This window comes from Equus asinus, chromosome 4, assembly GCF_041296235.1.
Source record: "Equus asinus isolate D_3611 breed Donkey chromosome 4, EquAss-T2T_v2, whole genome shotgun sequence".
NCBI lineage: Eukaryota > Metazoa > Chordata > Mammalia > Perissodactyla > Equidae > Equus > Equus asinus.
Window position 1 is genome coordinate 109,128,771 of NC_091793.1, and position 51,647 is coordinate 109,180,417.

At 36.6% G+C, this 51,647-nt stretch overlaps 1 protein-coding gene across 6 annotated transcripts; it reads left to right on the forward strand.

Annotated features, from left to right (window-relative positions):
* The first annotated feature begins 3,790 nt into the window (after window positions 1-3,790).
* On the forward strand, window positions 3,791-48,222 carry PPIG (peptidylprolyl isomerase G). Of its 6 annotated transcripts, none has more exons than XM_070508066.1 (15): window positions 3,805-3,957; window positions 5,385-5,564; window positions 19,913-19,960; window positions 20,274-20,351; window positions 20,446-20,520; window positions 20,931-21,038; window positions 21,685-21,729; window positions 23,688-23,775; window positions 28,814-28,843; window positions 28,935-29,074; window positions 36,456-36,663; window positions 37,457-37,624; window positions 39,292-39,379; window positions 43,389-43,525; window positions 43,724-48,222. In XM_070508066.1, exons 4-15 carry the CDS (start codon window positions 20,291-20,293, stop codon window positions 44,832-44,834), a joined length of 2,259 nt encoding a protein of 752 aa, XP_070364167.1. In that variant the 5' UTR covers window positions 3,805-3,957; window positions 5,385-5,564; window positions 19,913-19,960; window positions 20,274-20,290; the 3' UTR covers window positions 44,835-48,222. The 6 variants fall into 6 exon arrangements, with proteins under 6 accessions (XP_014716148.1, XP_070364167.1, XP_014716156.1 ...); XM_070508067.1 differs by lacking the exon at window positions 3,805-3,957 and adding an exon at window positions 4,274-4,321; XM_070508068.1 differs by lacking the exon at window positions 3,805-3,957 and adding an exon at window positions 4,870-4,949.
* The last annotated feature ends 3,425 nt before the right edge of the window (window positions 48,223-51,647 follow it).

The window sequence follows — 51,647 nt, forward strand, 5'->3', positions numbered from 1 at the left end:
TGTTCCTTGGCACTGCACTGATCAACCTTCGGTCCAATTCCCTTTGGAACTGAACTGTTCTTTGGAACTGTGCTGATTCAACCTTCAGTCCACTTACTGAAATGGGACTGTTCCATCGTAACTGGCTGGTATTAAGCCTGCAAGCTGTTTAAGCTGTTCAAGCTTTTGAGTTGCAAGCTGTTTGAGCTGTTTAGGCTGTTTGAGAATTATTCTTTTGCTCTAGAAAATAACCTCTAAGAAATGGGATCTCAATTATCTAAATATTTTGAGGGTGCTCCCCCTACAGGGACCCTGGCTGATTTCATGTTTAAAAACCGAGGCCATTCCTCTCGCGCATTTCTAACCAAATGGACCGATTTAACCAAGAGTAATTTAGAATAGCAATGGCCATTATGCGGAACTTTTGAACTCCCCAAACTTACTTTTCTTAAAACCAAATTGGACAACCATAGTTCTAAAATTTCCAAAACTGAACGGAATAACTATTTCAGTTGGTATTTTGAGGCTTCCAAACGTTACCAGGAGTCTAAAATTGCTTCTTTGCAAAATAAGATTTTCAGATTAACTGAGGCAAACAAACAATAAAAGAAACATAATGGCTTCCAAAGCTTCATATTCCTCTTCCCCAGCTTCTTTGTCTCAGGCTTAATTTCCCAAAGATATACTCCAATATTACAAAAACTTAAGATGCTTTCAGAGGAAGCTCTTGATCAAAAGAGGAAAATATGGAAATGAATAAACAGAAACTCATTAAAATGGGATTGGGAGGCCAACAGTGGGAGCTCTTTCACTCTACTTCAATAGCAGAAAACAATAGGAAGAAGAAAGACTTCTCTTCTTGATCAGCAAGAAGCTCAGCCAATGAAAGACTATCACAACTCAGTTAATGAAAATCCAGTACACTTTAAACTCTTTGTTTACAATACCCTCCCAACTTCCTCTTCCCCTTAGTGCTTGGAGACTTGCTTGTGGCTCCTCAGGTTTGCAGAGCCTGAACTGCAATTCTTTGCTGATCCCAAATGAACCCATTGCTGCTGGAGGGGAAATAACTGGCTATTTGTTTAAGGTCAACAAAAGCACGCCAATTTTTCATTTGTCCAAGTATGGGCATCTAGAGAAAGAAAACAACTACCACATTCTATAATGATCATTTCATAAAAGGATATTTTAACATTAAGAAAAGGTGGCAAACAATCTTTAAAAAGCAAACAATTCTTCCTAGAAAAGAGCAGTGAAAACTTTGTCACGGCTCAGGCCCAGCCACCAGTCCCTGAACAGACATTTGTAATGCTGCTTCAAAACTTTTTTCAAGAATCTCCTAAAATCTGACTATTTATAATGCACACTATATCTAATAAGTACTTATTAATATTTTACTATTAAGTAATTCTTTGGTCACCTCATAAACACGTCTATTTCTCTAGGAAGATGGTATATCCTAGAACAAGATTAGTAATGTTAACTTTGTGCACCTCAGAATGTTAATTATGGCACAATAATCTGTAATAGATCCTCAAAAACGTCTCTGAATAGGTGAGAAAGAGGTAGAAAATACAAATGTTAAGAGTAATGTCACATATTACCTCTACTAGTAAGTAGAAATCTAAGAAACTAATCTGTATATCATAGTTAAATAAAAACAGATTCTGAAGGAAGCTCAACAAACAAAATTCAAACAAACCAAGCTTAAAGAAATCTATCTTAATATAGTGCTTAACATAAATCAGATTTTTTAAGGTATCACAGAATTGCCCTCCTCACTGCAAAGTGTAAATCCACATAACCTCTGAACTGTTCAAAGATCAATGCACTGCTGCTCTCGGGCAATAAAGGCAACGGCTTAAAAGAACCGAATGCGGGTGGTGGGGGTGAGAGGTGGGGTGTGGGGGGTGAGAGGTGGGGTGTGGGGGGGTGAGAGGTGGGGTGTGGGGGGTGAGAGGTGGGGTGTGGGGGTGAGAGGTGGGGTGTGGGGGGTGAGAGGTGGGGTGGGGGGATGAGAGATGGGGTGGGGGGGGTGGATTTTCCTCCCAGTTTTGTAACTATGTAAAATTGGTCAAGGCCCTTACATGTAGTGCATGCTCAACTGTTGTTGATGATTAATTTACCTAATGTAAATAAACGAAGAATTACATGATCGAAACTTCCATTCTTTTTATGCAATAATAAAATCTAAGTCCCCTTAGCTAGTTCCTTTAAAACACACTCACCCCACATCTCCACGAGGATTGCCACCGGCTCCCTTTCTCCCAAATAGCAGTGGGCATTTATTTCTAACATAATCTAGGCACTCTTACCTCTTAAAACAACTAAATAACAATATATGTCCTATTTTCCCTGGAGAGCACTGGACTCGGAGTCAAAGACCTGCTTTGGTGTTTAGGAACACTATTTGGAAGCGAGGCACTTATCCTCATTGAGCTTCAATTTCTTTACTTGCAAAACAAGGATAATAACCTATATCATGAAGTTGCCGTGATAACATTAAAAAAAGAGCGTCAATACCCTTTGCAATTTCCTCCTTTCCTCAAACAGCACTTTGTTCATTTCTGTTTCTTAAAACTTGTCGGGGCCGGCCAGTGGCCGAGTTGGTTAAGTTCGCGGCCTCGCTTTAGCTCCACTTCAGCGACCCAGGGTTTCGCGGGTTGGAATCCTGGGCGCAGACATGGGACCACTCATCCAGCCATGCTGAGGCGTGTAGGGGAGGAGGACATTTCCTCTCCCCAAATGGGGGTTCGTCTGGCCGGAGAACGAATTAAATTCACATGAGACAGAATAGCAAGAGAAAATTAAAGCTTTATGAGGAACCATGGCCCGGGGCCTTTCTTCCCGAAGGAAGAAAGGGCACCGAAGAAGTGGGGTGCACAAAGTGGTTATATACCCCCAAACGGGGTGTTTCACATGTGATTGAAATGTCCCTTTTACGACAGTCATGAGGCTGCTCTGTCAGCACAGCACTTGATGGAAACGGCAGATAGGTCTGCTGTCTCAGTGAGCTTCGCAGGGTGGCAGGTGTGTTGCCTCGGGCTGGAGGGGGGGGGGTCACAGATGAGCGCTGCAATCGGTTCCCAGCCTAAAGAAAGATGCTTAATCTTTAAGGAGATGCCAACGTTGGGAGGGGGAGGGAAGTCAGTTACAGGAGGTTACCAGACTAGCACAATAAAATGCAGATTTTAAGTCCTTGCCTTTGGTATTGATTAAGAGTTTTTAGAGAGAAGGTCATCTCCTTTCTTCTTCCTGGTACAGAGAGGGAGGCAGCTTTTACAGATAGAGATTTACCTTACAAATGTAAATGTGTCCTAAGGAAGGGCACGTTCCATTCCTCAGAGCCTCCTTCCCTGTCCCAGTTTATCAAAAGCAATCAGCCTTAAATAATCCTGATGCCAAAGAGACATATCTTGGGGTGGCCAATTTCAGGTCCCCACAGGCGGCATCCCACATGCCCCAACTAGAAGGACCCACAACTAAAAATACACAGCTGTGTACTAGGGGGCTTTGGGGAGAAAAAGGAAAAATAAAATCTTAAAAAAAAAAAAAAACTTGTGTCATAGCCTTAACTGGAAGCTCCTAGAAAGTAGGGCTCCCTTCCCAACACCCAGGCGGAAGATCAATACATGTTTACTAAATGGAGCACTTCACTTCACCAACGATATGGAATTCTGACGGGTACAAACGTTCCCAATCAACTCACACATAAAGCATAAAGATACTTATAATCTAGGTATCGACCCCCAAATCCTAGATCTCCCTGGAGGGCCGAGGTGACGCAAGCAAGGGAACACCAGGAGATGACGTCAACCAACCCGTGATGTGTTTCCGGCGCGACGCTTTCCCTCCACGCCGGGACTGGGTTGTGGGGGAGGGAGGCGGTTAGTGGGCTTTAGCGCCTTTTTTGGCGGCGGTAGATTTGAAGCGGTTTAAAGGACCGGACCCCGAGAAGAGGAGACCGTACTGGTGCGGGTAGGTGGCGCGAGGCCAGCGTTGTTTCGGTGGCGTCCTTTGCGGCAGTCCCGGGGTACGAGAGCGGGAAGGGCCCGCGAAGAGGGGCGGAGCCGGCGCGATAGGCCGTGCCAGTTAACCGTTTTCCCCTCGAGGTATCGCGGCTGCCTGGTCCCAGAGGGGGCCCCCAAGGACCGCGGCGCAGCCTTTGCAGCTGTTGCAGCTGGAGAACGCTTCCACCCGCGCCTCCGGGGCCTGGGAAACAGTCCTCCCCCTACCAGCCCCCGCCCTCTCCGCTCGGGCGCACACCTCCCTCCCTGACGCATTTTGCCGCACAAGCTGTAATATGGCGGCAGCGACGGCGGCCTGAACTCTGGGGAGCCAGGTGATTTTTGATGCTTCAAAATCGTAGGGCTAAGCACTAATGCGGAGTAGGTGGGAGGATTGGTGGGGAAGGAGGAAGTGTAACCTGACGTCCTGTCAGGTTAGGGTTGGATCCAGTGGCGGGCGAGGAGCCTGGATCACAGGGGTTAAGATTAGACTGAAGACAGGCTTTTCTCCTACTCCGACCTTCTCTCGCAGACGGCGGCGATCGTGCATAGTCAAGTGGCACAGGCCACTTAGTTAAAGCGTTCTGCTAAAACTCAAATTTAGGCCCTTCCTTTCTCATCCCGGAGCTGTCTCCAAGTTCTCTCATGTTTTCGAGGAGTTGCGAGCTGCGCGGGCCTTTTAGGAGGAGGCAATTACTCTTTAGGAGGAAGGTGATGGCTTCGGAGCTCCATATGCCTTGGGGGAAGTGTGCGAATTTGGCTCATCTTTAGTCTCTTAAGAAGCTAAGGCGAGGTCTACGGGAATGGAGAACTCTTAGTCGTTTTGGAAATGTTATAAAAGCGCCGTTTTGTGCATTGATTTTAATTTCTTCCCACAACAGTACTGTCTGTGCAAGACCAGGTTGTTGCAATAGTGATTACAAATACGTCGAAGGAACAACTAAATGTTTTGGAAATTTGGGGGTACGTTAACTTTCAGTAGCTAAAACGAGATAGGGGGAAAATATGTGTGTGTCCGTATGTATTCACGTTTGGCAACGAATGGCCAGTAATTTGCCGGTTCGTAACGGTGATGGGGAGGAGGTGTGTGAACATTTTTGAAATCGTGCCATAAAATCCAGAAAAGGCTGTCGCTTTCATTCATAGTTTTTCTGTACCCGAAAATTTACCCGTTTTGCCACCACCCTCCTTTTTTAATTTTAACCATCTGAAATGGGATTATTTCTGTAACAAATTACATACTTCTGTCTTAAACGGAGTTCATTTTACATTGTTTAACATTTTCTTTATGACTCAGGATAATCGGTGTACTGAGATCCTAATAGGTCTTCTCTTGTAGTAGGAGTCTGTGCTTTTTGTTTGAATTGCGTTTGCTTTTTAAGATTTTTGTCTTTGCAGGCTGTTGTCAGGGTTGTCTTCCCCTGCTGTCAAGTGTACAAGTATGCAGACATCCTAGGTTAGAAAATTTGGATTTGTTTCTGGCTCAACCATCTTCCTGAACCTCAGTTTCTTCGTCTATAAAATGACATTTTGATTCCAAACTGTCATCAGCTGTGGGCTTCAAAAATAGATATTCAGGTTTGTTAAAATTCTTTGTAAAATCGACTTTAAGTAAGAACTCAGCCGTTACTCCTATGAGTGAAGTGAAGAGCGTATATTACATTTATTGTGACTTATTCAAGTCCGTTAGTTTCTGGTGCTTGTTATTGCGGTCTTGCCGAATAGGTGGTCTCTAAGTAAAGTCTTTGTCCTCTTGATTTTTTGCATATTTTAAATTAGATTTTCAGTCAAGCAGCATCCATTCTTTATTCAAAGGGAAATTGGTAGCCATTTGTAATAGGATGAATTAGTTCTGTTGGTTATCAGTACACCATCTGCAACTTTTTCATTGTTGCTCTTTTAAGAAATACGTATTGATGGTTTTCCTTTATTTTACTAGTAGTATATTTCAACACAATTATAATGTATTATCTATATTTAGTATCCTAATGTACTAATGTGTCTTACTTATATGCAATAGGAATCCATAGATAATTCATTCAAGTGGTTGGAACGGTTTGTCACAAATCTCTCTGCCACGTTGTGGTATTTCACTTTTTTTTTTGGCTTTAACGTTAGCACCAAGTTTCAGTTTTCATTTGATTTAAGTGTCAATGGTTTTCCCTGGTTTGATGCATATACAGTCTCTATAAGAACACAGTGTGTTTTTATTTCTGTAGGGCAAATCTTGCATCTTGAAATTTATTACAGGCAGTATTATAAATACTTAGAGAAAACTGCTAAAACTGGGACTTTACTGTTAGTGCCAGGCAGGAAATCTTTTGAACTTTGTTTTAGTTTGAGTGCTGATTTAAAATGATCACCAGCCTCTTCTTGAAGTTTAACTACATCATACTTATGTATAAATATAGGCGTCAATTTTTCTATTAAAATGGTTATTTTTGAAACATGAATGATTTCTTAACTCATTGATTTTTTTTTTTTTAACTTTTTATTAAGCTTATGATAGTTTTGGGGCTGGCCCCGTGGCCGAGTGGTTAAGTTCACGGGCTCCGCTGCAGGCGGCCCAGTGTTTCGTTGGTTTGAATCCTGGGCGTGGAAATGGCATTGCTCGTCAAACCACACTGAGGCAGCATCCCACATGCCACAACTAGAAGGACCTACAATGAAGAATATGCAACTGTGTGCTGGGGGGCTTTGGGGAGAAAAAGGAAAAAAATTTTTAAAAATCTTTAAAAAAAAAATTATGATAGTTTACAACCTTGTGAAATTTCAGTTGTACATTATTGTTAGTCATGTTGTAGGTGCACCACTTCACCCTTTTTGCCCTCCCTGCATCCCCCCTTTCCCCTGGTAACCACCAATCAGTTCTCTTTGTCTGTATGTTTAACTTCCACCTATGAGTGGAGTCATCTGCTTATTTCACTTAACATAATACCTTCAAGGTCTGAACTCATTGCTTTTTTAAAAACGGGGCCAGCCTGGTGGTGCAGTGGTTAAGTTTGCACATTCCACTTCAGTGGCCCAGGGTTTGCTGGTTCTGATTCTGGGTGCTTGTCAAGCCATGCTGTGGCAGGTGTCCCACATATAAATTAGAAGAAGGTAGGCATGGATGTTAGCTCAGGACCAGTCTTCCTCAGCAAAAAAAAAGAAAAAGAGAAGGATTGGCATCAGATGTTAGCTCAGGGCTAATCTTCCTCAAAAAAAAAAAGTGACACATGTTTGTTTTACATATTATGCTACTGTTAATTACATGTAAACTTTAGTTTAAGGTTTATTCATAATTAAATCATTGCATTTTCGTCAAATGGTGGAAAGTAAAATTAAATAAGCCATTATCAGGAATATTTGTGAATAAGCTAGTTTCTACAGTGAAGCTGTAGCATTCTTTACCAGAAAACTTGCCTTTTTTTGCTTGTGACCTTGAGCTAGTCACTTCAGCTCTCCAGTCCTCTTGTTCCCAAACTGTAAAATCAGAAGAATGGACTAGATTATCTCTAAGGTTCCTTCAAATTTTAAAAGTCTATAATTGTTTATAATAGGAATTACTGCATTGAATAACATGTTGCTAGGATGGTGTAGGTATATCTCTGGAGACAGTGGGATAAATTATCAGTGTAAGAACTTAGGTAATTGCAGGTACAAGATTAAGATTATTAGCAGAGATTTCCCAGTTAGTATATGCCTTTTTAATTCGGTACTAACATAATTGTACTATATTTTTATGTCTCAGATTGTATATGTAAAAAGTATATAATATCCTTATTTAACACTGGACTTGGCAACATGATGGCTTTTCTCTTTTTAAGTATTTTAAAGGATTTAAGAATTTAGAAAGTGCCTATACACTGTTAATCGTGTTTCCACTAGTGCAGTAGTTTATGACTGTAAGAGAACACTAAGGACCTCAGAATGTTAACTTGTTTCTGCTTAGTTCATTAGCAGTCTGGCATTCATAAATGTCTTTAAATGTTTTTGGAGCAATCCATTTTCATTTCTCATTTGATCTCTGTGAACTGCGTTAGGGGATCTGGTGAAGAGGCTGGTGTGAATGTTAGATTGCTTTCTCTGAAAGTAGTCTTCAAGATCTGCTATAGTTTTAATTAGTTTAACTTAATATGATTGCACTTAGAAGTGGAAATCTTATGTGAAAATTGTCACCTGTTTTATTAAACTTAAGCACATGAGAACTTCCCATCTTTGTTTCTTGGTCCTGAACTGAAGATGCTCCCTCTTTTAGTAGATTCTGTTTTAGAAAAGACAGAAATGAAAAGAAACACTTTGTTTCTAGAATGCACCCGGACTAGGCAGATCCAGGGAATAGGCCTCTGTTTTAGTTGTGGAATGGGCTGAGGTATGTTTACTGGTAGGCTGTGGGAGAATTTACTGACTACAGATACATATTAGCAATACCCCATGTGAGAAGCACACATATAGGGGGAAAGGCACTGAATTGTAATAGAAGAGTCTAGTTCTGCTCATGCCTTGATTAACTAGAATTTTTTTTTTTTTGAAGATTGACACCTGAGCTAACATCTATTGTCAATCTTTTTTTTCCTTCTTCTTTTCTTCTTCTTCTTCCCAAAGCCCCCAGTACATAGTTGTGTATTCTAGTTATAGGTCCTTCTGGTTGCGCTGTGTGGGACCACTGCCCCACCATGGCCTGATGAGTAGTGCCGTGTCCGTGCCCAGGATCTGAACCAGCGAAACCCTGGGCCGCCGATGCGGAGTGTGGGAACTTAACCACTTGGCCATGGGGCTGGCCCCTAATATTTTAAAATTTTATTACATTATATATCTATTACTGACATAGAAAAGTGCCTGTGATATTGTTGATAAACATTTAAAACAACATATTTTAATTGTCTGCTTAGAAAAAAGTAGAATATACACAAAAATATTGGAAGTTATAGCTAAGTGTCAGGATTTAATGCATTTTTGTATGATCTAACTTTTTCAGTGAGTTTATTAGCCTTATTGATTATCTTGTTTAAAAAGTATGTCCGTTGCGAATAAAGTAGATGAAATTAAGTGTTGTATACTCAGATTTCTGAAGTGGCTCAGGCAAGTGAGATGAGTGCATGAGGTCATGTAGATAACCAGTGGTAACAACTGATAGGCAGTAGTGGAAACTAGGTCAAACTGGAACACGTATATATACCTCATCTAATGGAGGCAGACTATGCTGAATGTTGAACAGGAATGGGGTATGTTGCTAGATATGGTAATTTTTTTTAAAGAAAAATTCATATTTGGATTTTATAGAAATAGCTGCAACTCATTCAGATGAAACAAATTTGCAGCAGACTACTACTCTGAAAGCTTTCATTAGATACTATTCTTGGAAAATTCGTGAATTATTGAAAATTGCATAGGCTTGATTTATCTCTGACTTTTATTTTTGGTATCTGTTAGCATTGTTTTCTCTTTACTTTTTCTTGAGAAAATGAAATATTGACCAGCTGTTTGTCTTGTGTTTGATTTTAGTAGTATTGAGCAATATCAGGAAATCATAATTATGGAGGAAATACTACGTCCCATTTCTGATGAGATAAAATTTGATTTCAGTAATGTTAGAGACATAGTATTGAGCCATCTTTTGTGTCAGCATTGTTGTTCATTAGCTATTAATGTTATTGCATTTACATACTCAAGATTTGCATAGTACTTTTAATAATAATTTGCTGTCTTTTATCTTTCTTGAATTTAAGGCATATTTGATTTGTCATTTCAGAAAAACTAATCTATTTCTATGAAAAGTATCCTTTTCAGGTATACGTTGTATAACCTAAATATAGATAGTAACCACTTAACACACATGTACGTTATCATCTTAGAAGATTGTATGTACATTTTCTTTTTATTATGAAATTTTTCTTTATATAGCAATTCTATTTATGAAAGAAAAGTGGAAGTAGTACAGTGAGGCAAAAACCCTCTTCCGTCTTACAACCAAACACAATAAATGATTATTTCCTTTCAGTCTTTTTTTTTCTTTTTGTAAATCCTTGAATTTGAGGGTTAGGAGTAGTTTATATGATTATAATGATATAGCATATACTATTTACCTTTACTTTTAACAAATTATGAGCATTTTTCAAATTATTGATCTTTGTAAGCATTGCTTTAACAGCTGTAACATTTTTTTGTTCAACCAGAGGCCATAATTTAACCATTTTTTGTTTTATTGACTAGTTTGCTTTTGATTATGTGTTACTAAAAATATATATATGTATCTAAATGATCATCACAGTAAGTCTAGTCAACATACGTCACCTCACATTGTTACAATTTTTTTTCTTTTGATGAGAACTTTTAAGATTTTCTGTCTTAGCAACTTCAAATATACAGTACAGTATTATGAACTAGTCACCATGATGTACATTACATCCTCAGGACTTTATGAGTTCAGGGTGTTTGTTTTTTAAGATTCCACATGTAAGTGATATCATATGGTATTTGTCTTTCTCTGACTTATTTCACTTAGCATAATGCCCCCAAGGTCCATCCATGTTGTCACAAGTAGTAGGATATCCTCCTTTTTTATGGCTGAATAATATTCCATTTTGTGATATGTGGTGGGCTGTGTGTGTGTATATGTCAGTCACATTTTCTTTATCCATTCATCCATTGATGGACATTTAGATTGTTTCCATGTCTTGACTGTTGTAAATAATGCTGCATAATTTATAATCAATGTTAATGTTTTGGTGTAAATCCTATCTTTTTTCTTTCTGTTTTATTGAGATATAATTGACATACAACACTGCATACATCTCAAGTGTACAGCTTAATGATTTGACTTACATACATCGTGAAATGATTACCACAATAAGTTTAGTTAACATCCATCATCTCATATAGATGTCAGGGAAAATAGTGTTTTTTTCCCTGTGATGAGAACTTTTAGGATGTATTCTCTTAGCAACTTGCAGATATACCATATGGCAATGTTAACTATAGTCATCTTGTTGTGCGTTACATCCCCTGTACTTATTTATCTTATAACTGGAAGTTTATGCCTTTTGACTACCTTCATTCAATTCCTCCTCCCCCTAACCTCAGCCTCTGGTAACCATGAGTCTGATCTCTTTTTCTATGAGTTAGGTTTTTTTTTTTAAGATTGCACATATAACTGAGATCATACAGTATTTGTCTTTCTCTGTCTGACTTATTTCACTTAGCTTAATGCCACAAGCTCCATTGATATTGTCACAAATGGCAGGATTTCCTTCCTTTTTTTGGCTGAATAGTATTCCATTGTGTATGTGTGTATCTATCTATCTATCTATCTATCTATATGTATGTCACATTTTCTCTGTCCATTCGTCTATTGTTAGACTCTTAGATTGTCTCCATAGCTTGGCTATTGTAAATAATACTACAACAAACATAGTACAGTTATCTCTTCAACATAGTGAGTTAATTTCCTATCTTTTTATTTATTTATTTTTAATTTTTTTATTCATTATTTTTTTTTTTTTTTTGAGGAATATCAGCCCTGAGCTATCATCTGCCACCAATCCTCCTCTGTTTTTGCTGAGGAAGACTGGCCCTGAGCTAACATCTGTGCCCGTCTTCCTCTACTTTATATGTGGGACACCTGCCACAGCATGGCTTGGCAAGCAGTGTGTAGATCCGCACCCGGGATCCAAACTGGTGAAACTCAGGCTGCTGAAGCAGAACTGGCAAACTTAACTGCTGTGACACCAGGCTTGGCCCCTCATTTCCTATCTTTTTAAAATGTGCATCTGATTTGTAAAATTGGGATCTTATAGACAGTACTTACCAATGTGCTTTTTTCGTTGAGTATATCATGAATATCCTTTTCATCCATGAGTAGTCTTTGATAATTTTTCTTTTTCAGTTTTATTAATTTTTAGAATTTTTAATAATAATGTAGTCATGTGGTATAAAACTGAAAAGTGTAGAAGGTTATACAGTAAACAAATCTTCTTACCCAACTTCCCCAGCTACCCATTTCTTCTCCCGCCAGATGCCTCTATATTAGACAAGCAAACACATGCTCTTTTTTCTTTTCACATCTTTTAAAAGTATACAAAAAGGGGCCGGCCAGGTGGCGCAGTGGTTAAGTTCGCACATTCCGCTTCGGCAGCCTGGGGTTCACCGGTTCGGATCCCAAGTGTAGACGTGGCACTGCTTGTCAAGCTGTGCTGTCGTAGGTGTCTTACATATAAAGTAGAGGAAGATGGGCAGGGATGTTAGCTCAGGGCCAGTCTTCCTCACCAAAAAGAGGATTGGCGGCAGATGTTAGCTCAGGGCTAATCTTCCTCAAAAAAGAAAAAGAAAGAAAGAAAGCATATCATACACATTTCTATATCTTGCCCTTTTTTTCAACTTAATGAAGTGTTTTAGAAATAGTAGTACGTGAACCGCTTCCTTATTCTTTTTTGTACATTGTATGGATGTAATATGTAACCTAGCCCTCCTTTATGGACATTTAGGTTTACAGTCTTCTAACTACTATAAACAATGGTGCCTTGAATAACCTTCTACATACCTTATTTTGCAAATGGATAAGATATATATAAAATAAATTCCTACAAGAGGGGTTACTGAGTCAAAGAGTATTTAATGCATTTGTAATATTGTGTGTTGTCAGAGTGACAAAGGATTGCATCAGTTTACCCTTTTACTAGCAACAACAGTGTATGAGAAGATCAATATGTATATATATTTTTTGTCAATATAATAGGGAAAAATGTTATCTTTGTAATTTTAACATGTAAGAATATGATTTCCAATGGCTAGATGAATACCAACCATTTCATGAGAGTATCCCTTAATCAATTTCTATTACTGTATGGCTGTTTTTTTATTCTACTCTTATAAAAACTGCTGTAGTGACAGTATATATGAACTTTTTATACTTAAAATCCTTTTAACCATATAATAGTGGTATCTTTTTTCATTTAACAAACATTTTTTTCCATGTTACATATAAAAATCTGTATTTTCCTAGGCAGTGTAATAGTCCATCATATGAACATTTCCTAATTTACTTAACTGTTGTTTTGAACACCTAGGTTGTCTCTAATTACTCACTATTATAAAACCAAAACCAAATAATATTTTATTTAAAATGGTTACTTTTAGAGAGATTCCAAGAGATGAATTACTAAAGTGTTAAGGGTTAGAATGAATATGAATATATTCAGAGTTCTTGGTCTGTAATGCCAAGTTGCTTAGCAAAATTGTTCATGCTGTTTATATTTTTAATTTTACTTTTTGTGAATTGTCTATATTCCTTTGGGTGGCCTTTGTGCTTTTAGTTGTTAGGTACATGGACCGTATAGTAGTGGCTCTCAAAGGTAGGGGTGGAGGGACAGTGAGATGTTTTTTTGGTTGTCACATGGACTGATACAGTCAGGACCAAGGGTGCTTAATGTTCTGCAAAGAGTAGGGCGGTCCTATTCAGCAAAGAATTGTCCTAGTGCACCCATTCCTAAGCACTATACTGCAGTAAGAAAATGTATACATCATGTTTGTTGAAAATATTTTCTCCCATTTCCTGCTTTCTAATTTCTCTTTGATAAATAGAAATAATAAATTCTTTCATGAGGAGATCAAAATTCTTTATCTCCATTATTTATTTAATTATTAGTGAACATGAAAAGTTTACTGATATCTAGAGGGTAGATAGATATTCACAGGTGTTTCCTGTTTCCCAGTTGTAGGGGTACACAGTTTTGTGAGAAGAAAAATGATTCTCTAAGATCTTCTCAACTTAAATGTTAAACAGCAGTAGTTATCATGAAAGTGAGACACTTAAAAAATATATTAAGGGCCGGCCCGGTGGCACAGGGGTTAAGTTCGCACATTGCACTTCTCAGCGACTCAGGGTTCACCGGTTTGGATCCTGGGTGTGAACATGGCATCACTTGGCAAAAGCCATGCTGTAGTAGGCGTCCCACATATAAAGTAGAGGAAGATGGTTATGGATGTTAGCTCAGGGCCAGTCTTCCTCAGCAAAAAGAGGAGGATTGGCAGTAGTAAGCTCAGGGCTAATATTCCCAAAAAAAAAAATATATAGATTGACTTGTGTGCTCTTTTGAAGAGTTTCTTTTACAGGTCTGTATTTGTTGTAGACGACTTGGGAAATGAAAAAACTAAAATCAAAAATCACCCATGAGGCCTGGCCCCGTGGCTGAGTGGTTAAGTTCTCTTGCTCCGCTGCAGGCGGCCCAGGGTTTCGTCGGTTAAATCCTGGGCACGGACACGGCACCACTCATCGAGTCATGCTGAGGTGGTGTCTCACATACCACAACTAGAAGGACCCACAACTAAGAATATACAACTATGTACCTGGGGGCTTTGGTGAGAAAAAGGAATAAAATAAAATCTTTGAAGAAAAACTCACCCATGAGCTGGGCTTGATGGCCTAGTGGTTAAAGTTTGGACAGTCTACTTTGGCAGCCCAGGTTCAGTTCCTGGGCGTGGAACCACACCACCCGTCTGTCAGTAGCCATGCTGTGGTGGCAGCTCACATAGAAGAATTAGAAGGACTTATAGCTAGAATATACAACTATGTACTGTGGCTTTGGGGAGAGGAAAAAAAAATCACCTATCACCCTTTCACTTAGAGATAGACTTTTAACATTTTTGTGTATTTCCTACTACTTTATTTTACTATGCAGGTATAGCTTTACATTTTATTAATTTTAAATTGAGAAACTAATACATGAATATATTCTCATTGCAAAAATTCAAACTTTATAGTAAAACTAAAGACCCCCATTGACTTCCATCCCTACTCCCAGTCTCCTCTGCAGAGTACCATTAGGAATTTTTGTATGGATCTCTTAAGACCTTTCTCTTTATCTGTAGAAACAAAGTATTATTTTAGGGTGTAAATAGAATACTTAATATGCAACTGTCTTTTTTTTTTTTTTTTTTGAGGAAGATTAGCTCTGAACTAACATCTGCTGCCAATGCTCCTCTTTTTGCTGAGGGAGACTGGCCCTGAGCTAACATCCATGCCTGTCTTCCTCTACTTTATATGTGGGACGCCTACCACAGCGTGGCTTGCCAGGCGGGACCATGTCTGCACCCAGGAACCCAGCCAGTGAACCGCGGGCCTCCAAAGTGGAACGTGTGAAGTTAACCACTGCACCACCAGGCCAGCCTATACAACTGGCTTTTTAAAAAAATTTTTCAACAAAATAGGTTTTTCGGATAGTGTATGTAAAGACTTTTCAAACTGCTGTATAATATTAAATAGCATGTATATACCATAATTTATTGAGCTGTTCTTTCATCGTGGGACATTTTGGGTGTTTCCTTTTTGTTGTTGTTATTACAGTGTTGCAAAAAAGTATTCTCACACATGCCTATCCTTTCGTGTATATTAATTCATTTATTAAAAATTGGTTTCCTGCCATAGCCAAGCACTGGTTGAGGCACTAAGAATTAAGAGGGGAGCAAGAAGATCTATCCTATCATGGAGCTTATACTCTAGAAAAAGGAATGGATATAAAAACTTGAATTTATAATAAAATAACAAGTAGCAGTAAATGCTGGGAAGAAAAATAAAGCAGCGTAAGGGGATATAAGTGTTGGAGGACAGGGGCTGCTCCTTTCAATATACTAGTGAGGGATGGTTTCTGTGAGGAGGTGATACTTGAGCAGTGACTTAAATTAAGTGAGGGAATGAACCATGTGAAGATCTGAGGTGAGAGCATTCGATACAGAGGGAGCAGCAAATGTAAAAGACCTGACAAGGGAATAGGCCTCGGGATGTTTGAAGAGCAGGAACACCAGTGTGGCTGAAGCAAAGTTGAGGAGAATGTGAAATGAAGTTGTAGAAGTCAGCGGGCGCTAACGTATTTAGAGCCATGCTGTTCAGTACAATAGCCATGAGCCACAGATGGTTATTTATTGAGCACTTGGAATATGACTAGTCTGATTTGATAAACACTGGATTTCTAAAACTTAGTACCAAAAAAAGAATGTGAAATAGCTCATTAATAACATTTTTTGTTGATTGTATGTTGAAATAATATTTTGGACATACTGAGTTAAATAACAGATATTATTAAAATTAACCTATTTTTATTTTTTAAAATGTGGCTACTAAAAAACTTAAAACTATAGGGGCTGGCCCCGTGGCCGAGTGGTTAAGTTCGCGCGCTCTGCTGCAGGCGGCCCAGTGTTTCGTTGGTTCGGATCCTGGGCCCGGACGTGGCACTGCTCGTCGGGCCACGCTGGGGCAGCGTCCCACATGCCACAACTAGAAGGACCCACAACGAAGAATATACAACTATGTACTGGGGGGCTTTGGGGAGAAAAAGGAAAAATAAAATCTTTAAAAAAAAACTTAAAACTACGTATGTGTCTCATTTCTATTGGACCGTGCTAGTTTACAATCTTAAAATCCATGGTAAGACATTTTGATTAAATGTGATAGTAAGACATTGGAAAATACTAGGCAGAGGAATGATGTGATAAGGTTTGAGCTCTTTTTTTTTCTTTTCCCCAAAGATTGGCACCTGGGCTAACAACAGTTGCCAATCTTTTTTTTTTTCTTTTTCTGCTTTATCTCCCCAAACCCCCCCTGTACACAGTTGTATATCTTAGTTGCACGTCCTTCTAGTTGTGGAATGTGGGACACCGCCTCAAGGTGGCCTGATGAGCGGTGCCATGTCCGTGCCCAGGATCCGAACCCTGGGCCACAGCAGCGAAGCGCACGAACTTAACCACTCAGCCACAGAGCCGGCCCCTGAGCTCTTAAAGAATCACTCCATTCTGATTGTTCTGTGAGGAATAGACAGTACAGCGGCCAGTCAGTGGCATGGTGGTTGGGTTCACACGCTCTGCTTCGGCAGCCTGGGGTTTACAGGTTTGCATCCTGGCTGTGGACCTACACATCTCTCATCAAGCCATGATGAGGCGCCATCCCATATACAAAAGGGAGGAAGATTGGCACAGATGTTAGCTCAGTGACAATCTTCCTCAAGCAAAAAGAGGAAGATTGGCAGGAGATGTTAGCTCAGGGCCAATCCTCCTCACCAAAAAAAAAAGTACAGGACTAAGAGTAAAAGAAGAGAAACCAGCTAGGAGCCTATTGCAGTGGTCCAGATAAGAAATGATAAGGGTAAAGATAGAGCATTTGGGATAATTTTTGAAAGTAGTATAAAACTAACTTTCTAATGGCTTGAATAATGGGCTATAAAGGAGAGTGGACCCAAAGGTGGACTCCAAGTTTTCTGCCTTAGCTGCTGGGTTGGACAGTGATAATGTTTACTGAGTTTTGAGAGATTTGGGGTAGAGAAATAGAGTTTTGTTTTAGTTATTACTTTTAATACAGTAAACTTTTATTGAAATATAACATAGCATACCAAAAAGTACAGTAGTCCCCCCTTATCCGTGGGGGATACATTCCAAGACTCCCACTGGATGCCTGAAATCTCAGATAATACCAACCTCTGTATATACTTTTTTCCTATACGTACATACGTATGATAAAGTTTAATTTATAAATTAGGCACAGTAAGAGATTAACAGCAATAACTAATAATAAATTTGGCTTTGGGGCCATTATTAACTAAAATAAGGGTTACTTGAACACAGACACTGTGATACTGCAACAGTTGATCTGATAACCAAGAGGACTACTAAGTGACTAATGGGCAAATAGTTAGACACTGTGGATATGCTGGACAGTGGAACGATTCACATCCTGGGTGGAACAAAGAGGGATGGCTGAGATTTCATTACTCAGAATGGCGCCCAATTTAAAACTTATAAAGTGTTTATTTCTGGAATTTTCCATTTTATATTTTTGGACCACGATTGACCTCAGGTAACTGAAACCACAGAAAGCGGACCTGGGAATCAGTGGGGACTACTGTAGACAAATTCTAAGTGTAGCTTGACGTTTTCCCAAAGTGGACTTACTCATGTAAGCAGTGCTCAGATCAAAAAACAACCTCTATCCTAATAGCTCCCACTTGTGCTCCTAATGGCATAAATTAATGGTGGTGTTCATTGCAATTTCAAAGTCCCAGACTATAGGATTGTTTACATTGTGCCTTAGAATTGAGAAAGTTGGAAATTCGTCAGATTGTGTCTAAAAGTTGAAGAGTAATTAGGGACTTTTCTGAGCTCATAACTTTTGCTTGGTCTTCAAATTTAGGTTGTTTTCAAGACACTGTATGTAGGAAATTAACTGTGATCCTAAACAATTGGGTATGTTTGAGGCAATACTATACTCATTTGTAAAAATAGAAATCTCCACCTGGGATATTGTAGTTAAACAAATAGCTGTAGAAGTTTTTTGGAGGAAAATAAATCATTAAACTTCCTCTATTCCAAAAAGTAGAGAATTTAAGAGGGCCTACAAAAATTATTTAAGAGATAAAGGATAATATCGGAGGTACTGAGGAGTAATTTAATGTTTTTCTTAAGATTGGATAGTTCCCTCAGATTTATGGATTTCACGTATTCTCAGTTTCACATATGTAGGAATTGGAATTCTATACAAGTAAAAATGCAACAAACTTAGCAGGATATGAAAATTGCTAAATTTTTTGTTTGTTTGTTTGTTTTTAGGGCGTTTAACTTCCTAAAGTTATAGTCTACTGAAGGATTGAAAATACCTTTTTTGCTTTGTTTCATGTGAAACAAATTCTAATATCCATTATATCTGTTAGAAATAAAAAAATGGAGGAAGATATGAGAAAATGGTATTTTTCAAATTATTGGTAATTTGGGCAAAGGAGTTGGTAATTTGGGCAGAGTCTTCCTTTATTTTGTTGAGTATTCTGATTTGTGGTTTGTGGGGTGTCTAAAATTGATAAGGGCTGGTGGTAGATACATGAACCCACATGTGTGATAAAATTGTGCAGAACTAAATAAATGCACAGAAATGAGTCGAGTAAAACTGGAGGAAGGTGAATAGGATGAGTGGATTGTATCAGCATTGTTAGCCTTTTTTATGCTATGGGTGTGCTATTATGCTACAGTTTTTTAAAATGTTACCATTGGAGGAACCTGGGTAAAGTGTACACTGTGTCTCTCTGTCTTATGTCCTACAACTCTATGTGAGTCTAAATTTGTCTCAATAAAAGTTGCAATTAAAAATTGATAAAGGGAAGAGTCTATTCAGGATGGAGGATATAGATCTTTCAGAGCCTCACTGGACCTAAGATATCATGCACTGCTTTTATGATAATTTTTGGGAAAGTGTATACGTTTCAGTTAGTCTCTGTTCTGAGAAATGCAGCTGTCATTTTTTTTTTTTTTTGAGAGAGATTAGCCATCTGCTGGCAATCCTCCTCTTTTTGCTGAGGAAGACTGGCCCTGAGCTAACATCTGTGCCCTTCTTCCTCCACTTTATATGTGGGATGCCTGCGACAGCATGGCTCGCCAAGCGGTGCCATGTCCGCACCCGGGATCCGAACCTGCGAACCCTGGGCCGTCCAAGCGGAATGTGCGCGCTTAACCGCTGCACCACTGGGCCGGCCCCTACAGCTGTCATTTTTATAGTCCATCATTTTGGATGCACTGAATGCCTTGGTTTCTTCTGCTCTTCACCTTACCTTGTCATTCCCCACCAAGTATTTAAATTCAAACATTTTAAGTCCTTAAAATAAATACGTTATCAAAAGAACGTCTCTGAAATAATAGCTATCTGCTACGTAGATAAAACTGTTACACCGAATATCATTAGTATTTCTTTTGTATACACTGTCATATCAGTAAAGGCTATTGCTCATGATAAGAAAATAGCCTCATATGTAAAACTTAATGTTGTGCCTTTACTCAGAATATAAATCTCCCATATATTGTTAAAATACACCACTTTATTTCTTCTTCCATGATTTGTTGGTATTTTTTAGCAATTTGAACATTTTTCTTTTAAAAATTCCACCATTTTAATCAAAACTCTCATTTTTGTTTTCTAGGAGTGAAAGGATTGGATCAATTTGTCCCTGATTTTTTTGTCTTTAAAGGTAATCTTCCTGTTGAGTTCACCAGTCGTACAGACTTAATGCAGTTTTCTGTTTGGGGTGGTAATCTACATTTAGTTGTTAAAAGAGAAATTTTATTGTATGATGGCTGAGCCTTTTCTTTTTGAATTACCTCACAAAATGCAGTCTAATCTCTAAAAGAAAATAATTTGATTTATGTCATGGAAGTATATATCACAGCAAATTCAAACTACATTTCTGGTTTATGCTCCACAGAATTTTTTTTTTTTTTCCAGAAATTTATGAAAATCTCTGCTCTTTTAGGTGTTTGTCTGAAACTGTGTTTTACTCCTAGGTTGAAGTATTGGAGCCATGGGAATAAAGGTTCAGCGTCCAAGATGTTTTTTTGACATCGCCATTAATAATCAACCTGGTAAGAAAATTAATGTTCCTATTTAACATTTATAAATGAGTATTTAATATTTTGAATTAGTAGAGAAGTTTAAACCAACTACCTTCTTTTTCAGCTGGAAGAGTTGTCTTTGAATTATTTTCTGATGTGTGCCCCAAAACATGCGAGAACTTCCGTTGTCTTTGTACAGGTTTGTTGACATTTTCAGTTGCCCTAATTGTAGTCTCATTTAACTATGGCTTGCTTTAATTTTTTATTTAACATATTTTAGATTTCTTCATGCATATTACTTCCTTCTCTTAACATGCAGATTATGCAGCATTGACTACAATGTGAAAGTAATTCTTAGAAATATTAGTTGTAATGAGACTTTTATCTGAGATTGATGTCTACATTTCTACACTCTCCAGAAAACTGTGGGTGATTTTAAAATTAATTTTTAAAAAAATTCCTGAGGGGAGTGAAAATTTTATTTAAAGAAGTCTTTACAGTTCAAGAGAGGTATATTTTACAAAGCAAAAGCTTTCATTAATTTTGCTTTAATAGTACTTCCTGGATTTCCTTTCTACTAAATGGCCTACTGATTTTTCTTCTCTGTAGGTGAAAAGGGGACAGGGAAATCAACTCAGAAGCCATTACATTATAAGAGTTGTCTCTTTCACAGAGTTGTCAAAGATTTTATGGTTCAAGGTGGTGACTTCAGTGAGGGTAAGACTTTGATTCCCACAAAAGAAAATCGTATATTTGTATTCTTTGTTAAATATCATAGATCTCAGAGTTAAACAAATCTTTACGAATGCTAGTCTAGTTTTCTTCTCACTCCGCTTAGTCTTCGGTCAAGCGATTAGGAGTTCTCATGGAAACAGATTAAAGAAAGAAGCACAAAGGAAATAATTCCACCTTCGATGCATGAATTAATTTCGGAAATTTGCTTCTGAATAAAAAACAAAAAAACACTGTATTCATCTCTTAGCAGTGTATGTGTTTGATTTTCTCTCAATTGGTAATCCTTAACTATGATATAGTTTTTACCCATACTTTTTTATTGTAAAAACTTCAAAACTATTATCAAAGACGCTTTGAAAAAATAACAGTAATTTTTGTCTTCTACCTGCGTGATCATTAGAATCTGAACATTATTTTTTACACCCTTTGCTGCATTCTTACTATTCTATCACGGGGGAAAGAAAGTAATTGGACTTTAAATTAATATATTTATGAAGTGCTGTGACCCTTTGAGTATTGATTTGTAGTCATTCGAGCACCTACCTTGTTAGAAGCATTTTGTTTAGGTAGCACCTTAAAGGAGCTTACTGTCTTGAGAGTTCTAAGAGTCCATGTTTTTCATTCTTAGGAAATGGTCGAGGAGGGGAATCTATTTATGGAGGATTTTTTGAAGGTAAAAATGTTCGCATTTAAATTGTGTTTTTAATGTTTTCTATTTTATTCATTTGATTTTTCTCTGTTGAACAGATAAGGCTATTCATTAAACAGTATACTAATATCCAACTACCTTCAGCTAATCGGGAGGTTAATTTTTTTGTGAAAGATTTTATGTGATAGACTTTATAGAGGTAGGATTTTTTTGTGTTTAGGACATTTGTACATCATATATGAAGAGTTTCAATGATCTATAATAAACTCTTAGCATTATAGTACTAGAATAGGAACTTCCATAGCTTGATCTTAATCTTTATTAAAAGAGATTCAGCAGTATTTCTTAGTAACGGTATCCACAGTTTTAGTCCATTTTTCTATGAGGATTTTTTAAAAATCTCTTTGATACTCTAATGTTTGGCTATAGTAATGTTTTTCCCAAATTTAAGTGTTTTCTCTGGAATTTTTTTTTTTTTGAGAAAGATTAGCCGTGAGCTAACATCTGCTGCCAGTCCTTCTCTTTTTGCTGAGGAAGACTGGCCCTGAGCTAACATCCATGCCCATCTTCCTCTGCTTTATATGTGGGATGCCTACCACAGCATGGCTTGACAAGCGGTGCCTAGGTCCACACCTGGGATCCAAACTGGCAAACCCTGGGCTGCTGAAGCGGAACGTGCAAACTTAACTGCTGCACCACCGGGCTGGCCCCTCTCTGGAATTTTTTATTGATGTGAAGATTATTTGAAAGACCATAAACATATGAATGTCGACATAATTTCGTATTTCCCACCTTTTACTTTTGGGATTCAGTGAAATTTTGTCTCACATTCCACTTGCTTTGTTCTCGTATTCGAATCCAAGATTGGAAGGCAAGCTGCTCTCTTTGCAGTAAGTGACACTGTGATCAAGATTGTTAACGAGTGCCTCTCTGTGCTCAGAAGATTATATGTGGTTTTTTTGTGGTCAGAAATGAAACACATGAAATATTTGGATGCTTTCTCCTGCTTTTTTTTTTTCAGTTCATAATAGTTTACATCATTGTGAGATTTCAGTTGTACATTATTTCTTGACTGTCATCATATAAGTGCTCCCCTTCACCCCCCACTCCCCTTCCCCTGATAACCACTGAACTGTTCTCTTTGTCCATGTGTTTGTTTATATTCCACATAGGAGTGAAATCATACAGTGTTTGTCTTTCTCAGTCTGCTTTATTTCGCTTAGCATAATTCCCTCTAGGTCCATCCATGTTCTGGCAGATGGGATGATTTTTGTCTTTTTTTTTTTTTTTTCCAAGATTTTATTTTTTCCTTTTTCTCCCCAAAGCCCCCCAGTACATAGTTGTATATTCTTCGTTGTGGGTCCTTCTAGTTGTAGCATGTGGGATGCTGCCTCAGCGTGGTTTGATGAGCAGTGCCATGTCTGTGCCCAGGATTCGAACCAATGAAACACTGGGCCGCCTGCAGCGGAGCGCACAGACTTAACCACTCGGCCACGGGGCCAGCCCCTGATTTTTGTCTTTTTTTATGGCTGAATAGTATTCCATTGTGTATATATATACCACATCTTCTTTATTCAGTCATCGGTCGATGGGCACTTGGGTTGTTTCCATGTCTTGGCTATTGTGAATAGTGCTGCATCTTTCTCTTGCTATTTAAGGAGAGTTTCATCTTTTGTTTAAATAAGCAAGCAAAGTTGTATTGTCTTTTCCCCAAAAAAACCATGTAAATGACAAACGGAAATGGAAAGAAAGGAGGTTAGATTTTATAGCAAAGGATAGAAAATTAGAAATATTTTAACCTAAAACGATAGGAGAGGGAATTGGTTAATATTTGATTCTCTATTCTTGTAACTTGAATTTTATCTAAATTTTGCCTGGACCTAAAGAACACTTGACATAAACACAAGATATGAGGAGGAGTAAAAATGAATTTTTTGGGAGGTTATGCCTATAATGTAACTAAAAACTTTGCTTCTCTGTAGATGAGAGTTTTGCTGTTAAACACAACAAAGAATTTCTCTTGTCAATGGCCAACAGGGGGAAGGATACAAATGGTTCACAGTTCTTCATGTAAGTAGTTATGATCTGATGATTTAAAATGTCCCTTTTTTGGTGTGTGGTTTCTCTTTTTGCCTGCCATTAATCACTGACAAGTAGGAGAGGGATCTGTGAGGGGGAGAATTTTTGAAGGAGGGAGAACAAAGAATTGCTGGAGGGGAAAATTTTTGAAAGGGGAGTTGAACTGTACTGCTGAAGTTTTCAAATTATGAAGACTTGTCAAGAGGGCACAGGAGCCCACTTGAAGGGGTGGGGTTCCCACTCGCCACTTTAGGACAATTTGAGCATCAAAATAAATAATGATAGTATCAGATTATCACATAAAATAGAAATCCAGGATTCCACGGAGATATAAATACTAAATTAATCAATAATGAGAGAAGGAGAAGCTGTTCCTGAGTAGAATGTCAACTAATAAATGTAAAAGGAATGATAGAGTTAAAAAAGTCACCATTTTGCAGTCATCTCAGTAATAATTGATTCAGGAAAGATTTACTCATGGATTGTAAATTTGGAGGGCAAGTTTAAGGAGGAACAGGATATTTACATAGAGTTTCTCTCCATAAATTACTTAATTACAAAGAGTAAAATACACTTGATCCTCCTTATTCAAAGATTCTATATTTGTGAATTTGCCTACTGATTAGAATTTGTTTATAACCCCCAAAGTCAATACTGCTAATGTTTTCCAATTTTGACTACAGAAGAATTATGACCAGGGGCTCTTGTTAGCAGTGCACGTTTTTTTATCATGTCCCATGGGGGTATAGATTTACCCTTCTCTTCAATAGCCTTAAACTTTCTTGGTCTCAGAAGAACTTAATCGGTCAGCACCTTGTGGATTATTCTAGTGTTTTCCTATTCCATGTTTGTAACTCCCTTCTTTAACAGTGAGAAACTTGGTGCTCCCATTATCTTTAAAATTTGTACTCATTTGCTGAATCTTAGAATAAAAAGTGCTGTCCTCTACCACTGTGAAAAATAACCTACTAACTGGAGTTCACTGATTGTTTATAGCTATTTGTGTTTTTAGACTGAGGATATGTAGTTAAAATACCACATTTAAAGTGACTTGGATTAGTACTTACTGGTGTGAATTTTGTGACTCAACATATGTTAGGTTCATATGTTTTGATTATATTTCATTTGTTCTCCTCACCGTATTGTTTTGATTTGTTTTTGCTTTTTTTAAGTTTATAAAACATTAACATGATTCCAAAGTCAAAGCAAAAGGAATACCCTTGAAGTATCACTCCCGCCTAACCCTTCACTCCATCCCCATTCCCCTATCTTTCCCCCCATTCCCACCCATCCATATTAGTAACCATCCCTATTAGTTTCTGGTTTATCTTCCTGTATTTCTTTTTGCAAACATAGGCACAGATACATGTATATTTCCTTATTCTCCCTGTTATCTTACACAATAGATAGCATACTATGTATAATGTTTTTCTCTCCACTTAATGATATATCCTAGAAATCACTCCATATCAGTTCATAAAGATCTTTCTCATTCTTTTTTAATGCTACATAGTACTCTATTGTGTGTATATATTTTATTCAACTGATTACCTATATATGGATCTTTCTGATTTTTTAAATGAAAACAACTTAGATCATGTGTGTTGTCGGAAAATTAGCACACAGATAAAAAGAAGAAAAACAATGCCATCTCAAAGCATCTTTCTATGCAGTAAAAATGTAGGTAGAGTGTTGCATATATTCTATAATCAACTTTTAGATATATAAATCTCTTTGCACGTCACAAATATCAACATTTTAATAGCTACATGTTAATACATTGTTTGAATGTACTATGCTTTATTTATTTAATCTCATTTTTGAACATTTGGTTTGCTTCCTGTTTTTCAAACTGCTGCAGTGAAGATTTTTGTACCTATTGTTTGATGCACTGTTATTTCTTTCTTTCATATTAGTTGCTAGAAGTTTATTTAGTGAAATTTTTACACATTTTTAAACCTTTCCATATATATTGCCACATTGACTTCCAAAAGGAAGTATAGGTTTACTCTAGTATCAGCAGTATGTAAGTACCAATTTCACCAGATCCTCAACAACACTGAGTATTATCATTTATTTTCTCTTTTTTACGTAAAATCCTTCTATACTAACCAAAACCCCTATGTTAAGTTCATGTAATCCTTCATGTATATTCTTAGAAACTTCCCTCTAAGTATTGATTTCTCCTTACCTCTTTCCATTTCTAGATAAGTGCTCTTTACTTCTTCTGTGTTCTATTGTTTTTTAAAGGGCACAACCTCAGTTTTTAATCTTTAAAAACATTTTTTTTATCCTGGTAACATATAATAGAAAATTTACCATCTTAAGCATTTGTTAGTGTACAGTCAATGGTATTAATTATATTCACAATGCTGTGCAACTATTACTACTATTTCCAAAACTATTTCATTATCCCAGGGACTAACCACTTCAGCCTCTGGTAAACCCTGTTCTACTTTCTGTCTCTATGAATTTACTTATATAAATAGAATCATACAATATTTGTCCTTTTGTGTCTGCCTTATTTCACTTCACACATTTTCAAGGTTCATCTGTGTTGTAGCATGTATCAGAACTTCATTCCTTTTTATGGCTGAATATCGCTCCATTATATGTACTTACCACATTTTGTTTATCTGTATTCATCTGTTGGTGGACATTTGGGTTGCTCCAATCTTTTGGCCAGTGTGAATAATGCTGCAATGAACATTGTTGAGTCTCTGTTTTCACTTCTTTTGGGTATATACCTAGGTGGAGTATATTGCTGGATCATATGGTAATTGTATGGTTAGCTCTTTGAGGAACCACCAAACTGTTTTCCACAGCGGCTGCATCATTTTACATTCTCACCAGCACTGTACAAAAGTTCCAGTTTTTCCACATCCTCATCAATACACTTCACCAATCTGAAAATGACCATGAAAGCACTGCAAGTATGGGTTTAGCCGTTACAAGTAAATTCTAGTGAGCAAGCAAACTTGCAAATATGAAATCTGAAGTGAGTATCTGGATACAGTATACACTGAATGTGGCATATAATACAAATACATATATGGAGTAAGCCTAGGTTTTTACATTTCTAGGTGCTTTTAGCAAGTTCAAGTGAACATAGCTGTTACAGTGAGAGAACAATTACGAGTTGTTAGGGGTTTTTTTGTTTTTTCTTTTTAGGATCGGCACCTGAGCTAGCAACTGTTGCCAATCTTTTTTTTTTTTCTGCTTTTTCGCCCCAAATCCCCCTGGTACATAGTTGTATACTTTAGTTGTGAGTCCTTCTAGTTGTGGCATGTGGGATGCCGCCTCACCGTGGCTTGATGAGTGGTGCGTTGTCCATGCCCAGGACCCAAACCGGTGAAACCCTGAGCTGACAAAGCAGAGCGCGTGAACTTAACCACTCGCCACGGGGCTGGCCCCAGGTTGTTAGTTTTTTAAAGTGAAGTGAACTTTTAAAAGTACATGTAAATGTTAGAATTTTTTTCAGTCATATTGTATGTGCTTTAACCAAAGGTTGCTTAAATTGTGTCCCTTCTTCCAAATTTCTAATGCCTTTTTTGATAAGATTTTTTAAAAATAATAAATCTTATACAATGCCTATCTTCAGTCTGTTGTACCAGTACGTCTTCATTGCTACTCAAATAAGCAGCCTTCTTTTTTTTCCTTTAGATTTTATTTTTTTCCTTTTTCTCCCAAAGCCCCCCAGTACATAGTTGTATATTCTTCGTTGTGGGTCCTCCTAGTTGTGGCATGTGGGACGCCGCCTCAGCGTGGTTTGATGAGCAGTGCCATGTCCGCGCCCAGGACTCGAACCAACGAAACACTGGGCCGCCTGCAGTGGAGCGCACAAACTTAACCACTCGGCCATGGGGCCAGCCCCCTAGCAGCCTTCTTAACTACAAAGCTTTAAGGTTGAAAAGAAGGGCGGAAAATGGATTTTTAAAAATTGCTTCATTTGCAAAAAATGACTTGTTGCTTATTTTGGGCTTTGTCCAAAGTTTTAATCTAGATCTCTTTCTTCAACCTGGAGTTTACTTTTTGTCAGGGCTAACAAACTCAAAGGCTTACAAGTCTTAGGCAAGTAACCTAAGCAAGGAAGCCTGCTAGGACAAGAAACTAAACTATTAATCCCAGTATTAAAAAAGACAGGAATACTCAGCCTGAGCAATTATTGATACGTGCAATGTATCACATCTTCCAGGGTTCTTAAAAGGTCTGAAATCTGGATTTTTATGTAAAAGTATCCAAAATTTTAAATGTTGGTAGCTAATTAAAAAATTTATAAACACCATATGGACCATTTCTGTTCAGGTTCAACAAAACATGTGTTAGAGCTATCGGAATATAACCTGTGCTTTAACTGTTGAAAATGTTAAGATTCAAAAGCACTATTGTGGGGGCTGGCCTGGTGGTGATTAAGTTTGCATGCCCAGGGTTCGTGGTTTAGGATCCTGGGCACAGACATAGCACCACAAATCAAGCCATGCTGTGGTGGCATCCCACATAAAACAGAGGAAGACTGGCACAGGTGTTCACTCAGCAACAATCTTCCTCAAGCAAAAAGAGGAAGATTGACAACGGATGTTAGTTCCCTCACCAAAAATTAACTAATTTAGAAAGAGAAGCACTAGTGTTAAACCTATGAACTGTGGAATGGTTTGATAAATTATGCTGTGTCCATACAGTAGAACGTTATACAACCATGAATATTCAATAAGAGTCCGGTCACATGCAAGAAATATGGTTGGATAGAAATAACACCAAAATGTCAACTTTAGTTACATGTAGTTTTCAGCAATGAGTAGGTATTACTTTTATTATAATAAGAACAATTTTTTGAAAATACATTGTGTGGAAAACATCTTGCATTCTGTTCTACTTAAAGTTAATGTAATAAGATTTCTGTTATGTTAAGATAGCATATGATTTCTTTGCAACTTTGTTTCCAATGCAGTTATTTTCTTTTCCTTTTTAGAGATGCTAACTTTGTTTTTCTCTGACTTTGTTTTTATTCTTATCTGATGACTTCCAAAAGAACAACGAAACCAACTCCTCATTTAGATGGGTAAAGATTATTTTAATTTATTTTATGACCTACTTTAAATTAGTATTAAAATAAGAAGCTGTTATTTAATCATCTTTACTTGACTCTTTAGCCATCATGTTGTTTTTGGGCAAGTGATTTCTGGTCAAGAAGTTGTGAGAGAGATAGAAAACCAGAAAACAGATGCAGCTAGCAAACCATTTGCTGAGGTGCGGATACTCAGTTGTGGAGAGCTAATTCCCAAATCTAAAGGTAAGAACAAGTATATATTTCTGTAATTCTTAGGTGTACAAAACAAGTGGAGACACTCTAAATAGTTGACATGAAATTCACACTAAAGTAAATATAGATATGAAATTCTCGTGTTTTTAAAATGTGTTTTATCGTACTTCATACTTTGTGCATTTACCATGGAATTGCTTATCTTTTCCTTGTTATTAATTTGTGGTAATTTGCCCTTCAGCTTCCACTTTTTTGTTTTATTTATTTTTTAATTGTAATTGTCTAAATAGAATGGTAAATGATCACTTTTCTAGGAAAAGAGACAGTGGGAGGAAGATGACAATTGAAGAGAATAATATAGACTAAGAAACTTTAGGGGAATAAATTATTTCTCTTTCATGAGCTGCTTAGATGCAGAAGTATTGGCATGTTTGAGAAAGTTCTTTTACTTAGATCAGAACATTTGACGTTAACATGACTAGTAGTTTGATATGATATCTGAAATGGGTGAGAACTTTAAGTAAATATTTTAAGCCCTTATATATGCAGTTTTAACTACCACCATTTATTATGGATATTTGGTCTGACACTGTAAATGTAATGGGGGCAGTTACCTTCAAACATGTATAGAAGGCAATATTAAACTGACTTTATTCTTACTAGTGTAGGGAATAACACTATCAGTACTTAGTTTTTGATGGTTAACAAATGTGAGAATCATCTGTAATCTTTTCTGATCCTCACAATAACCCTACAATATTATTTCCTCCATTTTACAAATGTAGGTAGTCTAGGAGATTGTTATTCATCACATCAGACAACTACACCTCAAACTCAAGTTTGGTGGCTTCAGATCTAGAGATTTTTCCATTATATGTTGCTAACTCATTAAAGTCTTTAACATTCTTTTTAGAATTGCCCTATGTAGAATATTCTGTTCTCAAGTTTTAGGTATGCTGATTTGTGTACAAATCTGTAACATTTAGAAATATGCACATTTTGTTTTGTTTTAATTTAGAAACACCCAAGATGTTATAGAGAAGGCTTATTTTTAATTTTCTTTCTCTGCATTCCACTTTGATTCTGATGATTTTATTTTCTTCTGTGTCATATCAAATATATACCTTGTAAACTATTGCAGGAATATGCTACAGCTCATAATGGGACTGTTTATATAACTTCTTAGTGTTCATGAATCTGGCTATCCATTCTTATTTACAGACGAGATATAATGTATGCCTTGTGTTAATGAAGATTCAGTAAAGAATGAGGTATTGTTGAGTATCTCACTTTTTATTTTAAATAAAAACTAAAAGGCGATCTGTATATTAATGTTTGCAAATTTTAGACCCTGAACCCACTATTTAATTCTTCAGAGTGTTGTTGGTACAATTGGAATATTTTGGTTTAAAGCATTATTTCTTCCCACATCATCTAGAAGGTCTTCATCTTTTATTCTCTAATTAACAATTAGGTTTTTTGGGTTGTTTTTCTTATATTTTGTGGTTTTTAAGGTCTCTTGTGTTAGAATCTATTCTCTGCTTGTAGAACTTAAGGATACTCTGTGATGATATATTTAGAAAGAGATCAAAGTAGTAAAAAAGCTTACATTTTAAACCGTAAATGGTTATCATAGACTCTGATAATTTGATGTAAAGATTCTTTTGGTACTAAAAGGTCAGTGTTGGAATAATTGCTTTAAGGATGAGAAAGTGAATGAATGTTACTCTTTATGTATTATTTATGTCTTTATAATGTATTTCACCTGAAGAGATAAATGGTGATTTTGCCCAGGCCATTGTAGCTAGGAAGTTCTGCTGAAAGTTGATATAGCGTCCTAGTGTGTATTCCTCAAAGTCATGCTAAGGAAGCATACCTTGCCCTCATCACTTTCACCAGTTGGGGAAGATTTGGCTCTTTATTAGTACCTGTCCAGGAGTTCCTGAGAAGGTCAGATTTGTTTATAGCCATACCTCCCATGCCTACTCTGTTCTGCATCACATGGTGGAAGAAGAAAAGATCTTTATGTTTGAGACCACACAGTTTAGCACCTGTTGCCCTGCAGTCCTTCAGTTACCATTCAGAACATTGATCAGAATTTTGTCATGCATTTATATAACCACTTTTTAGGCAAAGCTGTGTCTTAGATCCGATCCAATTTATAAGTTTCATGGCCTCCTTACAGTTTTAAATTGGGAACAGTCAAAAAGCTTTGTGCAACACTGTGGTGTTCATCATCATCATATTTAAAATTTTGTTTGAGAGATTTACACCTCAGTTTAAAAAGAAATAAATACAGAATCTTTTTTTTCTTTTTCTAACTTCCTGAAAGAAAACAAAAAGACTTCTGAAGAAATCTGACTGTCTGGGCCCACCTGTATATGGTCTTGGTGAGTCTGGGCAATCTTCTTGGGCCTCTCTCCATTTGCTGTTGTGAGATTGGAAATTCTGCTTTTTGTGGCTATTTGAATGTACCTGAGGAGGTTCAGAGTCAGAGAAAAGAACCTTCCAACAGATGCAGACATGGAACAGTGGAGGCTAATAAAAACTGCGTTCCTTAGTGGCTGTGAAGGGGCAGAGTGGAGGATAGAACACAGACCACCAGAGTGAAACCACTACCTTAGTTAAGGTACTTCTTGGTTTTTCAAGAGTTGTCATGACCTCAGGTTATGCTGATCTCTTCAGAGTTCACTGCATTTGTCAGAGGTCTGTCCACCTTGCCCATGCAACAAGAGATAGGGCCATTGCTATATTACAGAGTATACAGAAACACAAGTGCTGACTTGTGGCAACATGGCAATAAGTAAAGAGTTATATGGGCAGAAATTTTGCATATATGTGGGAGGAAACAGATTGCCTGGCAATACAGAAAGAGGAGCACAGTAGAGGAAAGTAGCTCGTGAATCTTATATTCAGGAGACAGTGGAGAAGAACACCAGAGGCTCATTTCTGTGGTGACAGTGTCCCATTTCAGTGTCCTTATTCTAGAATTAAGAATTGTGTTGACACTTTTACTGGAAAATAGTGGGCTACTCAACTTAGAAACTGTTTAGAAGAGACCAATAATATGAGATGAAAATATCTAAAGGAGACTTATTTTAGGAATAGTTCTATTCTTTATTTCAGAAAAATATTATTTTGGTGATGACCCAGAAGTTTCCTTCAATATAAAGGGTTCATGTGAAATTCATTGGTCTAAAGTATGTATATCTCAAAAAGCTATTAAGGCAGCATTTTTTTACCTTAAATTTTTACAAGTAAAATGTTCTGGAGTTTGTTGTTTAACCTTAATGTGATACTAGTAAAGTCAATACCTAATTAGTAGGATTACACCAGACCCTACCCACTCCCCAGAACAGGTCAGTGAACTGGTTGGGAACTTCTTTTACATTGTGATAAGCAAACTGCATAATCTAAAATAAACTAACCAGAAATGGCCCAAGAGTTGACAGTGTTCCTCTTTGTAATTCCTTTTCGTCCATTATGATTCTTAATTTATTGTGGTTTCGCTTTTAGTACTGTTTTATTTATCTTAAGGATACATGCTTGCAAAAGATACTTTGAAATAGATTTTGTATAAGTGGTTAAGCAGGAAGTACAGTTTTTTGGAAGATGGAGTAAAACTCTGAGGGAAGGGTGCACGTCTTATGAGGTTTTCTATGGAACTTCCCCATTACTCTACAGTTCTTTTCTCTCCATGTCTGGCATCATGTAGAGTATATATTTACATACTGTTCGTATATATACTTGTTGACTGAGAAGAATAAAACTTCAGTCAGATTCACAGTGTGCCTAAATCATATTTTTAAATTTAGGTAACACAGATTTTAAACTCAAGCTACATCCTACTAGAATTAATTTTGATATTGTCATGTCTCTACTTTTTGCCTTTTTACTCTTTAACTGCCTTTTCTCAATTATTTTCTCTTGTTTTCCTGAGCAGATTCATAGGAAACAGGCACACAGATTAAATTTCACTCATAAAATTATATTAACAAATATCAAAAGAGGGAACCTTTTCAAACTTAGAGCTTAGAAAGCTCTCTTCCAAGGCATCTTTCCTAAAACAGCTTATTTTCCTTTTAGAGTTGATGTTATCTGATACTCAGGCAGATTATATTACTGTAAAAAATAGTTATAAATCTCTTTCTGGCCTTCCATATTGTTGTGATACCTTGCTTCATTCAAATGTTTTCTTGAAAGTGATGCGTAAACTAACTAATGGTCATTTGAAATATATTTAATACATTCGATGAGGAAAGTGGGCTTGCTTTTTAAAGAAACCAACTGCAGTATATTTCTCATAGGAAAGAATCCCAGTGCAAAATAAACAGCTATATTTTGTGCTTATGTGGAATACTTTTTACTTGCATATTATGTGGTCTCAGATATTTTTATTTGGAGTTACTCATATGAGTTTATTTTCTTCCTTATGTTTCTTTAAATTTGATCCTCCCCCGGCTCCCTCCTGCCCACATATCCCTCAGGTTTTTACTGCATATATGTAGATTTTTCAGTTTATATGTGTTTGCATACCCACTCTGCCTCACCACAACCGTGGTCTTGGGTTCAGGTTAACAACTGGACTCATGAGACAAGATAGGCTTCACTTGGCACTGTTTATTTACCTTTAAGAAAGGATACAGGATGGGACAATACTGTACAGCACAACTTGGACAGCAACAGCATAGTAGAGATCTCATGATTTCCAGGCAGAGCTTGCATACGTCCCAGACATCGCACACTTAGATGTTCATGGTCCTGAGGAGCATGACCAGGTGAGGAAGGACTACCTTAGTTCAATGAAGCCATTACCTCTGGGATCCCTTCAGTTTTTATACGTTGTTCCCATTCTCCAGCGCAGCAGCATCTCATTCATACTGGAAAAGTAATCTTGACAGTGAACTGCAAGTCTTTGGTCAAGTACATAGTGACTTCAGCCAGATTCTCATTTATCTGAGATTTAATACACTCCTATAAATTCTGAGTTAGGAGTTTCAGGAATGATTTGGCCAAGTGCCAAATCTTCAGGTGTTCGTGAGGCTAAAGGAAATGGTACAGACCAGCTGTTAACCTTTTCAGTTAAGGTCAGTATATAGCCAACCTTCAGTCCAAAGATATATTGTCTTTGTCCTCTTGATTTTTCTTATTATGGAAAATATTAACACGCACAAAAATGATTGAAATTGCGTAACAGAACACCCATGTTCATTATCCAGCTTCAACAATTAATACATGGCCAATCTCATTTTACCTATCCATGGCCAGTTCTCCATTTCCTGTTTTTTTGAAGCAAATTCTAGGCATAACATTTTATTGGTAAATATTTCATTATTTATCGCTAAAAGATGACTCTTTAAAAAAATAACCAATACCATAATCATATGCACACATATAGACACACATACATATATATTCCTAAATAGCAGAAATCCTGACAATGTTCAGATTTCTAATTGTTTGATTAATGTTAATTTTTTGATATTTGAATGTGAATCCAAATGAGGTTCAAACGTTGGGCTTGGTCTTTGTAAGTTGTTTTTGTGTTTGTTTTTGTTTTTGTTTTTGTTTTTTTTAAAGATTTCTTTTTTTTTAAGATTTTATTTTTTCCTTTTTCTCCCCAAAGCCCCCCGGTACATAGTTGTATATTCTTCGCTGTGGGTCCTTCCAGTTGTGGTATGTGGGACGCCGCCTCAGCGTGGTTTGATGAGCAGTGCCATGTCCGCGCCCAGGATTCGAACCAACGAAACACTGGGCCGCCTGTAGCGGAGCGCGCGAACTTAACCACTCGGCCACGGGGCCAGCCCCCTTTTTGTGTTTGTTTTTAATGGATTCCCCCACCATCTCCTTTTATGTTTCCTTGAGATTTATTTGTTGAACAGCCTAGGTCATTTGTCATATTTATTATTGCATACACTGGATTTTACTGATTGTGTCCTTGTATTATGTAATGTGTTTGTTCTGAGCTTCTATTTTATATAACTTTGTAGTTAGGTCTAGAAAATTGTTCAGATGCTGTTTTGATTTTTTTTTTTTAATTTCTCTTTTTTTTTTTTGAGGAAGATTAGCCCTGAGCTACCTACTGCCAACCCTCCTCTTTTTGCTGAGGAAGACTGGCCCTGAGCTAACATGCATGCCCGTCCTCCTCTGCTTTATACATGGGATGGCTACCACAGCATGGCTCTTGCCAAGTGGTACCATGTCCTACCCAGGATCCGAACCAGCAAATCCCAGGCTGCTGAGAAGCAGAACATGCGAACTTACCTGCTGCACCACCGGGCCAGCCCCTTAATTTCTTTTGATGGGAGCACAAGTCACATAGTCTTTGTGCTCTGCAATCGCCATGGTGGCCAGTGCCTCATTAGAAGTTTGCAAAATGATGATATTCTAACTCTAATTCTTTCTTCATTTATTCCTGGAATACTTTTGATAAAAAGCACCCTCCCTTCATTTACTATTTGGTTAGGCAGTGGTACAGTTCATATAGGAAAAGCAGGATAAATACTTTCTATCTTATTTACCAATATCATTATGAACCTGATAAATTCGAATATATTTGATGTGTTTCAGTTTATTGATAGTTTTTTGTATATCACTCTTATCCACATCATCTTTGGCCTGAATTTGCTTCTGCAATTCCACCATGGTTTGAGTTAGAATCACCTGTAGATGAGCCAAGTTCTATCTGGTTTGTCATATCTTCCCCCAATTCTTGTTGTATTACATCTGATTAACTTCACTTATTTATGTTAGTTGCCTAGTCCTTAAACCGTTTAAGTTTTTGAACCTCTTTTAAAGTTACTTCCTTAACCCAAAATAAAATTTCAATTTGAAATTACTTTTTGTATAGACCCCAAAACATAATTATTAATCATTGGCAAATGACTACCCTCTTTTGTAAGTCTGCTCTTTAACTAAAGCTAAGTTTCTTAGTCATTAGAGGAATGCTCAGGCATTGAAACATAAGCCTATGCCAATGGAATCATGTTTCTTTTCACATTCATGCAAAGTATTTATTCTGTTATTTTTCTCCTCTATTTTTACCTCCAATCTTGATAATAAGAGAACAAGTCAAAAACTACGAGAAGAATAGAATCTGGACTCTTAAATGTTACTTCTATGCTTTTTGAAAACTATGTTATTGAAATGTTTCCTAAAATTCACTTAATTTAATGTTTTAGACTTACCTATTTTCTGGATTCTTTTGCTTAATAGATTCAACTCTGACCCATGAATCTGGAGATTTGGATCCTAATCCTGCCTCTTGACTCCTTTCCTGTATCCCTCAGTTCAGATAACTGGATGCGCTAAGTGTTGCATACTGGACTTAGAATCGGCAGAAAGTCTAAATTTCCACTTAGAAAGTTCGTCTAAAAAGTGTTGACCAAAACCTTTTTGTTTTTTATTAAAGCTAAGAAAGAAGAAAAGAAAAGGCATAAATCATCATCCTCATCATCATCCAGTGATTCAGATAGCTCAAGTGACTCTCAGTCCTCTTCCGATTCTTCTGATTCTGAAAGTGCTTCTGAAGAGAAATCAAAAAAAAGAAAAAAGAAACATAGGAAAAATTCCCGAAAACACAAGAAAGAAAAGAAGAAGCGAAAGAAAAGCAAGAAAAGGTCTTAATTTTACTTTTATTAATACTAGCTTTATATTCTATTTTCCTTCTGTTTATAAATAAATCTATTGGGATTTTGGATCAATTATGTGGTAACATTAAAATAGAAACATTTCATAGCATGAAGTGTTAGACTTTTGATATTCTATAGTCAATGGATTAAATTTAGGTACATTCATCTCCATTTTTCAACAAAACCATTCAGTTCATTTTGTTTGAATTCAGTGAAATGATGCTTTTGGTTTTATGGGTTTGTATTTTATAGGAGGAGTATAGGATTAATGAGAATTATAGGAAACAGTTGTTTCCCTTATTTTCTGTAGCAGTCTCTTGCTTTATTGTCCTTTATTTCCTTTGCTCGTATGATAGCATAAACGTAGAAAACAGTACTTTCTCTTAGGTTTTGTCTGAAATAATTTGGTTGTACTAAAACTTGTCTTTATATATCTGTTGCCTCTAAAGCAACTAATTTTTTACCTACATTTTTTTTAAACCAGTATTTTAAATTTATCAGAGTACATTACCCACGGAGTTTCATGTTTTAGATCCATTTTTTTTGGAAAATATTTTTTGAGAATGTGATAATGGAAGTATTTGGTTTTGGGTTTTGGGTGGTTAGCTGGTTTGTCAGAAGAATGAAGAAAGATTTTCTCCATGTAATCACATCTTTTGGGAGGGACGGGATGGTGTATATATATTGTGACATCTTACCAAAGGAAAGAAATAGAACATTTGGAAATTTGAAGTAGGTACATAATAACCAAATGGAACTTGTTTTGTGTGTTTCTCTTAAGCGCATCTAGTGAAAGTGAGGCTGAAAATCTTGATGCCCAACCGCAGTCTACTGTCCGTCCAGAAGAGATCCCTCCTATCCCTGAAAATCGATTCCTAATGAGGAAAAGTCCTCCTAAAGCTGATGAAAAGGAAAGGAAAACCAGAGAGAGGGAGAGAGAGAGAGAGTGGTATGTGAATGTGTCTGTCTCGTAGAGTGTCCTACACTCCTCACCATAGAACTTTTCTCTTTTTAAAAAAGTTTTTACTTATTTTAAGCAAGATTTAATTGGTGACTTTGCCCCAAGATTGAAATCTTCTTTATAGGGTAATGTTAGCAAAGCTCCTTTTTGTTACCCACATAGCTAAAAAGATAAGTTGACTGAATTCAAACAGATTTTGAATAAAAATTATTTTAAGAAAATAAGCACTGCTAAAAAGATATGTTAAGTAACATTCCAAACCACTTCCGTTCAAAATGAGATCAGTGTTTTACTATGTTATTTGTATACATTAAACTTTTAAGTGAGAACCTTGGTTTTTCAACTTGTCTAATAGGAAAAAAAAATACTGTTTTCCTTGCCTGACTTATAATATTGTGGTAATGAAAATTGATACCATGTTCAAGTACTTTGGAAATTTTTCTACATAAATACACATTATTAGTATTAGTTCTGTTAGTTCTTAATGAATCATTAATAATTATGTCCAAAAATAGAGAAAAGATTGAAGTCTTTCTCTTATGATCAGAAATATGTTGTTATAACATAAAACTAATAAAATTGTGAGCAGTCCCTCAGTACTTTCACAATACAGTAAAAATATAAAAATAAGTCTTAATTATTTGAAACTTGGGGGTAATTTTGATGGATTGGATTGAGTTTATTTTTCCATAAATATTAGGAAAGGATGTTTCTAAGGAAATAAATATTAAAGACAAAATGTTTGAACTACTTTTCAAATACCCTTTACATGGATATTGTTGGTGCTAATTAAAGATTAACTCATATTATTATTATTGGTGTGGTTTTTCTGGTGAGGAAGAGTCACCCTGAGCAAACATCTGTTGCCAGGCTTCCTTTTTTTTTTTTTTTTTTTTTCTTAGCTTGAGGAAGATTAGCCCTGAGTTAACATCCATGCCAGTCTTCCTCTATGTTTTGTATTTGGGACACCTCCACAGCATGGCTGATGAGTGGAGTAGGTCCACGCCTGGGATCCGAACCCATCAACCCAGGCAGCCAAAGCGGGGCACACAGAACTTTAACCACTCAGCCTTGGGGCCGCCCTCATATTTTTTGAAAACAAATAGTTTCCCTTTTTGGTATAAACCATGATGTAAATGTATTCCTAATTCAGACCAGCTTATCTCTGCTTTAATTCACATTAATTACATTTCTCTGTAGTTTTATTACCAATGAAAGCTGCTTTTAGGATAATAAGGTACTTTGGAATAAGATAGTTTTAAAATTGTTCTCTCAACAGCATATAGCCTACTCTGAGCTCTTCTGTGTTGATTTTCCTTAGCACTATCAAGTTAACTTTGTTGTTGTAATGATTATATAACATTATTTCTCAGCAGGACACAATTGGTATTTTGGGGAAGAATTGTCCTTCATCCTCACGCATTACAAAATTTTCACATTCCTGACTTGTGGGCACTAAGCACCACTAGCACCCTCTAGTCATTGATAGTTGAAAAAAATGCTCCCATATTTTTCCAGATACCTACTGTGATTTGATGACATTCCTGCTTGAGAACCACTGATATGTAAGATTTTAAATTTACCAGCAAAGCTATATTCTCCACATTAATTTTTGAAGAATAACATGTTTTAATTTTCCCTTTAATTCCTTCTAGTAATCCACCTAATTCCCAGCCTGCTTCATACCAGAGGCGACTTTTAGTTACTCGGTCTGGCAGGAAAATTAAAGGAAGAGGACCAAGGGTAGGTGATTCTTTTTTCCAGAAATCTTAATGGTATTACATTGATCTCAGTGTTTCTTAAATATTCTTTTACATATAAGTAACTAAAATTTAGAGTAGATATGGATGTTGAATTATATGTTCTCTTTTTATAGTAACTTTTTTGTATTGGTACTTCAAACTGAAAATCCGTGACTGTTAGTGGATTTTATATGTACGTGGTATAAAATGAGGTCAAGGTCTTTCTTGTGTTCCCTTGTTACTTCCTGACCACTATATCTCTACTCTTGTTAAAAATTAATAAATAAAAATTAACCCTATTCTTATCTTTCATTCTCTTTATTGGATTCTCCCCGACAGAATTTAAATATCTTCTTGTGTTTTCAAAACTTTTTAGAAACTTGGCTATGCTTAAGTTTATTATTTCTTCACTTCCTGTTCATTCCTCAATGATTTCAGTTTGTCTTCTACCATTCTGCTGAAAACAGCACTTGCCATATGGTCAACTCCATGTCGCAAAATCCAGAGGATCCTTTCGATCCTTGTCTTACTTAATCCCCTTCCTTTAGTACTCCTTCCCCTTGGCTTCTGTCATATTTTCTTCCTATCTGTCTGGCTTGTCTCTCGTGAATTTCCAATGCCAATTCATTCTTCTGGGTGACCTTTTTTTTTAATTGAAGTCATAATAGTTTATAACCTTGTGAAATTTCAGTTGTACATTATTATTTGTCCGTCACCATATTTATATGCCCCTTTTTACCCCTTATGCCCACCTCCCAACCTCCTTCCCCTCTGGTAACCACTAGTCTGATCTCTTTGTGTGTTTGCTTATCTTCCGCATGAGTGAAATCATACAGTGTTTGTCTTTCTCTGTCTTATCTCGCTTGCCCGAGTAGACATAGTAGAGTAGCTCGCGGTGTTCAAAAAGATCCTTCTAAGACTGATGTCAAAGAGTGTACTGCCTATAATTTTTTCTAGGAGTATTATGGTTTCATGTCTTGTATTCAAGTCTTTAATCCATTTTGAGTTAATTTTTGTGGATGATGAAAGATAATGGTCTATTTTCATTCTTTTGCATGTGGCTGTCTGGTTTTTAACTATGGTTCTTCTTCCAATCCATGTGCATGGAATATCTTTCCATTTCTTTATCTCATCATCAGTTTCTTTCAATAATGTCTTATAATTTTCATTGTATAGGTCTTTCACCTCCTTGGTTAAATTTGTTCCTAGATATTTTATTCTTCTTGTGGTTGTAAATGGAATTGTATTCTTGAGTTCTCTTTTTGTTAGTTTGTTAGTAGAGTATAGAAATGCAATGGATTTTTGTAAGTTTTCCTCTTTGCTTAACATAATACCCTCAAATTCCATCCATGTTATTGCAAATGGGACTGTTTTGTCCTTTTTTGTGGCTGAGTAGTATTCCATTGTGTATATATACATCTTCCTTATCCATTCATCAGTCGATGGGCACTTGGGTTGCTTCCACGTCTTGGCTGTTGTGAATAATGCTGCAGTGAGTATAGGGGTGCATAAGTCTCTTTGAATTGTTGATTTCAAGCTCTTTGGATAAATAGCCCATAGTGGAATAGCTGGGTCGTATAGTATTTCGATTTTTAATTTTTTGAGAAATCTCCATACTGTTTTCCATAGTGGCTGCACCAGTTTGCATTCCCACCAGCAATGTATGAAGGTTCCCTTTTCTCCACATCCTCTCCAACATTTGTTATTTTTTGTCTTGGTAATTACAGCCATTCTAACAGGTATAAGGTGATATCTCATTGTAGTTTTGATTTGCGTTTCCCTGATGATTAGTGATGTTGAACTTCTGTTCTTTCAAGCCCCATTCCCACCATCTTACTGCAGTTTACCATTGTATATTCTCTGCAGTATAAATGGCTTCTTAACTGTTCTCATGGCTGTTTTCAAACTTTTTTGTCTTAGGATCTCTTTATACTCTTAAAAATTGAGAACCCAAAAGAGCTTTTGTTTGTGTGGTTTGTGAGTTATAGCTATTAATATGTACTTAATATTTTAGATTTTAAAACTGAAAAATATTTAAAACACAAGAATATATAAGCACACATTCCATTAGCTGTGAAAGCAAAGACATTAAAACATATCATGTAGTCTCTGAAAAATTCCACTGTACACTAATGAGAGAATGAAAGTGAAAAAGGCAAATAATGTGATATTATGAAAATAGTTTTGACCTCACAGATCCCCTGAGTCTTGGGATCCCTAGACTACACTTTGAGAGTCTCTGATCTAATTCTCTCTCTAAACAGTCTCCAGAATGGTCATTTAAAAATGAAAATCTATTATGTCACTCTTTTGCCATTGATCTTAGGATAAATCCAAAATTATTACCGTGGCCTACAAGACCTCACAAAATCTAGTTCCTGCTTACCTCATCAGTATTATCTAGTACTACTTTCTCTTGCAGTTTGTTTTTTGGGGGGTTTTTTTGGCTGAGGAAGATTCACCCTGAGCTAACATTCGCTGCCAGTCTTCCTGTTTCTTTGTATGTGAGCTGCCACCACAGCTTGACCACTGACAGACAAGTGGTGTAGGTCTGTACCCAGGAACTGAACCCAGGCCACCAAAGCGGAGCATGCCTAACTTAACCACTATGCCACTGGGGCTGGCCCTTCTTGCACTTTTTATCTTTAGTCATACTGATCTGTCTTCTGATCATTTCTAAAACATGCTGTTTCTTTCTGTTTCGGGGCCTTCAAACATGGTGGTTTTTTTTTTTTAAGATTTTATTTTTTCCTTTTTCTCCCCAAAGACCCCCGGTACATAGTTGTGTATTCTTCGTTGTGGGTTCTTCTAGTTGTGGCATGTGGGACGCTGCCTCAGCATGGTCTGACAAGCAGTGCCATGTCCGCGCCCAGGATTCGAACTAACGAAACACTGGGCCGCCTGCAGCAGAGCGCGCGAACTTAACCACTGGGCCACGGGGCCAGCCCCAAACATGGTGGTTTTTTATGCCTCACATGTTCTTCCTTACCCCCCTTTTACCTCCTTTTTCTCATGCTTGCCTAGGTAACTCTTAATACATATTCTTTAGTTCTTGGCTTTTAATTGTTGTTTAACTGTTTTACCCCTTTCCACATACTAGGTCAGACCTCTTTATATTCTCTGAGCACCTTTTACTTCTCCTTTTACATTCATGCTAATTATAGCTGCATATATGCTTAATATCTGTGATTACACCTCTGTCGATATGTTCTCCTAGCCCTGTAGAATATAAGTTCCAAGAAAGCAAAATCAGATACGTCTTGGCTCTCTAATGTTTCCTCAGTTTGTGGTAGAGTGGTTGGACATCCTAAGCTGAGTAAATATTGGTTGAATAAATAAACATCAATACATTTACTCAGTTTGTCTTATAATATGGGAAATGTTTGCTTTGAAACATCAAGAATACATACTTCCAAATCGGAACTTGGCAACTTGAAAGGGTTCCTGTACCTGTTTGCTCTAGCATCACTTAAATAGAACACTTCCATGAAGAAGACATGGGTAGGCTAGAGTTTCTGTAATGTTTCTTTTTTTCTTTTTTTCATTAAAGATTGGCACCTGAGCTAACAACTGTTGCGAATCTTTTTTTTCCCCCCCTGCCTTTTCTCCCCGAATTCCCTCAGTACATAGCTATATATTTTTAGTTGTGGGTCCTCCTAGTTGTGGCACGTGAGACGCTACCTCAGCGTGGCCTGATGAGCGGTGCCATGTCTGCGCCCAGGATCCGAACGGGTGAAACCCTCGGCCACCGCAGCAGAGCGCATGAACTTAACCACTTGGCCACGTGGCCGGCCCCTGTAGTTAATGTTTCTTATTTGGCACTTAAAGTATAACTGTTTAAAGTATTTCTTCTTCCTCATTGATTTCTTACCTGAAAATTGGAAAATTTTCGTTATTTTAGAGGGCATAGAAATGTCAGACATTTTATTTGAACCTAGAAATATATATTCGTTAGCCATTGTTGTAATATTTTTATATGTTGATTTTTTTTCTCTTTTTATTTTCTTAAGCGTTATCGGACTCCTTCCAGATCCAGATCAAGGGATCGTTTCAGACGTAGTGAGACTCCTCCACATTGGAGGCAAGAGATGCAGAGAGCTCAAAGAATGAGAGTATCAAGTGGTGAAAGATGGATCAAAGGGGATAAGTAAGATTTAACTATATTATTTCAAATGTAGTGATAAGTATTTTGTTTTACTGTTGTACATAAAGTTATTTTATTTATAGCCATTTCAAGTGTTTTGAATATCTTAAGGAAAATAGAATACCATTTTAGTTAATAATGGACACCATCCTATTCCTAATAATATTTCCCAAAATCTTTTTTGTTTTCCTTATTTTTTAGGAGTGAGTTAAATGAAATAAAAGAAAATCAAAGGAGCCCAGTTAGAGTAAAAGAGAAAAAAATAACTGATTACAGGCATGTGTCTGAGAGTCCAAACAGAAACAGTGAAAAGGAAAAGAAAGTTAAAGACCATAAATCTAACAGCAAAGAGAGAGACATCAGAAGAAATTCAGAAAAAGATGATAAATATAATAAAAACAAGGTGAAGAAAAGGGCCAAATCTAAAAGTAGGAGTAAGAGCAAAGAGAAATCCAAGAGTAAGGAAAGAGATACAAAGCATAATAGACATGAAGAAAAGAGGGTGAGGTCAAGGAGTAAAGAAAGGGATCACGAGAATGTTAAAGAAAAAGAAAAGTCTGATTCTAAAGGAAAAGATCAGGAAAGGAGTAGAAGTAAGGAGAAGTCTAAACAGTTAGAATCAAAAAGTAATGAGCATGATCATAATAAAAATAAGGAAAAGGATAGACGCGCACAGTCTAGGAGTAGAGAACGTGATATAACTAAAGGCAAACACAGTTACAATAGTAGAACAAGGGAACGGAGCAGAAGTAGGGACAGGAGCAGAAGAGTGCGATCTAGAAGCCATGACCGAGATCGCAGCAGGAGCAAGGAGTACCATAGGTACAGAGAACAGGAGTACAGGAGAAGAGGAAGGTCACGAAGCCGAGAGAGAAGAGCAACACCAGGAAGATCCAGAAGTAAAGAGAGGAGGAGGAGGAGGAGAGATTCACGGAGCTCAGAGAGAGAAGAAAGTCAAAGCAGAAACAAAGAAAAATATAGAAACCAAGAAAGTAAGAGTTCACACAGAAAAGAAAATTCTGAGAGTGAAAAGAGAATGTACTCCAAAAATCGTGATCATAGTAGCTCAAATAATAACAGGGAAAAAAAGGCTGATAGAGATCAAAGTCCATTCTCAAAAATAAAACAAAGTAGTCAGGACAATGAATTAAAGTTCTCCACATTGAAAAATAAGGAGGATGAGAAGACCAGATCCTCAGTGGAAAAAGAAAACCAAAAATCAAAGGGTCAAGAAAATGACCACGTACATGATAAAAATAAAAAATTTGATCATGAATCAAGCCCTGGAACAGATGAAGACAAAAGTGGATGAGTGAATTGTGTAAACTTCTTATTTCCATTCTGTCTCAAATTTTAAGTTTTAGAGACTTGCTCATGAATCTCCTTTTTGTTGTTTTCCTCTTTTCATTGTTTTTGGGTTGTTTTATGTTTGTCCCTTTTTTTTTTTAACGTGAACTTTATTGAGTTGATCTTTTGATAATCTGCAACCTGGATAATTTGTACTGCTAAAGTTTTAATAAACTTGAAATGAGAAAAACACTTTGGTGTAATACTGTGTGCTGTGTTTAACTATTTCATGTATGAATTTTTGTGTTGCAACAATCAGCCAATAGCACACGTGCTGTTTTGCACCCTAATTTGTGTGATTGGCCTGTAAGAAACAAGCATAACTGATTGTTGGAATACATTGTTACAAAAAACTTGTGTTTCTCATAATTAAAGTAACTTTAGAAGCCACTAGATAGAAAAAATCTTGTATAGATTTTCTGATTGCATTTATAATAGAGGCTGGCAGCAGTAGCTTTTAATTACACAGAAGCAGGATCCTAATAACTTGAGATCTTAAATCATCACTTTTGATTTTATAGTAATTTGTGCTTTAAAATAGATCAGTATTTAGTTATTTATATTGCACTTCATATGTTATACTTTATAGTTCCACTGTAGCTTGTTTCATACTAATATTTTTCCTGTCTGGTTTTGTTTTACTTAACTCTATAAAAATAGTTGAGTATTTTTTTCAGTTGATGTACTGATTGAGCTTGACTTGCTGTTATACAGCATCTGACAAGAACTATACCTTGGAAGATCAGATTGTAATTCTCAATTCTGTGTCACTTTTGGTCTGAAGAAATGAAACTTTTGCTTTTTGGGAACATTGTTTTTATTATTATCATTATTACCCTTCTCTAAAGTGAAATAAAATATACCACTTGTGCAGGTCTTTAAGTTAGACAGATTCTAAACAAATTGTCAGTATTGACACATTAGCTTCCAGAATTTCTCTTTTTTGGCCACTGACCTATATAGAGTTGAGTGTTAACTCAGCATAGTTGTTGTTTTGTTTTTTAACTTAAACTGACTTCTCTCTCATAGCTGTGAATTTCAAATGGCAAGAAAAATGCATCTTTTCTATATATGTATCACAATAAGCTATAGCATGTTTATGACTCTAGTTTCTTTCTATTCAGGTGGCTTTATACCATTACTGTTGACATTATTTTAACTTGGCATGTATAACATTGCCACATGGAGTAAAAAGTTGCAAAATTTGACAGCTTACAGAGTTAAACACTAAAGGTATCCAAAATCCATTTAGAATTCTGTGTTGTATATTGCTATTTTTGTGATGTGTGGCCTTTTATTCTGTAATTTCTCTTCTAAATAAAAATTCAACATCCAGCAAACACAAAACCTGCCTCATTTGAAAAGAAATTTCAGAATTCCAATGAATAATAGCCTCTAGAGTGTTTTTGTACTTTAATATTTGTGAATATAATGTCAACTCTATTACCAAGGTAGCTTCTTGGTAAACCCAGTAGCTGTTTACTGCTGTTTGTACTGAACAAAGCAATGCTTAACATAATACTTCCCATTATTGATTAATACAGTAATGATTAATTTCACATTGTGGTAGCTGTTTGTATAATGAATAGGGTGATGATTATAAGACTGTTTGGAATATCTTGAAACAAATATCCACAGTGGGGTCTTTCCAAATTTTTTTTCCTTATGATAAAGGTAATAGATATTTATTATAATCAAGGGTGATTGATTCCTTAGAGACTTTGACCACAAACCCCCCTTAGGGATAATTGAGTCTTGAGTGCCCAAGCTGTATAATTTGTCATGTATTTTAAGTTAGTCATGTTTGTCTTAAATTCAGTAAATTGCATTTTAAAAATCTTTGTTATAAAGTATTTGAGCTTCTAGAAAGGTGCTATTTAAGAAAGGATTTCTAATAACAGTTATATTTTAAAAACAAAACCCATGATAAGGAAAAATATTTCTATGTTATCTGATCCCAAAGCTTTATCTACTAAGAATTATAAACAAGTAACCATAGGGAAAAAAATTTTGCAATTTCTATAAATAGTATTCTCCTGTTATGGTTACAAAAGAGCAACTCTATGCTAAGCATTATTTATAGGCCCTTTTTTTAAAAAAAGACCTTTGTTAGCTATGTTTACAGTAGAACGGATATAGTAAAGGAGTTGAGGTGAGAGATGACAATCAGCTAGATTTTATTTTCAGAATATAAAGAACATTTAGAAAATAATTAAACAGCATTAACTGTACCTCAGATCTGCCTTTGCATCTGAATAGCACATAGCTCAAAAGGTCCTTTGATTACCTTTTTAATAGTTTTTCCACCCTTAGTTTTTACTTTGAGCATATTGTTTTCCTAAAAATCAGCTATTTCTTTCCTATCATATTGACTTTATATTTATATCTGAGCTAACAGTTTACTTCAAAGTATATTGGACTTAATATCCTCTTAAAGATACGTAAATTGGTTTTTATTGCTTGATTGGCAGTATCTGAGAAACTTTTTTATGATTATTTCATGTGAATTCTTTTTCTGGGTAAACCATCTGCCACAGAAATGGACACTACAGAGAGATTACTGTTAATGAGCAATCGAGAAGCTCCTGGGTCGCTTTAAAACATTTTTAATTCTATAGTTAGTGGGTTCATAGAGTATTGTAATTTCTAAGTTCCTTAATCAAAGCCCTCACCAAAGTTTCAAAGAATTTGTCTGCCAAATCTATCTTTGCACAAGTGTGATACTGATTCATATCGGCTTTGCTGAATGGCCTTTGATACTTGGACCCAGTGGAAGATATGAAACTGATGAGTAAAAAATTGTTAATATTATGGACAAGAACACATTGGGTTTCTGGTATTTTGGATAGTGGTATTAACTGACAATTCTAATTTGTTTTCAAGTTAATATATGGAAAAAGTATTTTTAGTAGTTCATTGTGCTTCACTCTGGGTGGCAGTTTTTTCCATCACACTTTGAACCTTTTATAGTAAATTTCTATAGAAACTTGTTCCCTTTACTGTCACCAGATGATACTTTAAATATACACCATGTAGTTGATTGTTATAAAGAAACATAAAATGGGTATTTTGCTGTCTCCTTTTGGTCGTGTTTACTGTAATTATTCAGTTTGGTATTCTACATTTATGGTTGAGTAAACCCTCCAAGGATTGTAGGTTTATAACCTGTTTATTGTAAAAAGATGTAGTTAGTTATAAATACTTGTTTAAAAACTTAATAAACTTGAGGAAGTGCAGCATTGGCTGACGCCTGCCCATAGTGGGCTTCCCAACTGCCTTTAAAGGATTCAGGTAAATGCAAACTCTGACCTGTGGTGTGACGCAAGAAATAAATATTAGAGGAAAAGAAAAATCATATAAATAAAAAAATTCCATCAGCAAGGTTGGAGAAGGGAGCTTTTGAGGGGTTTTCTTAGTTTTTAGGTACAGGAGGGAGTGGTGGGGTTAATTTGTGTTTCTGCTTTTTATTTTTTTTTTTTAAGCAAATTCCTATGTTAACAAAAGCACATGCTGTATATTTTGTTCCCCTTTTGTGTGTTTAGTATTTTGAAGGATTGATAAATGAATTGGGTATTTGTATGTGGGGATGTTAAAAGTTGTGGCTGCTCTCTTTGTGGAAGGGAAAAGCAAATGAAGTTAATGCACTTCTTTTCCTAGCTCTGAAGTCACTGTGATGTATATTTTTTTAATGAAATTTAGGAATAAAGCTATTGTCGCAATTGTATAATTAGTTTCAAAATGCTGCTTCTCTTATCATTAGTCTAGTAACTGTTAAACTGTTTTCTGCAAACTGCATTTTACAGAATTTAAACTTGGAAACTGTATCAACTTTTATAGTTAAACATTGTATTAAATAAACTATACTATAATAAACAGTTTGTTTTTGTATTTTTTAAATTGTATTAGTTATCCAAATCTTTATTTTTATTAAAAGCTAAAATAATGAAGATAAATCAACTGAAATATACTTTTATTTTACCCATGGGGATATGGAATTTGTATTAGGAATAAACTGAGCAGAGTTTAACAATAGAGTTTAAGAATTTAGCAGGCAGTGACAATTTCTAGAAGGTTTGGAAATAAGTTCTGGTGTAAATGTTTAATCATGGTCTTCAGATGGCAGTGTGTCTTTTGCCTCAGCAGACCTTTAAGGTTACACTTGGAATTTGCATTACTATCTACTGGAATGCTACCATTTGCTTTTTAATTCCTCCAAATTTCTCAGCATTGGGAACATGTATATCCTGTGCTTGCCAGTTTTAATATAACACTTGTAAAGCCATATATATGTTAATTGACTTTTGTAAAACAAATTGGGTTTTGTGTTCCTGTTTGGTTTTGTTTTTATTTAAATTAGACATATTTAGGGAAAATGCACCTACTTGAGTTAGTCACTGAAAAAATATATGCTTGGGTAAAAACAGTGTGGCCATTCAGTGATTTGCATGTGTTAACAGGTGAACATTATTAATAACTCAAATTCTGGAGTGTTTGTAAATGCTTTAGCCAGGAGAATATATAAAATGTGAGTATTTCATATGGACTTTGCAAATTGTGTATTAAAATACTTTTAGTATCAGTTTGCTTTTTCTATTTTCATTGCTTTCTAGGTTTCTTTCCTAGAGATATTTCCTAACCTAATACTGTATTTATTTATTTATTTATTTTTTGCAGGGAAAGGTTCGCCCTGAGCTAACATCTGTTGCCAATCTTCCTTTTTTCCCTCCCCAAAGCCCCAGTGTATCGTTGCATATCCTAGTTGTAAGTCGTTCTAGTTCTGTGTGTGCAGTAGCACGGCTAATGGCAGGCAGGTGTGGTTCTGTGACCAGGAAGGGAGCCCAGGCCGCGGAAGCAGTAGGAGTGCTGAACTTGAACCACTAGGCCATCAGGGCTGGCTCCCTTTTTAAGTGCTCATTCATATATATATATATATATATATATATTTTTTTTTTAAGATTTTATTTTTTTCCTTTTTCTCCCCAAAGCCCCCCGGTACATAGTTGTATATTCTTCAGTGTGGGTCCTTCTAGTTGTGGCATGTGGGACGCTGCCTTAGTGTGGTTTGACGAGCAGTGCCATGTCCGTGCCCAGGATTCGAACCGACGAAACACTGGGTCGCCTGCAGCAGAGCGCGTGAACTTAACCACTCGGCCACGGGGCCAGCCCCTCATTCATATTTTTTACACTTTTTTTTCCCCCTCAAAGTCCTCTCAGTGCCTGAAATGTCTTGGTTCCAGTTTACATCTTTGCCATCAATTTTAACCATGGGTTTCTTTTATAAAATTAGCAGAGATTTAGAGCAGTTGTGTGCTTTGCCCACTCAGGTCTTTCCACTGAATTGTTTGTTTGGTGATTCATTTTACAACTTTGTGTCATCTTTTTGTTTTTAATGTGCTCTTGTAGAAAGCCCAGCCCAACTGAAAGTAAAACAATCAAATTTATATGTAAGGGAGAAAAACTTGTATTTGGTGGTTTATGTTAACCTTCACCTGACTAAGTTGGTTACAAAGCTTTTGTATAATTAACCATTTTGTAGAAACTCATTTCCTGTTTTATATAACATGGAGATAGCTTTATCCAAAAGTAGTAATCACCCCTACCTAAATAGTATACTTCTTAAAACTGAATTTAAAGGAAAGTATATATGGCAGAGTTTCCCAGACTTAGTTCATTGTGCCTTTGCAGCTCAGTAATTTTAATGTGGTGGTAACCCTAGGCCAAAAGAAATGTTCAAATAGCTAAAGTATATCCTACAACTTAGTAGCCACATGAAAAATTTAAAAGAAAATATTTTTTATTTCATTCTTTACCTCAATTAATTACTAATGGGATATGTGTGATTTAGTCATTGCACAACTCAAACCTTGGAACAGATTGACCACCGTCACCCTCTTTTCTTGTACATTGATTTTTTTTTAAAAAAAAAGATTTTTCCTTTTTCTCCCAAAGACCCCCGTGCATAGTTGTATATTCTAATTGTGGGTCCTCCTAGTTGTGGCATGTGAGACGCCGCCACAGCACGACTTGATGAGCAGTGCCATGTCTGCGCCCAGGATCTGAACCGGCAAAACACCAGGCCACCGAAGCAGAGTGTGGGAACCTAACCACTCAGCCCTAGGGCTGGCCCTTGTATATTGATTTTTGTGCAGTGCTTGCATTTTACCCCAGCAACTGCTGAAAATCCAGGTTTACAAAGATAGCATGTCATCAAAAGGAAGGGCACATTTAATACATTGAACTGAACTAATCTTGAACTAGTAATACCTGTGATGTCATAGATGTCAAACATTGTGTTTCCCTCCAAAGTTTCTACACATCCTACCAGCTATTAGCCCTTTGTGAGTTCACGACAGTCCCACAGAACACCTTGGCACACGATTTTGAAGTCAGTATCTATAGTGTTCTTTTTACTAATCAGCTACATTACTCCTTTAAAGCAGGGTGAGTGGGTTGGTTGGTTGGTTTAACCTAGGATTCATAAACCCCAAAATAGTAATTCAGAGTGATGGCTTGCTTACCAAATCATCGATGCCATTTTTAAAAAGTATAGGTGGCCAGCCTCATCCCAGATACACTTAATGAAAATCTTGGATATGGGTGAGAGTACTATCCTGGGTCACTTATGAGGGGATGTTGTGGAAGTCCTGAAATTATATACAGAATATAGTGTGTGTGTGTGTGTGTGTGTGTGTACACCTTACTGCTGAAGGAGCTATATGTTTTTTCATTCTCAGAGAGGATCATGACATCAAAAATTTTTGCTATAAGACTTTGTCCC

Coding starts and splice junctions, on each gene's coding strand:
- PPIG (XM_014860662.3), top strand. CDS start 20,291: ATGGGAATAAAGGTTCAGCGTCCAAGATGTTTTTTTGACATCGCCATT. Junction 29,075..36,455: donor GCTAATTCCCAAATCTAAAG/GTAAGAACAAGT, acceptor TTTTTATTAAAG/CTAAGAAAGAAGAAAAGAAA. Junction 43,526..43,723: donor AGATGGATCAAAGGGGATAA/GTAAGATTTAAC, acceptor CTTATTTTTTAG/GAGTGAGTTAAATGAAATAA.